Genomic DNA, 72089 nt, shown 5'->3' with positions numbered 1-72089 from the left:
ATCTCCCTAGTCAGCAAGATTCCTGTGGTTACTATGAAACCCCACCACGGGTTTCATACTCATATTCGCGGGCCTCCTTCGTTCTGAATTTCCCACATCCCGTGTCTGGTCACAGCCCGGCCTGAGCTGACATCACGCCTCCGTGCATTCCAAGCAGAGTTACTTTGTACTGGGGCTAGTCTTTCTCCCTGGGGACCTGGGTCTGGAGTGTGCGACAAGCCAGAGAACATCCAGGGGAAAGCGCACGGAGGTTCCGGGAGAGTTACAGATCATGGGGGTGGGCGCCGTGATGCTGGAACGGTTGGTGTAGCCGTCAGGACAGAGTTCACGGGCCGCTTGGGGCAGAGACCAAGTCTGACCCCTCGGTTCCTTGGTGTCGACGGAGCTGGGAGGCCCACGGACTCTGGACCCAGAAACTCGTCAATCCAAATCTCAGCTTTATCACCTTGGACAGCTTACTTAACGTCTCTGAGCCTGTTTTCTCACCTGTAAAGTGGGTTAATAGAGAAGTTTTAAAACTTCCTTGTTTCTGGTTTCCTGGGTCTCAGTAATTTTTTTTGAAGTGCCTTTGGACCAAAAGAGATGTCCAGCAGTCCTATTGATGAAGTAGTTAGGTCCAGATCAACTTAAAAATTATTTATGTTCCCAAAACTCAGAAACTATTTGAAAAAATAAACATAAATTGAAAGAAAAAATATTATTATTTTTAAAGATTTATTTATTCCTTTTGAGAGAGAGAGCATGAGTGGGGAAAGGGCAGAGGGGGAGGGAGGCTCCCCGCTGAGCCGCGTGTCCTCATTCTTCTGGCACACTTCCTGGGAGAAACTCTCAGTCTCTGTGGGCCTCTGTGGGGCCTCTCGTCAGCTGAGAGAAATAACCCCTCCTCCCAGGGCTGTTCTGAGCATCAACCCTGGGCGCAGACTAGAACAAAAAGGGTTCTTTCACAAGGACCACAGGAAAGGGGACCTAAATGTCTCTCATGTGAACATCATATATCTGGACGTTGGAAACGTGTTTTCCATCTCAAGCATATTCTTCTGTTTGTGACAAGAGTTTGTCACTCAGTTTAACTCTGTGTGTTTGCTGCCTCTTTTGTGTTGGCTCCATAATCCAGAGGCGTTTTACTTTCCCAGGGGGAATAGGGGAGAAGAATTGTTTGCCTTCTCCGATAGGTCCAGTCCTTAAACCACGCAGGACACATGATTCCCGTCTAGGAAACGGTGCCTGCGAGAAGTACTTCTGCCCCTGAGCGGGGAGAACAAAGGCCCCAGCTCTGACAGTCGACCAGGTGAGGGGGCAGAGCCGCCGGCTCCCCTTCAGCCTACAGGCTCCTGCTGGAAGACAAGACAGGTGCTTTCACGGGGAGCGAATGAGACCTGAACTGGGGACTCTGGTTGTTGAAAATGGTTTCAGAGATCTGACGACTGCTGAGGCTGGAAGCCTGGGGTGGACAGTTTTGTTTGCCGAATATCATTAATGGCGTTTTGATCATGAAAGTCAGGGTCCAGGGATTGGGAATAGAGGTCAAAGAAGTGAAATTGATCTGTGTGATAAAGTCATGGGAGTTCCCTGTTTTTCCTGGTGGTCCCAAAAGTGTGTTCAAGGGCCTCTGACTTTGGGGACGCGGACAAAGGGAGGGTGCGGGCGAGAGGGAGGTGAGGGCCCAAGAAGAGAAGCGGCGGGAGAGACGCCGGTGCGCCCCAGGGACCAGAGGCTCGGACAGTGAAGTGCGGCTCCCCCTCGTGCGCTCCTGTCTTCCCTGTCAGCCTGCCATCAGCCCGCTCCTCAGAGCGGTTGGGACGGCCCGGCGTGGGGAGGGGCGCTGCGCCCTGCCGAGGACAGCCGGCCGGGAGGGTGGCCGGCCCCAGACGCCCGCGGCGAGGCTCCGGAAGGAGCGTGGACAGGAGACGCTGGGGACGGAGAAGAGGCAGAGGAGGTGGTCGGCCTGCCGCGGCGCTGCGGTCCTCGGAGGGCGGGGGGGGGGGGGGGGGGGGGGGCAGGGCAGAGCGGCGGCCGGGGGGGGGGGCAGGGCAGAGCGGGGGGGCCCGGGGGGGGGCAGGGCAGAGCGGGGGGCCCGGGGGGGGGCAGGGCAGAGCGGGGGGCCCGGGGGGGGGCAGGGCAGAGCGGGGGGCCCGGGGGGGGCAGGGCAGAGCGGGGGGCCCGGGGGGGGCAGGGCAGAGCGGGGGGCCCGGGGGGGGCAGGGCAGAGCGGCGGCCGGGGGGGGCAGGGCAGAGCGGGGGGCCCGGGGGGGCAGGGCAGAGCGGGGGGCCCGGGGGGGGGTCAGGGCAGAGCGGGGGGCCCGGGGGGGGGCAGGGCAGAGCGGGGGGCCCGGGGGGGGGCAGGGCAGAGCGGGGGCCGGGGGGGGGCAGGGCAGAGCGGGGGCCGGGGGGGGGCAGGGCAGAGCGGGGGCGGGGGGGGGGGGCAGGGCAGAGCGGGGGCGGGGAGGCAGACGGGGCCCGGGGGCGCTTATTTTCCTGTTCGGGTGTTTGAGAAAAACAGGACCCCAGGGCTGCCGATTTGGAGACCCTTGGGCTGGATCGCAGCCGGCTTGGCTGGCTCGGGGTGCCCACCCCGTGAGGAAGGCCAGGCCCCCGTGGGTCTCACAGAGGCACACTGTCTCCGGGGCTCTGCCCCCTGCGGGGACTCCGGGAGCTGTGCGGGGCGGGGGGGGGGGGGGACCTCCATGATCTGTACGCCACGGGGAGCTGGCCGGCCGGCCAGAGGCTCTGGCGCCCTGCCCGGCTTCACCTTCTGCCCCGCACCCCGGCCGCGGTCCTCAAGGAGCCTGCCCCCCGCCCCAGGAGTTCCCAGGCGCCCACGAGGAGGACCCACCGGTACCGGAGGGAGGAAGACAGGAAGAAAGTCCCCCGCACAAACAACAAACAGAGCCAGACAACAAAGCGTGCAGTTCCAGGAAGAGATCGCAGTAACGTCTCTGGGGACAGGTGGAGCCTGCGTGAAACCACTCTTTCATCCAAAGCCCCGGGGTCCATGTTATTCTGGGGAGCGTGCCAGAAAACCAGGCGGCTGGCGGCTAAGGGTGCAACCGTCTCCAAGTCAGAGTCCTCCACCTCCCCGCCCGGCCGGAGCCGTCGTTCCTCCTCCCGAATCCCCGCACCATCTTCCCACACCAACGCCCTCCTGCAGACGCCCTCTGTCCCCATCGGCCTGCTGACAGCTGCCGGGAGCCCAGGACCGGCGGCAGCTCTCTCTGTTCGGGGTGTTATGGGAGGGTGTGTTCCTGTGTGTGTCCGTGGGCCCTGCAGTCTTTCTCAGGGAAGGCTTCGTGGCTCAGAGCGTCTGTCATGGGCTGCACTCCTGGCTCTTAAGGTTCACTTAGCCTGAGAACAGAGACACCAGTGGTACCCAGTGCCCTGAGTTGCTGTGAAGATCAAAGGAAACACCTGTAAACACATACTAGATGCTCAGTAGAAATGATCGCCCACTGGATCTCACACACTGCTGGGGGGAGTGTCCATTAGGACACCTGATTTCCGACGGGGCTTGGGGCTGTATGCCAAAGCCGAACATATGCACAGCTGGTGCCCCAACAATTCTACCCTTGGGTCTACACCACCTTGTCTTTGTTAATGTCTCAGACCACCGTCATGGGAAATATGGTCTGAGTTCTGAACAGCCAACTGACAAAGTTTTGACTTATAACCCAGTTGTAACTTGGGGACTGTCTGTACTGTATTTTAATAGTTCTGTGGTTTGGTGCTTGTTGGTACTCAAATGCTCGAGCTTCACAGGCCCGCAGTTCTTGGCACAACATGGCCAGGTTAGTCATGTAGTCGTGTTTTGGAATTTGGGGCTCTGTCATTAGAAGAATAATTAAATCTTGGGTAGGAATTGGCTGACATCCCTAAATAGACAAGGGCAGGTCCCATGATGCTGGGCCACTAGGCATGGGTTCTTGGCATGACAGGTATTACCCTGAAATTTCACTGTCAAGGACACTCTTACCTGCATAAGAATCAAACTCTCATTTGGTGAAATTTAACTCAATGGTCTTTTATTCTCTCCTCAGTTGAATTTCTATAGTTGGTTGCAATCTCCCATAAACAAGGCCTGTTGAAATAATTTTCGGTGTAATTATGAAATTGTCAGCCAATTCTACTTTGTTCTCAATTCCCTTCTTTCTTTATACCTCCTCTGTAATCTGCTTTTAGTTATTGTATATAAGTATATAACACATAAGTGTAAATAATATAGGAATGTAATATGTATATAAATGCATAGGGTAGAAATGCATGGACATATACATAACATATAAATGTAATACTTATGCACACACTTTACAGGTGACTTTTAGTTATGGCATCTTCAGTTTGGAAACCAGCCGAATGATATTTTTCACATGATAAAAAGTTTGCATTTAAGGCACGTGGGTTGGGAAGGCTACGTCCTGGGGACCAGGCCCTCCCAAAATGTGGTCCATGGAGCAGCGCCTGTGTGTGTAAGCTGCTTGCTCCCCGGATGAGACCCTGAGTCCACGACACCCGCCAGCGAGCATTTACAGCTTCCATAAGCAATTTCTCAGAGTAATTCTGTGCCTGTTGGATCTGTCTGTAACGGTGTCTCTCTCGGGGCAGTTCTGTGCCTGTTGGATCTGTGTGTAACGGTGTCTCTCTCGGGGCAGTTCTGTGCCTGTTGGATCTGTGTGTAACGGTGTCTCTCTCAGAGTAGTTCTGTGCCTGTTGGATCTGTGTGTAACGGTGTCTTCCGAGGACAAGCAAGGGGTTTGTCACATGCTGCTTCTCCTCTTCTTCTTTCCCTTGTCCTCCTCCTCGTCTAGACACAGAAGTCTGCTCTTCCCCGGGGGCGGTGGGGGGCATAGATTGTTGCTTTCAGTTTGCAACAGTAACAGTTGACACCATTGTTGGGAAGGTCATGGAGAGGACATGACCCCTTGGTGACCCCCGAGCTCCATCCGGGCACCCCCAGGCCCCTCACCCCCTGCCCAGCCTGGGCCCCCATCTGGAGGTGTCCATCCCACCAGCCGGCTTCTGAGGACTGAGCCCAGCTGAGGGCTGGTGGTGAACCTTCCCGTCCCCGCGGCAGGTGCAGGTGCGGACACGTGCTGGGCGCCCAGGACAAGTCTGCAGGGGAGTGTCCTTCTGGTGTCCCCCCGCAGTCTGTCTGCAGCCCATCCCCCCACCCCCTCCAGGTCAGTCCCTGCCCTGGTGCCCTGGTGTCTGGGGCTGGTTTCAGATTTCACCAGGAAGCACCTTTCCCGACCTTCCAACCAACCACCATGTAAATACTTCCTTGACTCTGAAGCTCCATTAAAAAAAAAAATCCCATTGTGTAACCAGCATTTTTAAATTACTGACTAAAGTCGACTTCTTCGGCTTGATTTTCAGGATCCTTCACAGTGGAAGCCCCATGTAACAGTCTGAACACCTCTCATTTCTCTTAAAGAGTTACAGAATTTTCTCTTTATTGTCTATTTAAGCCACTTCTCTTCCCAGAGCATATTCTCTGCTTATTTGTTTATAAGTGTATTCTCCGTGTCATGAATATTTACTTAGCGTTTACTCAGTGCTGGGTGGGGAGCTCCATCCCCAGTCCTTGTTCAAACATGCACCTGCTCTTGGGGGACGGCCTCAGGCTTGCCTTCCCTGTGAGTACAGTCAGAGAAAGTACTGATACTGTCAAAGGAGAGTCGGGAGATTCGGGTGTAACCTCGGCTGGTGGGGTCACTTCACCTCCTGAGTCTTATTTGTGCACTTGTCTGTAAAATGGGGATAATAGTGATCTTTTCCTCACAAAGATTCATTTAAAAAACGATAATGAGGCAAAAACGCCTGGCATAATTTATAATACACTCCCTATTATTTTACTCTTTTTCCTGTGAAAAAAAATTGTTTTTTATTCAATCCAGTTTGGCCACCGAAGGGTGTTCTACACCAAACACCACTCTAGTGCTGTTCCTGTCTTTCTGGTCCAACGTCCCTGTTTTCTGGAATGCCCACTCTTGCTTTCCTATCTGCCCTGATCCTATATGTCAGGATGGGATTCAAAACCCCACCCCTCCATAATTATTCAGGGGCCCTTAACTTTTCTGGCATTTTCTTATAGAACTCCTTCAGCTCCTGGCTGGGGTATCTCTGGTGTTGTTGCTCGCCTTATTTACGGGATCTTGTCTATCTAATAAGAATGAATATTCTTGGATGGCAAGGAGAATTTCCTGTATGCTGTGTGTATTTTTCTGCTCCGGGGAGCGCGCAGCGTACGGTGGGTAGTGGAGGACCCGAGGAAGCCACGCTATAACGTCCATGTCCAGTGGCCCACAGGATGCACTGATCAAGCGTTTCTCTTGAGCTCACCATCCTCATGATGTGAGCATCCCAAGTCTGCGCTTTAGCAAAACAGCAAAGACAAGTCCTCGGACATTTGTGCTTGCAGAAAGCTTTAACCTCAAAGGTGAAAATTTCAAAGCCAAGGGGTTCTTATGCTTTGGATAAAACTGGTTGTACCCAAAAATACGTGATAAAAATTTTTCATTTATCCCATTAGTTTGGTATTGTACTGCCTCAGGAATAGGCTTCTCTCCGGTGTCTCTCGGGTGTGGGTTTGGGGGCCGGTTTCTGGGTGCATACAGGTAAGGGAGGGGCTGCAGGTCCTGGCCTGGAGGCCTGAGGCTGTGGCTTTGCCCCGGATCCGAAGCAGCAGTGGCTGCCGGATGCCCATCACTGCGTTCAGCTGCTCGGATGAACGACCCTGGCACCATCGGCTGTCCTCAGCGGCTCTGCTGCAGGAAGTGTCCCTTCCCTCAAATGTCCTGCCTTCCAGGAACTCTAGCCTCTAACCGACTTTCTGAAGAACAGTGTCTGGGAAAATGGGAGGAGAAACTGGTGTTTTGACTTAGAGGGCCATCTTTGAATTAATTTTCACTTTAGATATGTTGTTTTTATTTGTAAAAATAACCTCAAAAAGAAATGAAAAAATTAAATACAAAGTCCTACCATAATCTTAGGAACTAATATTAGAATTAACTTTCAAATAACGTTAGCCGTTAGCTAACTGAATGTGGGTAACGTAGCAGTGCAGACTTTTCTTAGCCCAGGCAGACATAGGGAAGCCGACTGCTGGCCTAAGATCAGCGGGACAAAGAATTAATTCTATAGGACTGAATAAACTCAGGTGGGAAATTTCATTTCTGTTATTTATTTGACATTTCAGGAACAACGATCAGACTTGGAAATGGGTCAAAAAGAGAGAGCACTGAGTGTTGTTTCTTTGAAATAGGGCTGAGTGCGGTCTAGCTGATCCAACAGGAGTATTCGGTGCTGTTTCGTTCTTGACCCTCTTGGACACGCTGGGCTGTTTTACAGCTTGCAGAAAACTAGTAACAATGCACGTTCTTCCTGTCCGCAGTGACACAAACAATCTTGTCCATAGAAAGGCAAAGGCATGTCGTCCCATAGAGATAAGATATTAAAATGCAAAAATTATATTTTATGATATTAACCAGTTTTGCATTTATTAGCACGATCATGTTAGCATTACTAGTTGCACAGATGTGTTCTCCAATATCTCTTACTAGTACCCCCATTAATTAATTGAATAAATAAATTCTTTGACACATGTTCATTTTATGTTTGAGAATCATGATTTTACCTTTGAGGAAATTATAGTTTAGTAATATTGGAGGTTCCACCAAGAAGTCTGAGGTTTCTTGATAAAGTTTTCTTGACAAAGTGTCAAGTAAACTGTGTTTCCTGAGTAGCTCACTCATGTTTGCTCAACCGGGCACATCCTTTCTTGACTTCCTGAGTGAGTTCCAAGTAACAACAGAACTTTAGCTTTGCTTACTCTCTGTTTCTATGGCTTTTCGTCTCTCTCTACTGTGTTTTGTTTTTCTTTCTGATTTGCATAGTCAAGAACTTATTTTCAATTTGTTGCATCAATGATCCGGAATTTGGTTTTATAGCATAACCATTTGGTCAACTAGATGGTAGAGATGAATTCTCTGTTGGATGAGAAACAACATAGAATCTGGTTGATTAGTCTTTTTTGGTTGTCTGTCTGTTCATCAATTTGTGACCTCAAATCAGTACAGAATTTTGTGCCCATTTGGAAAGAGAATAGCTCTGAGGTGTAGACCAGTTAATTTTTGTATTTCTGTGTTTATTCTTGACTCTTGGCTGAAATGTGAGACTGAAACTATAAGCTCTGTGGTTGCTTATGAGTCTGTATGTGTTTGTGTCTGAACTAAAAAAAGGCTCTACCTTTAATTGTGAGAGTAGGAAATGTTTTACAAGTTCTGGAAGGCATTAATATTGGAGGGTATTAAGGAGTTTGATTATAATGTCTTCTATTATTATTTTTTAAAATTTTATTTAAATTCAAGTTAGTTTACATGTGCTGTAGTATTGGTTTCAGGAGTAGGATTTAGTGATTCCTCCCCTACATATAACACCCAGGGCTCATCACAACAAGTGCCTCCTTAATGCCCATCCCCCATCCAGCCCATCCCCCACCCACCTCCCTCCACCCACCCTCAGTTTGTTCTCTAACGTTGAGGGTCTCTTATAGTTTGCCTCCCACTCTGTTTTTATCTATTTTATTTTCCCTTCCCTTCCCCTATGTTCACCTGTTTTGTTTCTTAAATTTTGCACATGAGTGAGATCATATGGTATTTGTTTTTCTCTGACCGTCTTATTTCGCTTAGCATAATACCCTCTAGATCCATAATGTCTTCTAATTAAAGAAGCTCTGTTCTGATTATTTTTGTAGAAGTAAATAAGCACTTATATAATTCTAATATTCCCACAATTCACAGAAAATAAGTGAATTTTTAATATGGTAAATGTACGAATTTTTTTTAAAAAATCCTTTTTTAAATACAGGGACTGTACACTCAGAAACATCTTAAGAACTAAGTTCACATAATAACGCTAAGTCTTTGGCAAATCAGAACGGTTTAATAATTGTGACTTTATGAAAAAAAGCTAAATCTTTTCTCTGATTTATCACTGTGAAGTGTAATACAAGTATGCATTTCGTTTAATTTTTAAATAAGAAATGGGTTTGTTTTTTTCATGAAAATACTAGTTAATTTGTACCTTTTCAGTGAGGCTTTCCCTGGCTTATCAGACTTAAAATTACAAACTTTCCCCCCAACCCCCTAGTCCCAATCCATTGACACTGCTCTACAATTATTTTTTTCCTTAGAATTTATCATCTTTTAACACACTATATAATTTATTTAAAGATTTTATTGATTTATTTGGGACAGAGAGAGCAAGCACAAACAGGGGGAGGGGCAGAGGAAGAGGGAGAAGCAGACTCCCCGCTGAGCGCGATCCCAGGACCCTGGGACCATGACCTGAGCAAGTATCAAGAGGTGGACGCTTAACCAACTGAGCCACCCATGGGTCCCCTAACACACTATGTAATTTAAGCACTTGGTATGTATACTGCTTATTGCCTGTCTTCCTTGGAAGCTCCCTAAGGGCAGGAGCTTTTGTTTTGTTTGCTGATGTGATACCTGGGTCAAGTAGATGCTCAACAAAAGCTGTTGAATCAGTTAATGTGGAATTGATGCTGGATGCCAACACAGACGAGAAGTCACTACCAAGATGCAGAGTCAGCCCGACCAGCTCCTGAAAGATCCTCCCTCTCACTCTGTCCAGACCAGACCCTAGAAACATACAGACACAGCAGCAGCCCCTAGAAATCTGCAGAGCCTGATGCTGAATTGCTGAGACGATTCCGAGAGGGAGATCCACGATGAGGCTGATCGATGAGAGTGGCTGAGCCCAGACTTCATCCCTGAGCACCCCGCCCTCAGGTGCCTCAATTCCTTCCCAGTTTCTAAACTCAGCAAGAAGGCCAAACTGAGATGGGGGCCTTCACCCTTCCCACAGCCAGAAACCGATAATCCCATGGAAATGGGAGCTCACAGAGGAAATTAGTGCGACATTTCTGGAGAGCAAGGTGTCCAGAAACAGCTCACACACTGAAAAATTGTCTGAACACACAGAGAGCATTGATAAGAATTTGATCATGTGTTAAGTCAAAGGACAACTTGTCTGAAATGGACAGTTTCTCCGAAACATATAATTTCCAAAACGGACACTGGGAAACCAGAAGACCGGAATAGCCCTAGATGAATGAAAGAAATTGAGTTTATAATGAAAACCTTCCCAAAGAAAACTCCAGGCCCAGGTGGCTTCACTGTAAATTCTATTAAACATTCAAGGAAAAAAAATACTGACCATAGACAAGCTCTTTCATGTAATGGTGGAGAAGATATACTTCCTAACTCATTGAGACCGGCATACACCAAATATCGAAACCAAACCAATATCAGAAAAGAAAATCTCCAGCTGATACCCCTCATGTACACAGATGCGAGCATTTTAAACAAAACGTTAGCAAAACAAAGCCGGCAATATATAAATATATAAAGAGGATAATAACATCTTTGAGTAAGTGGGGTTTATTCTGGGAATCGCACAAGGTCTGTTGAATATTTGGAAAGTCATTTTATTTAATTGATAATAAAAAGGGGCACCTGGGTGGCTCAGTCATTGAGCGTCTGCCTTCGGCTCGGGTCATGATCACAAGGTCCTGGGATCGAGCCCCACATCGGGCTCCCTGCTCAGAGGGAAGCCTGCTTCTCCCTCTCCCACTCGCCCTGCTTGTGTTCCCTCTCTCGCTGTGTCTCTCTGTCAAATAAATAAAAAATTAAAAAAAAATAAAGGGATAAATACAAGAAGCCTGTTTCTTTCAGTGAAATCTGAGCCAGCTGAAACTTGTCCACATGTTTCTGTGATAACTTGTAATTGGCAGAGGAAGAGAGGGGGGATTGAGAGAGATTGATGATGTGGTTGCACTTCTTCTGGAAAGGTGTAAGTCCTGTCAGTGAAACCTAACCCCTGGGTGTACTGATGTGAAAAACGACAGAGCTGAGCTCATGTTCCTTTGTAGGAAGGAGAATCCAAGCCTTCTTTTCTCGTTCCTTCCCTCTCGCCTCTTTGAACTGCTTTGGGTTCCTATAGCGGGTGTGGTCCATGCGGCTCACTTGGCAATCCCTTAGCATCGACTGTGCTCCCTGCACGAGCTCACGCCCATTTCTGGTCTTAGCGCATGACCGTGAGGGTAGCAACACCTCCCGGGGTTGTTGTGAGTCTCAAAGCACACTGGTGTGCAATGAGGCTTGAAAACCTGTATTGCTGACTACAGTTCTGGGACACTAGCCAAGTGGTGTGGGGTTCGAAGCAGGGTTAGGAACCCGTGTGCTGGGAGGGGAGACTGAGGCAGAGGCTTGGCTGCATACCCTAGGTTGGGCAGGAAAGGGTTTCCCATCTGGCATTTGTCCCAGCCCCTGGCACGCTGGTCCATTGGAGAGCAGGACAGACCCTCCGAAACAAGCTCCACTGGCCGCCCGGACTGGGCTCCAGGCAGGAACTTTGGATCGAACATTGATTTGGGGACCGGAAACCTCATGGCCTGTGGTAGAGACACAGGGACTCTGGTTTGCAGGCAAAGGCGGAAGAATCTGGTACAGACCTTGCCAGTCACCTTCTCTGTAAGGTCTGCTGACCTTACAGAGGTGTTTTCACTGTAGGAACAAACGGATTTTTGAAAAGTCTTGAAAGTTCTTTTACTGTATTCAGTTAAGATTCCCAGATGACCAACAACTTTCTTTTAGGAGAGCAATCCTTAAGATTTTGTGTTTTCTTTTGTGATTTGTGCTTTGATTTTTGTACCAAGAAACATAAAAACCGAGAAAAAAAGAAAACCCAGGCCTCTTGTTGAGCATTAAACCATGTTCTCTTTTTCTATAAGATTTTAATTTATTTGACAGAGAGAGAGATTGAGCACAAGCAGGGGGAGTGGCAGAGGGAGAAGCAGACTCCCCGCTGAGCAGGGAGCCCTATGTGGGGCTTTATCCCAGGACCCTGAGATCATGACCTGAGCCAAAGGCAGACACTTAACCACTTCACCGACTGAGCCCCTCAGGCACCCCTGAACCATGTTCTTGAAGCGGGGACAGAGAACGGGTCAGTAGACTGAGCACTGCATGTGATGGAAAGCCACCGGAGATTGCTTTCACCTGCCTTCTCACTCTTGTAGAATCCATTTTTGCCCCGAGTTCCATGCTAGTGTGTGGGGTGGGGGTTCCTGGGGTCCTGGACAGCAGCAGAAAGGCGGTGACTCTCAGGGTCTCTCTCCAGCCCCACCTCCTCCTGGAACTCATGGGTCCCCATCTGTCCACCTGGTCCGGCCTCGCCCCCTGGCCCGTCGAATGGGCAACTCACGCCCAGCTGATTCCAGATTGCACACCGCTCTCCCACTCGCTAAGCCCCGAAACCTTAGAGTCATTCTTTACCCTGCGCTTTTTCTTAATTGCAAAATACACTTTAGGAGCAGGTCCTGTTGGTTTTACCTAGGAAATTCTCCTCCGTCTGACCATTGCTAGGGTCTGTGCTAGGGTCAGGTCACTGCTCATCAATCTTCGTGGTGCCATAGAACTCGTGTGTCTTCATCTATCTCGAGGGATATATACAAATTCCCTGAAATATCTCAAAACAAAATTATTTCGACTAGCTTCAAAACAGCAATCATAGAGCCCCTCAAGGGCACCAGGGACTATCTAAGGGCTTTGTATATTTCAGCTTATATATTTAAGCCTCTAAATATCTCTAGGACGTAAGGACTATTCCATTCTAATTTTACAAAGGAAGAGACTGAGACAGAGTTTAAGGAACTGACCAACACCACACAGCTAAAAATAACAGATCTGGGTTTGAAGCCAGTCAGACCTCAGAGCACATGCTATTTTGCTTTCAGTAATGTTCGTTTATTCAGTGAGGTGTCTACACTATGCATGCCCCCGGGCAAGCCCTGGGCACCAGGAGGACTTCTGGCTGGTGGAGCTTAGCCCCAGATGTCTTCGGGCTAATGCTTCACTGCCGTGTGGTCCCTGCCGCAGCTGGCCAGGGCCTGCCGTGCAGAGATCATCACATAACCTGGAGCTCCTTGCTTATTATTATTATTAAGACAACAGGTTTATTGAGATGCAGTTCACAAACCATCCAGTTTATCCACTTAAAATGTACAATTCGATGGCTTTTCGTATATTCACAGAGTTGTGCAAACATCACCATCATCACTTCCAGAACATTTTCATCACCCCACGAAGAAACCCCCGGGCCCCTTAGCAGTCACTGTCCATCGCCCCTCCCCCAACTCCTGGCAAGCACCCATCAGCTTTCCGTCTCTGTGATTTTCTTATTCTGAACATTTCATAGAAACAGAAGCCTAGAGTCGGTGGCCTTTTGCATCTGGTTTCTTAGCGTCCTGTTTTCAAGCGTCATCCATGTCTGTGCGCGCGTCTTCCGGTCTCACAGGTGTGCGTCCAGGAGTGGAACTGCTCACGTATTGCTTACTCTGTGTTTAGCCTTTTGGAGCTGCCAGGCTGCTTTTACTCCCTGCTCATTGCCATCATGCACGTCTCCTCCACTGGCTGTTTTTGCAAAAGCGACTTTGCTTCCTCAATCAAGGCAGTTGACATTGGAAAGCAAGCGTGCTAGAGTTTGTCTTCAACCGTCAAAGATTCAACATCTGCTTGTATAAATAGCCACTTTCAGTAACAGAAACCAAGTGGGAGGCTGGGAGTCACGGCCAGGGACGGCCCCACCCCTTCTTCATCCTGTGACACCAGTTTAATCAGTGATGTGTGGAGCGCTGTGGATATTCCAGGCGGCCCATGAAGTACGCTAAATGTATTTATCATCTAATTTTAGACTCCCTTAATCTTTAGAATCCTTACATTCTAGAGGGTAAGGTTAAAAAAAGTCATAACAATGACAAACAGCTGTGTTTTCCCTGTACTGATGAGTAAGTAAGAAAGAGAAAAGGCTTAGCTTGAAGTAAGAAAAACTAAACAGAGAGACTCCCCTAAATGGAAAACCAGTCCGGAGAGACTCCCTCGGAAGGGTTAAAGACGGTTCTCGGTGGGTGTTTTATTGTCAGGAAGCAGGAAATGCAGTGAGTTACTGTTACTTCTCCTGGGTCTGCGTGCTCACGATGCTATCTCGGGTTTTGGGTTTCTGCTAGGTACAGTTTGTTGCCAAATCAAGTGTGACTGAAGCCAGTAAATATTAAGAGAAATGAGGACCTGTTCTTAGACAACATTTTTATTGGCTTTTGTTAAAAGTTTTCCTCTTGCCAAGTGTCCATCTCTTGCCTAGCGTGAAAATTCACTTGAATAGGTTTGCCCGCTACGACCTACTTCAAAGACCAGTGAGTACATGGAGCCAACCAACACACAACGAGAAGCAAGATTAACATGGTATTTTGTTTGTGATGTGTCCAAGGTAAAGATGGACAGATTTGTATTCATCACAATGAATGCAGAGGCCACAAAAGCTTAATAAAGAGTGATTACAGTTTGCACGGCAATGATGTTGCCTATTAGAAAGAGTTATAATACGTGTCAGGGAATCCACAAATAGGTGTCTTCTTGGTGATAAAAGCCGAATTTATCAGTTTGCCTCCATATATCAGGTAAGAAAAATAAAAGGCAGTGGGTGTCTCATGGAAGAAAGCATTGTGTCAGTTCTGATTTTATGTGAAGTTGACCATACAGAAATTGCCCATTTAGATTAGAATTATGAATCTGCAACCATGACAACATTTAGAAGTGTAATTATTTTCGATGAACTCTAAGCTGCCCGTAGGACTGAAGGCCGGGGGAAGAATCCCTCTCCCACACCCTGCTTCAGTCCTTGCGGTCCAGGGACCAGCTGCTGGCGGTCATGAGCACTCCCCAGAAAACACTAGACCTTTCTGTTTAGCAGCCAATCCAGGAGCTAGATTTCAGCACACTGACTACATCCTCCTTCTCTGTATCATACTTGTATGCTTTTGGTCCTGAAAAGAAGTAAATGTAGCCTAAAAGAGACAAAGGTGAAAATGTAGTTACTGAAAATGACTTGCAGATCCATAAAGGGAGGGTTTGTAGGTGGCCCCAGAGGGGTGTTGGGGACATGCCAGGTGGTAGCTGCTGGTCTGTGCCCGGCTCTCATGGAGTCTGAGGGCCCAGCACCTCCCTCTTCTCCGTCCCTGCTCCTTACCTTTCTCCCAGCGGTGCTTACCCAGCAGGTGGGGCTCAGCTGTGTTGGAGCCACTGCTCCCCTCCAGGGAATCCCCCCCTCTTCTGTCCCTGCCCAAACCTCTAACTCATCCCTAAAACTCAGCTGAAGTCCCACCGTGCAAACTCCCACTGTGGATGCCGGTTCTCCTCTTTCTCAGTTCACTTCTTGCAGTCACTGTGAGGTCTGCGCTCCACTCAGCACCAAGTCATAGACTGTCTTGGTTCTGGTACTGTCATCTCTGCTGGACGGAGGGGCATTTCCCAGAGCTATTAGCCATCCCACAGGAGCAGGGAAAGTGTCTGGAACTCTCTTTGCATTTCTGAACAGAGGCCAGCTCTGTGCTCTAGACGCAGGAAGAAGGTGTTGGCTGGTCCACAAGATTCAGTCACATTTACTCAACCCTGTTCAGTTCAGCTTTCCCCACTCTGTGTTAAATTTCAGGAGTTGGGTGAGGGGGTGGGGAAAGGCTCTGGGAAGGTTGACAGTATGTGCATTTTCAAGAAGAAAGAGGCAGTTTTGACTGGGTGGGCTTTAAGATGTAACCAACTTACGGACTGAAGCTATACTTCTAAAACTGGCTATTGGCAGAGAAAGAGTCTCGATGGTAGACATTTTGTACTCTTTCTAATAGCCGATCTGGTTACCTAAATTTGTAAGGGACTCGGAACCAAGGACTCCCATCTGGAAACCTGTTTTGTCATAGGTTAAAGCAGAGCTCAGATTTCTTGTTACAGTTTTTCCACAAAGATTTTGGTGGAGATGCTCACCATTTAGTTCCACGGCGGCATCTATTTGGCCATTAACTCCTGAGAATTCCTCTTCTGTGTTCTTTGGGTAGTCTTTTTCCATTTTCCTTTTTCTTTCATCATAGCTGGAAGAAGTATTATTCCATAAATAATGTTAATAAGAGGTTTTTATTGATTGTAGGTGACACGGTGCTAGTGAGACATCATTAGCCAGGGCTGACTTATGTCTTACTTTAGATGTGTGTCTGTGTGTCTCTCTGTGCCTCGCTTTGCCACACACACACACATGTATACACACGTGTGCACACACGCACACTGCATCACTTCTCTCCCAAGTTCCTTAGCTTCTAGGACTGCTCATTTGCTCTAAATAGTCTGTAAATAGATATATTCTTAGAATTAGTCTTAGAATTATTTATATATTATAGCAACATGTTCCTATAATTAAAAAAAGATATGTTGCCTTTCAAAAGGAACTCTACATGTATTTTTCTGCTTTATTTTCTGTTGCAATGATCCCCCACCCCACTCCATGTAAGTATTTCTGGGCTTGGATTCTTATCCAAGAATCAGCTGAAAGCCCTTCATGGGCTTTTATTCATGGGCTCCTTTGCTATGTATCTGTAGAGGAGGGACTGGACAAACAACGCACAGTGAATGAATAAACACATATGCAAACAGTCAGTAGGTAAAAACAAGTAGCAAGAAAATCTCAGATAACTGAGCCTCTGCCTTTTCAATCAGGTGAATGGAATTAAATTGCTTTTGTTTCCTGGGAACATTATACACCTGACCAAATAGTAGATTCGGTTTCTCTTTCTGGATCAGCAGGTACCATGCAACGGGAACTCAGAAGAATGTTTAATGTACATCTTTGTCACCCACGCTGCCCCTTGTACAAAAGACTGTGACTTGTGTGAATCAGCATGATGGGTATGGGCTCAGGATGTAGGCAGTTATGCAGTCTCAAGAGTGAGAAAGTTCCTTCTTCATCGGCACAGAGCCCCCGGCCGGGGCATTCCCAGGGTGGACACCCCACTCCTTTCCCGCCAAGAGGTCAGACAGTTTCTGCTGGTGCCTGGAGCCCCGAGCCGTTTCCTGCAGCCGCAGACGCCCACCTCCTCGCCCACGGCCGGGGACAGATCCCTCCTGACCCTGAGCAGGACTGCACGTTGGCAAAGAAGTATTCAGGCCAGTGTGACTAGCGGGTTGAGCTGCTTGGGGGAGTGTGGAGGACAGAAGTGGAGGCTGACTGTTCCAGATGCCCTTTTCGGGAGGGTCATTAGAACCTTCCAGTGGGCAAAGGGGAAAACCGAGCCCTGCGAGTCACTGTGGCAGAGATAGAGATGGAAAACATTCCCTGTGTCCCACTCATCAGAAACGCCGACACCGCATGTGCGACGGGCACCTGTGTCATCCGAGAGACTGCAACGTCTCAGGAGTGGAGTCAGGGAAAAATGGAAGGAAAACAAAGGAACAGCCAGGGCACAGTGCCCCACCCCACCATGGCCTGCATCTCTTACGTTCGCCTCCTTCCACTGTCTGAAATCTGGAGTCCCTTATTAAAAATTGTTCACATATTAACCTTCGTTGGCTAGGCTGCTTTCTTCTCTCGCTTCCCTGAGACAGTTGTGTGGAGGAAACGGAAGATTTGGCGGGAGAGAGTGAGGAGGATAATTCTAAAGCTTCAGTATTTGGGGAGGGGGATGCAGGGGAGAGGGCAGAGTGAGGATGGGTCTGCAGGTGTGGGGGACTGCGTCGAGGGAGGGGCTGGAGCAGGAGACCCCGTGCTCAGGGAGAGCGGTGGCCCGGCTTTCAGGTGTCCATTCACCTCTGTCTGCTCTGAACAGAGGACTTGAAGCTGAGCTTTTAAACTAGGGCTGTGCCTAACCCTTGTGCACGGTAAGCAAACAGTTGGGAGGGATGTTGAGAACGTCATCACCATTTATATTGTTTTATGGCAAAATGTGTTCTTAGTTCCCAGCAAGTGACTGATTAAAGACTCCCTGTAGGGCAACTGTTCCAAGTGGGGGTCTGCTGTATTCTATTTAAATTGGATGGGGAGGACTGGAAAGGATCAAAGGACAGAGCAAATAGCTTTTTTCTTGAGAAGAGAGAAACAGTTTAAATACAGAAGTATGTTTTAAAGAGAGAATAGTGGTTATTAATCCAATAGAAAGGTATGGAAGAAAGATCTTTCTCTTTTATCTGTCTGCTTAGGTTAGGTGGTGGTGACACCTAAAATCTTATATATACCTGTTCAGAGGATAATGGAGGTAATAATATTATATGTAAAAAATGTTCCAGTCTGTCAAGTGGCTCAGTCTGTCAAGCCCCCAACTTTAGATCTTGGCTCAGGTCATGATGTCAGGGTCTTGAGATCAAGCCCTGCGTGGGGCTCCACGCTCAGCATGGCATCTGCTGGAGATTCTCTCCCTCTGCTCCTCCCCCCACTCATGCTCTTTCTCTAAAATAAAATAAATAAGATCTTAAAAAATTTTTTTTTCAGGAGAAATTTTAGAGAAACAACATCTAGCTGGGAATTTTAATTCTCAATCACATTTATAAACACCCAGGCAAAATGCTTGGGGAAATTGTGAAATCACTGTTTCTTTTCTCTGCTCCTTCTACCACTTATGTAGTTAACAGACCCCTGCCCTACGGGCTAGCCTCCTCTCTGCCCTTTGCTTATCCTATAACTGCTTTCTAAAGAGTATGACTCTTAACACAATCTATTTCAAAGTATCGGTCTGAAACACAAATCGCCATTTCGGGATTAGCTGATAACATATAAATATTTCATTAGGACTTTGTTGGTTGACGTTGTGTAGATGGGACCTACAAAGCTACCATAGAGTTACCTACTTTTCATGGTACCAAGTAAGGACATTACCATCAGGCCATCAAAAAAAAAAATTACCACCTATTTTCATTATCATTTCAGAAAGAAAAGAAACTTTAACACCAACAAGGCAGAAAGGACATAATCTCAGCATAAAAGATGATTCTTGCCAATAATGTGTCTTATACTGACCCAGAATACACCCCCTACGTTTATAATATTGTTCTGTTCTTATTTTGCTGTGGATTGGTGGAAACTTTGTGATAATCTAGCCCTTGGTTTGTGGACAGATATTTGAGGATTTCTGTTATAGAGCAAAGAGCATACAATCGGATGGCTCTGGGTTTGAGCTGACTCTGTTATCTCTGGGCTCTGTGATAGGGGAAAGTGCTCTGAGCTCTGGTTTCCTAATCTGGAAAACAGTGGTCATAGAGGATGAGAGACAACTTGCACACATGCATGCACACACGCATGCACATGCCTGGTACATAGACACACCCAGGGCTCCAAGAACCATTAACTGACTGGCCAGGATGAGCGTGAGTAAACTTCGTGATTTGGTCTGAGCTCCTAAGTCATCAAGGAGTTTAATCTTTACCTAATCTTCCAACACACCTCCTCCTCCAGATAACATTCTGCCGTGGAGTCAAGGTTGAGAAGAGGTGGAGAAAGAAGGGCCGGGCAACGTGGGGGTAGTCCAGAGAACGCAGGCAAGAAGGGCCTAGGATTGAGAAGGTCCACTGTTCTGTTGCAGATTTTTTGGAGGATAATAGAAAAGGAAGTTAAAAGACAGGGTGAGAATCACCAGTGTGGGTGTGTGATTGACGGTAGATACATGGTGAAAAGAACAAAGAAGACTGTGTGTGGTTGATGGCGAGGGCCTCCGGGTCTGGACTGAGATGGTGTGAAACGCAGCCGCAGGTGGACCGCTCGTTAGCTGGGTGACCTGGAGCTAATGACTCAGCTCTCGGAGATGCCATGTTTTTAACTGTTTCATGGAGATAAGGATGCCTACTTCTCAAGATCGTTGAGAAGGCAGATGGGAGAATGAGAGAATATGAGGAAATAGGAGGATTCCTAACACATAATAAACCATCAATAAATACTAGCTGGACTAGAATATTAAGGAAAGAACAGCCTTTTTATTGTGCATCTACTCTATACTAGGGACCTGCGGAAATCATTGCATGCATTTTCTCATGACTGAGGTCTTGTTTGTGAAACCTAAATACCAAGTAAAAATGATCGACCTGTAACTATGTTTCTTTTCTGTACGGGCTTCTGTTTCATCACTGACTATTGATTAATAGGCATAGATATTACAGAAATCATTCCTGGCCGTTAATCTTTACTGGCAATGTCATAGAGCCATAGATGTGAGGTGCTTTTTTCAGATATATTATCTTACTCTCCACCTTGGTCATCTAAGGGCTTGGGGACTATTTTGGTAAAGTGCTTGCATGTTGTTTAATCTTATGCTCTGAATTTAGATTTGTTAGGAATTTCTGGTGTGTCAATTACGATGGTTTCTGTCATACATCCGTGGCAAAATCGACCCCAAACTGCCTCCTTTGAAGTACCAAATGGGGAGTTCTGTCTGCAAAAGGTTGCTTAAGGAAAATGTGAGAAAGGAAGGCAAAAAGGGGAATTTATTGATCTAAAATATATGTTTTCAAGAAGTTTCTTCAAGGAGACCTTTCTAGTGAAATGGAAACCCAGAATCCCCTTTGAAATTCATAATCCACTTTTAGTTGGGAATGACAAGGCTTTCAGGGAGGACGGGACCTTTGTGATTTCCTTGGAGAAGGAGAGTGGTCAGGGATGAGAAACCTAACCCCCGGGTGTACTGATGCCCCATTCCCTCCAAAATGTGGGCTAGGAACCCTGCCTACAAGGATTTTGAAACAAGCCTATGTAACAATGTTGAAAAATATCGATGGCCGGATTGTTTGACGAAATGCACATTTGTATTAACAGCCTGAATTCTCTGAGCTTGAGACCTGAATAGAGAACTCTCTTCTGGACATTTCCATTCTTGGGTTTCACCAGCGTGTCACGTTCCACATGTACAAAATGGAACTCCTGAATATTCATTTCTGCTTTACTTCTTCATTTTATTCTTTCCCCATTGAATGGCCTTAGCATCTTTGTCAGAAATCAGCTGATCATAGATACATGGGTTTATTTCTGGACTGTCAATTTTATTCATCTCTATGTCTACCCTCACGTTCAGACTGTCTTGATTTACTCTTGGTTTGTAGTAAGTTTTGAAATTGGGAATTCTGAGTCCTCCAAATTGGTCTTCTTTTTCAAGACATTTTGGTTATTCTGGGTCCTGTGAGTTTCCATATGAAGTTAAGATCAGCTTATCAATTTCTACAAAGAAACCAGTGGTATTCTGATAGGGATTGTGTTGAGTCCTGTAGATCAATTTGGGGAGTGTTGTCATTTAAAAAATATTAAGGCTTGGGGCGTGGGTGGCTTAGTCAGTTAAGCGTCTGCCTTTGGCTCAGGTCATGATCCTGGGGTCCTGGGATCGAGTCCCGCATCGGGCTCCCTGCTCAGTGGGGAGTCTGCTTCTCCCTCTCCCTCTGCCCCTCCTCCCTATTCATGCTCTCTCTTTCTCTCAAATAAATAAATAAATCTTAAAAAAAAATTAAGGCTTCTAATCCACGGACATGAGATCTCTTTCCATTTAGATTAATTGTTTAATTTCTTTCAACAGTGTTTTGTTGTTTTCAGGCTGTAGTTTTCTACTTCTGTTAAATTTATTTCTAAATATTATTTTTCTTTTTGATACTATCATAAGTGGAATTGTTTTCTTCATTTTTGGATTATTCATTGAAGTGTACGGAACTAAAACTGATTTTTGCATACTGAACTCATACCCTGCATATTTGCTGAACTTAGTTCTAACAGGTTTTTTGGAGGATTCCTTAGGCTTTTCTATATAAGAGATCACATGACATAGAAATAGTTTTACTTCCTTTCCAGTCTGAATGCCTTTTATCTTATTCATTCTTGCTTAATTGCCCCGGCTGGAACCTCTAGTACAATGTTGAATAGAAGTGGTGAGTGTGAAAATGTTTGTCTTGTTCCTGATTTTAGGGGAAGACATCCAGGCTTTCACCACTGAGTATGAGATCAGCTGTGGGTTTTCATGGATACCTTTCATCAGGTTGAGAAATTGTCCTTCTGTTTCTAGTTTGTTGAGTAGTTTTTATTTTGCAACAGGTTTGGATTTTGTCAAATGCTTTTTCTGTGTTTATTGAGATTATCATATGGATTTTGTTTTTTATTCTATTGATATGGTGTATTACATTATTTGATTTTCAAAAGTTAAACCAACCTTGTATGCCTGGGAAAATCCCACTTGGTCATGGTGTGTAATTCTTTTTATATGCTGCTGGATTTGGTTTGCTATTTTTTGGAGGATTTTTGCATCCATATGCACAAAAGATACTGCTCTGAAGTTTTATTTCCTTGTGATACCTTGGTCTGTTTTTGGTATTAGGGTAATGCTGCCCTGGTACAATGAGTTGGGGAATGACCCCTCCTCTTCTATTTTTTAGAGGAGTATGTGAAAAATTGGCACTAATGAATTTCACTACTGAAACCTGTGGGCCTGGGCTTTTCTTCATGGATAATTTTTTTGATTATGAATTAAATCTCTTAACTTGTTGTAGGTTAATTCAGGCTATTTCTTCTTGACTCAGCTTCATCACTTTGTATCTTTCCAGTAATTTGTCATTTCAGCTCAGTTATCAAATTTACTGGCATACAGTTATTCATAGGAATCCTTTATCGTCCATTTAATTTTTGTAAGATTGGTAGTCATGTTCCCTTTTTCATTTCTGATTTTGGTAATTTGAGTATTCTCTTTTTAACTAGGTCAGTCCCATGAGAAATCTGTCAATTTTGTTGATCTTTTCAAAGAACCAAACTTAGTTTTGTTATTTCCTCAAATTGCTTATAATATTTTCTATGTCATTTATTTCCACCACAATCTTTATTATTTCCTTCTTTCCACTTGCTTTAGGTTTCATTTGCTTTTTTTACCTAGTGTCTCAGGTGGAAGGTTAGGTTATTGACTTAAGATCCTTTTTTTAATGGGCATTTAGAGACATAAATTTCCCTTGGGTCCTGCTTTCACTGCATCCATATGTTCTCAAATACTAGGTTTTTGTTTTCATTCATCTTTAAGTATTTTCTAACTTCTCTTGTAATCTCCTCTTTGACACATTGATTGTTTTAGAGTATGTTTATTTCCTCATATTTGTAGTTTTTCCAGTTTTCCGTCCCATATTGATTCGTAGCTTTGTTTCACTGTGATCAGAAAAGATATTTTATATGATTTCAGTTGTTTAAAATTTTTGGAGACGTGTGTGGTGGCCTAACACGTCACCTCTTCTGGGCAATGCTCCATAAGCATTTGAGAAAAATGTGTATTCTGCTTTTGTGCAAAGTGTTCTATAGACACCTGCTAGGTCCTGTTGGTTTATAGTGATCTTCGTGGCTTCTGTTCCTTATAGGTCTTGTTGTCTAGTTGCTCTATTCATTATTGAAAGTCTGTTTTGCCTGATATTAGCATAGCCACTCTGACTTTCTTATGGTTGCTGTTTGCATGATAGATATTTTTTCCATCTTTTTACTTTCAACCTCTCTGTATCTTTGAATATAAAATGTGTCTCCTATCAATAGCCTATAGTTGGGTCTTTTTTTTTTTTTATCCAGTCTAATAATCTCTGTCATTTGATTATATTGTTTAATCCATTCACATTTAATATTATTGATATAATTGGATCTATATCTGCCACTTTACTTTTTGTTTTCTACATGTCTTATGTCTTTTTGGTTCCTTTTTCCCTCCTTAATGCTTTCTTTTGCATTAGTGAAATTTTTCCAATGTACCATTTTAATTTCTTTCACAATTTTGTCACTACATTTTAAAAAGTTATTTCCTTAGTGGTTGGTAGAGAGCATATCACATATACCTTAACTTACCATAAATTGTTTCAGATTTATACTAGCTTAATTCCAGGGAGATTCAGAACTCCTGTAAGTCTATTCTTTGTCCCTCCCTTTGATGGTCTTGTTTTTATATATCTTATGTCTGTCTATGTTACAAACCCCCAACATACATTGCTGTAATTACGATTTTATACAATTTAATGTCTTCTTAAGAAGCTGATAGAAAGGAGAGAAAATATATATATTTATAGTCTTTGATATATTAACTTTTTTAGTTATCATTTCTGCTTTCTTTTGTTGCTCCAGGGAATTTGAGTTAGCATTTGATATCATTTCCCTATCTTAATACAGTTTTCCTCACACCCAGTGCTTTTGTGCTGTTATTGACAAATATATTATGTTTTGGTATGTTATAGGCCCAACAGTACAATTTTATATATATGAATATATATATGTGTGTGTGCAGTTTTAAACAGTTAGTTTTAAAATCAGTTAAGAGAAGGAAAGGGAGGAAATATACCTTTGGACTATCTTTCATGATTACATAATTACATTTACTACTGCTCTTTGGGTTTTTTTAATGTGGATTCAAATTACCATCAGGGTCACTTCCCTTCATCCTGAAGAACTTTCTGTAGTATTGCTTGTAAGGCAAGTATGTAGCAACAGATTCTCTCTGTTATTGTCTCTCTGGGAATGTCTTCTTTGGTCTCCATTTTTGAGATAGTTTAGCTGAATGTAGCGTTCTTGGTTGAGAGTTTCTTCTTTGAGCACTTTGCAGATGTCGCCCATGACTTTCTGGCCTCCCTGGTTTAGCTGACTTCCCATCTTGTCCCCCTCTGCTCCTGTCACGCTGCTGCCAGAGGGGTATTTTTACAACACAAACCTTCCTGGGTTACTCGCTTATTTAGGACAGTTAAAGATATTCCTCTTTTTCTATAAATTCACACTGGTCTCCCTGGAAAGGCGTAGGCCCTCCATCATCGACACCCTCTTTCTCCTTGGGCCACGTCTCTCATTCTAGCCCATGCTGCTATCATGCTGAACCGCTTGAGGTTTTCCCCACATACATGGGTGATTTCATGCCCCAGTGCCTTTGCTTCAACTGCCGTCTCTGCCTGGAAGCCACACTGCCCTCCTACCTCCGGCCTGGGAAACTCCTACTCCCCTCTCAAGATGAAGGGCAGTCCTCACTTCCTCTGAGGGTTCTTTCTTGACACCTTTACTAGCGTTGGCCATTTCTTCTTTGTTTTGCCTCACTGATCTCCATCCAGTCTTCTCTCAGGACACCTATCACACTTGGACTACTCTTAATTATTTCCCTGTGCATTTACTCTCAACTGTAGGCCTTGTTGAGTGTGGATAGCACCCAACACAAACTGACTATTTATCATGTGATGGGAGCCTCACAGTTTTCTCCTCCATTCCCACAGCCCTATGAAGCAGATGCCATTTCCATCTCCCTTTTGAAGAAGATTAAACCAAAACAGAAAGGCAATCCAGGTTGCCCAATGATGGCTGTGAGAGTTGAGATGAGCACTCTGTTACTCCTGTCCACACTCTCAGGCAGCAAACTCTGTGCTCTCTCCTGAGTGGTAAGGTCCTAGTACCGAGCCTGATGCAAAATCTTGTCTAATATACGTAGATTGAAAGTGGTAGTTTGGCAATGCAGTTTAAAAAATTTAAGATTAAAAAAGAAGATTTTGAACTACCCATCTTTCTTATTTTTATTACTTATTACCTATTTCTCTGTGGTGACTAACTATAAAATCCTTAAATAAACACTCAATTTTCAGTGTACGTGGGGCATCTAGGAAGGAGAGAATGTGTCTTATTTTGCATCAATCATCTCTCCAGTCTGTCTGCATAGAAAGACTGACTTAGGGATAGAAAGGGGCTGGAGCCCCTAGATTTGCACATCACTTTACACAAACTTCAGAAAACACTGACTGCCTCCAAGGATGATGGAGTTGATGGACCTCTGGTCCCCAGGAACTCCCTGGTGTAGCCACTGCCCTGCTGTTGGTAAGCAAGAGAGAATATCTACAGGGAGAAATTAGCCAAAGGTAATGGAAGTCATGTAAAGAAAGAAAAACTGGCTGGATCGTTTGGGCCTGCCAGGAAGAGGAAAGGAAGGAGTAAAAGCCAACGGGCGAATGGGGAAGAAGCCCTTTTGGTGAGTTTACACGGCACATCATGTAATGTGTGGTGGCATTAGCATGGTAGAGCTCCCTTTTGGATTTACCTTGTAGTTCCCTGGGGCTGCTCCCCGGGGAGTTACTACCACACCGACATGTGGGCTCTCACTCCTAGAGCCTGAACCAACCTGGCCCCAAGCCAACCCTCCATCCTCAGTGGGGGAAGTTCTTCAATAGCATTCCCATGGCCCGTCATTCGTTAAACTGGTTCCACCCCAGGAGTTCATGGAGACTCTCCCTGACAACAAGCGTATCCAGAGACTTCCTTTATCTCGACACATCATTTGTGTCACAGACTGACCTAGCATGAGGACCGAAGAAGGTCATGATGAATGACTAAGGGAAATAAGTCCTAACATGCTGTCAACCAAATTCCTGGTCTATAACTTGGTCTATAACTCTGGCCTTGTGTGTTTTTTGAGTACGGCCCTGTGCTTTATTGACAGAACATCCGTCTCCTTTGGTTTTTCCTCCCATTTCCTCCTTCTTCCTGTTTAGAAGGAATGAAGTTCATTGGCCACTTGGGTCTTAGGGCAACCACGAGAGTGCTATCTCCATGTTAACAGTAGGGCACAGTGTTACAAGGAACTTGGGTCCCTGGTGGTGGTGGACTCACTGAGTTAGCTCTAGGTCTATTAAACTTCGGATGTGTTATGTATGTGAGAAAAACAGACCTTTATGTGTTTCAACCACAGTTACTTTCGGGTCTCTTACCAGCAGCCAAACATCATTCTCATCAATACATGGCTTAATGTGACAGTAAGATGCTCTACCTGTGAGGCTTTGCTAAAACGGGGGTGTGCAGTTTGCGGGGGTTCGTTAATGGAGTGGCTTATAACAGCTTTTCTGAACTTCTAAGCTGTAGGTCAAGGTCGTTTGCTTTATGCCTTAGCGCAGAAACCAGTGTGTTAGAGGACGTCCGACAGAGGACTCTCACTGGTGAGGGACTGTCTATGCTTTGCCAAAAGCAGGAGTTTCAGTGCAATGTTGGGGCCTTCGGTCTTTCAAAAGGAAATTCCCTTTGAGCTGCTCTTTGCCTGGATTGCTGCTCGGAGAACTACTGAGCTTTAAACAATCATTTGTTAATTATCACAACTTTTGAAGCAGGTATTCGCTGATTACCATATAAGCTCCTACAATTACTGAACGGTTACTCTATTTGAGCACCTACTATGTGCCAGGCTCTGGGCTAGTGTCTACATGCGTTACTCACTTAATACTCTCAAGAATCTCAGAAGGTTAATTTTAAAAGTACCTTCTGTGATTCCCTTCCCTTAACATCAAAATGAGTCTTTGATATTTCAGTTAATCCCTTAGACCAACTTTTTAATGAATCTGTTTTATCCAGATTGCTAAGACTTCTCCTTAACAGACACTCACAGACACTTAGTTGGAAAGGTGCACTGTGATTTCCTCAGCGGGGAATCAGGCCTTGTTAAAATCAGAGACACTCTCCCTCCGCAAGCTTACATTTACAGAGAATTAAAAACCTCTCATCAAGCCTCTTGTGTTAGCTGCTAAGCCTCACTTCTGCCTGGCTGGAGGTGCATGCTTTGCTGGTGGATGGTAGATTAGTCCAAAGACCAGGCACTGAATGGAGAACTGAAATAATGGGAGAGTGGATAATCCCCCCAGTGAGAGTCAGGCTGTGAGCAATCTTTGAGAAATTAACTGAGTAATCACAACATAAATGCCCTCCCACTCCCACACACACGCTTATATGTGCACCTTCAGTCTCATTCTCTGAAAACCCACAGTGGGGGTTGGGTTTCTCAATACCTATCTTCCTGTATGTCAGCACTGTGATTCCAGCCCCCTTATCTTAAAGAAAAGACTTGGGAGAATCTGCCCAGCAGCTATTTGGGGCTTAATAAATGAATTACCATCAGGAATCCAGAAAGGAAGTTCTAAAGAAAAATAGCTGGCTTGGTGGTTTAATCATTGGACTGGAAATGACAAATCAGGACACCACATGATACTCTGAGCAATGCTCCCAGGGCCCTCAGGGGCCTGGAGTCAGTCTACATTTGTTTGGCATTCATTTCTAGAAAATAAATGTTCCTCTTCGTGAAATATATCTGGTATACTGTTTTCTCAGGGCCAGACTAGAGAAGATATCAGTCAGGTGGAAGAAGATCATAATGTACTTATTTATAAATTTCTTTTATGCCATAGAAATGGTTATTGAAAATAGGTGAGATGCCAGTTAAGCTATGATTCAAAACAGAAGGAGAGTTGGAGAGCTTCCCAGACCAATAAAAACTGAAGGTGTTGGTGACCACTAAACCAGCCCGGCAAGAAATATCTAAGGGGCCTCTTTGAGTGGAAAGGAGAGACCCAAAGTGACAGTATAAAGGCAGGAAACACAAAAGCAGTAAAAATGAATATTTTTGTAAGAAATCAGTCAAGGAACTCACAAAGAAAGGATATAAAATACAGTAACATATACCTAAAACGTGGGGAGGAGAGGAAAAAAGGATGGGTTGAAACTTAAATGACCATCCACCTAATACAGACTGCTATATGCCAAGGAGGTTATACACAAACCTAATGGTAACCACAAATCACAAATCACTAATAAACATGAAGAATACAGAGAAAGAAATCCAAATATATCACTAAAAAATATCAGCAAAACATGAAAGTGACAAAGATAAAAGGATCAGGGAAAAGCTCCAGAAACAACCACAAAACAAGTAATAAAATGGCACCAAATACATATTTATCAATAACGACTTTGAAAGTAAATGGACTAAATGCTCCAATCAAGAGAGATAGGGTGTCAGAATGGATAAAAAAAATAAGAGTCTCTTACCCACAAGAGACTCATTTTAGACCTAAAAACACATGCAGATCAAAAGTGAGGGGATGGAAAACCATCTCTCTTGCAAAAGAAAGCCAGGATAGAGGTACTTCTATCAGACCAACTAGACTTTAAAACGAAGACTGTAACAAGAGATGAAGAAGAGCACTATATAATCATCAAGGGGACAATTCAACAAGAAGATCTAACAATTATAAATATTTATGCATCCAACTTGGGAGCACCCAAATACATAAAACAATTCAGAACAAACATAAATAAACTCATTGATAATAATTCCGTAATAGTAGGGGACTGTAACACCCCACTCACATCAATGCACAGACCATCTAAGCAGAAAATCCAACAAGGAAACAATGGCTTTGAGTGACACAGTGGACCAGATGGGCTTCACAGATATATTCAGAACATTCCATCCTAAAACAGCAGAATATACATTCTTTTCGAGTGCACATGGGACTTTCTCCTGAATAGATCACATACTGGGTGACAAATCAGGCCTCAACAAGTACAAAAAGACTGAGATCATACTGTGCATATTTTCAGACCACAAAACTATGAAACTTAAAGTCAACCACAAGAAAAAAAGTGGAAAGACCACAAATTCATGGAGATTAAAGAACATCCTACTAAACAATGAATGAGTCAACCAGGAAATTAAAAGAAGAAATTAAAAAATACATGGAAACAAATGAAAATGAATACACAATGGTTCAAAACCTTTGGGATGCAGCAAAGGTGGTTCTAAGAGGGAAGTATGTAGCAATACAAGCCTACCCTCTGAAGCAAGAAAAATCTCAGGTACACAACCTAACCTTACACCTAAAGGAGCTGAAGGAAGAACAAGAAGTCTAAAGCCAGCAGACAGAGGGAAATAATAAAGATTAGAGCAGAAATAAATGATAGAGAAACTAAAAAGCAATATAACAGATCAATGAAACCAGGAGCTGGTTCTTTGAAAAAATTAATAAAATTAATAAATCTCTAGACAGACTTACCAAAAAGAAAAGAGAAAGGACCCAAATAAATAGAATTACAAATGAGAGAGGATAGGTCACAACCAACACCACAGAAATACAAACAATTTTAAAAGAATATTATGAAAAACTATATGCCAACAAATTGGACAACCTGGAAGAAATGGATAAAATTCCTAGAAACATATAAATGACCAAAACTGAAACAGGAAGAAATAGGAAACTTGGACAGATTGATAACCAGCAAAGAAATGGAATCAGTAATCAAAAATCCCCCAACCAACAAAAGTACAGGGCTGGATGGCTTCCCAGGGGGATTCCACCAGACATTTAAAGAAAAATTAACACCTATTCTTCTCAAACTGTTCTAAAAAATAGAAAAGGAAAGAAAACTTCCAAATTCATTCTATGAGGCCAGCATTACCAATACCAAACCAGATAAAGATCCCACTAAAAAAGAGAACTACATGTCAATATCCCTGATAAAGATGGATGTAAAAATTCTCAATAAAATACTAGCAAATCAAATCCAACCGTACATTAAAAAAATTATTCACCACAGTCAACACGATCGAGTGGCATTTATTTCTGGGCTGCAAGGGTGGTTCAGTATTCTCAAATCAATCAGTGTGATAAACTATATTAATAAAAGAAAGGATAAGAACTATATGATCCTCTCGATAGATGCAGAAGAAGCATTTGACAAAGTACAACATCCATTCATGAGAGAAACCCCCAGCAAAGTAGGGATAGAGGGAACATACCACAATATCATAAAGCCCACATATGAAGAACCCACAGCTAATACCATCCTCAATGGGGAAAAACTGAGAGCTTTTTCTCTATGGTCAGGAAGAAGACAGGGATGTCTACTCTCACAGCTGTTATTTTTTTTTATTACAGATTTTATTTATTTATTGTAGGGGTGAGGGGCAGATGGAGAGGGAGAGAGAATCTTGAGCAGACTCCCTATTGAGTGAGGAGCCCGATGTGGGGCTCAATCTCATGACTTTGTGGTCATGACCTGAGCCCAAATCAAGACTTTTGATTGCTTAACTGACTGAGCCACACAGGTGTCCCTCACCACTGTTGTTTAACATAGTCCTGGAAGTTATAGCCTTAGCAATTAGACAACAAAAAGAAATAAAATTCATCTAGATTGCAAGGAAGAAGTCAAACTTCCACTATTTGCAGACAACATGATGCTATATATAGTAAACCCAAAAGACTCCACCAAAAACCTGCTAGAACAGATAAAAGTCACAGGATACAAAATCAGTGTACAGAAATCTGTTGCATTTCTGTATACTAATAATGAAGCAGCAGAAAGAGAAATTAAGGAATCCATCCCATTTTCAATAGCACCAAAACAGTAAGATATCTAGGAATCTACCTAACCAAGAAGTTTAAAGACCTGTACTCTGAAAACTATAAAACATTGATGAAAGAAATTGAAAACACAAAGAAATGGAAAGACATTCCATACTCATGGATTAGAAGAACAAATATTGTTAAAATGTCTATGCTACCCAAAGCAATCTACATAAATGCCAACCTTAAACCTAAAGTGTGTATGGAAGCACAAAAGAACCCAAATAGCCAAAGCAACCTTGGAGAAAAAAAAAAAAAAAGCAAAGCTGGAGGTATCATAGGTCAGAACTTCAAGTTATATTACAAAGCTGTAGTCATCAAGACAGTATGGCACTGGCACAAAAATAGACACAGATCAATAGAACAGAACAGAGAGCCCAGAAATGGACCCACACCTATGTATCAATTAATCTTTGACAAAGCAGGAAAGAATACCCAATGGAAAAAAGACAGTTTCTTCAACAAATAGTGTTGGGAAAATTGGACAGCAACATGCAGAAGAATGAAACTGGACCATTTCCTTACACCACACACAAAAATAAATTCACAATGGATGAAAGACCTAAATGTGAGACAGGAATCCATCAAAATCCTAGTGGAGAACGTAGGCAGTAACCTCTTTGACATCAGAGGTAGCAACTTCTTACTAGACATATCTTTTGAGACAAGGGAAATTAAAGCAAAAATAAACTATTGGGACTTCATCAAAGTTAAAAGTTTCTGCACGGAGAAGGAAATAATCAACAAAACTAAAAGGTAACCTATGGAATGGGAGAAGATATTTGCAAATACTGATAAAGGGTTAGTATCCAAAATATATAAAGAACTTATTAAACTCAATACCCCAGAAATGAATAATCCAATGAAAAAATGGGCCGAAGACAATAGACATTTTTCCAGAAAAGACAACCAGATGCTCAATAGACACATGAAAAGATGCTCAACATCACTCATCATCAGGGAAATGCAGATCAAAACCACGATGAGATACTGCTTCACACCAGTCAGAATGGCTAAAATTAACAACATGGGAAACAACAGGTGTTGGTGAGGATGCGGAGGAAAGGGAACCCTCTTGCACTGTTGGTGGGAATGCAAGCTGGTGCATCTATTCTGGAGAACAGCATGGAGGTTCCTCCAAAAGTTAAAAATAGAATTACCCTACGACCCAGGCACTGAACTACTAGGTATTTACCCAAAGGATACAAAAATATGAATTTGAAGGGATATATGCACCCTGATGTTTATTGCAGCATTCCCAACAATAACCAAACTATGGAAAGAGCCCAGATGTCCATCGACAGATGAATGGATAAAGAAGATGTGGTATATAGATATACAATGGATTATTACTCAGCCGTCAAAAAGAATGAAATCTTGCCATTTTCAATGACATGGATGGAACCAGAGAGTATTATGTTAAGTGAAATAAATCAGTCAGAGAAAGACAAATACCATATGATTTCACTCAGATGTGGAATTTAAGAAACAAAACAAATGAGCAAAGGAGAAAAAGAAGAAAGAGAGACAAACCACGAAACAGACTCTGAGCTACAGAGGACACACTGATGGTGACCAGAGGGGAGGTGGGTGGGGGGATGGGGGAAACAGGTGCTGGTGATGAAGGAGCGCACCTGTCGTGATGAGCACCGGGTGATGGATGGAAGTGTTGAATCGCTAAACTCTACTCCTGAAACTAATATTACACTGTACGTTAACTAACTGGAATTTAAATTAAAACTTAAATAAGTGACATAAAATAAAATGAAAACCCATGGACCAAAGTTGGGTACTCTCCTGCTTCCAACCAGATCCTATCATGGACCTAAAGTATTTAGCATTGGGGCACCTGGATGGCTCAGTCAGTTAAGCATCTGCCTTCGGCTCAGGTCATGATCTCAAGGTTCTGGGATCGAGCCCCATGTTGGGCTCCCTGCTCAGCGGGAAGTCTGCTTCTCCCTCTACCTCTCCCTCTGTGCTCTCTCTCAAATAAATAAAATAAAATAAAATAAATAAATAAATAAATAAAATCTGAAAAAATTAAACTATTTAGCATAGTCAACTGCTTAGAATCTGTTGTTTTTACTTCTCTCTTCTGAGGTTCAGATGAACAAGTACTGAGGACATGAGAGCTGGGAGTAGGGGGGAGGTGTGCAGAGGCAGAGCTTGCTCACCCTTCACATGAGTCAGTTAAGGATAGAAACCCAGCAGGTGGAATGAGGTGTGACCCTGTGCACAGTGACTGGATGACAGATGTCACCTTACTCAGGTCTGCAGGACAATTGTGTATGATCCACTTTGGGTAAGAAGAGTCTTCACATTCTGGGTCGGATAAAAAGACTTAGCAATAAGGGCTTTTCCTTTCAGCAGAACTTTCCTTCAAAGAGCCCCACAGTCACGACTACCTCCATGTAGCACAAAATCACAGAATATTCTGGGATGCCTTGGTACCCACATAACAAGGAGTCAGTTTTACCCCGAGGCATTCCCTGTGGCTAGCAATGTATTTGGGGATGCTGTGTCCACTCTTTTAGGCCACTGGAGGTCCAGTTAATAAATGCATGAAGGATTAGGATGTTTCATGTGCTAGGGAACAAACGATGGGATTCATGAATGAATGCTTCAGTTGTTTGGGTGGTTTCGTATCTTAGAGACCGTGTCAACCATGAGTAAATGGCATCCCAGGGGCCAAGAGGAGTCAATGGGCCGATCGCAAACTCGCTTTGCATTCTTTTCTGCAAAAGGATTTTTTCCTTCCCATTGAATATATCTGGACAAGCAAAAGGAGAAAAGCCATACCTGTAGTATTCATCTCCCACAAAGAAAAGGGTCTTCTGCACATCCTTGAGATAGACAGCAGCATCTATTCGCTGCACATACCTTGGGAAGCCAAAGTCATAAATAGTTCGAGGAGGACCTTGCATTTGGAATCCTCTTGTTATCCAGTAGTGGGGGCCTGAACACAGAAATTAAAGTTCAGAAAAACTCTGTACCACTCGGCGATGTACTTCACTCATGAGGATTTCTATGCAGGATCCCAAATGGGAGTAGTTTATGGGATAGTTGCCATGGCTGTAACCCAACGTATAGGCTTTTATTCAGTTAAAACTACTCTGGAGGCAAACATCTCTAGTGATGCCTTAGCAAAGTAATAATTTTGATACAATTGGGTCTTAAATTTCACACATTAATTTTTTTTCAAGATACTTTTCATGTGTATAGCCTCATTTCAGTCTCATATATATGCATGGGAGAGAAGGGGCATGTGATGGACAAATGCTGTGATTTGTAAGCTGGCACTGGCCTTGTACCTTCATCCCCCAGCATCAGGAAAAATAAGCTAAAATTGGCAGGTACCACCTATTGGATAACGCCCATTGGCTAGCCACCAACGCATCTTTGAGGTTGATATTTACTATAATCACTTATAAGCCCAGGAAGACATGAAGGCTCGGAGCAGTTAGATAATTCCCCAAAGTCACTCTGATAGTAAAGGGCTGGAGCCAGAGACTGACACCATGCCCACCTCCCAGAGTCACAGGTGTTCTCCTCACATGGGGTGCCACGTTGGCTTTTGTTGACTAGAGGCTCTCAGTGGGGCATGCCATGCCACCTTGAGGGGCGGGGACCAGGTTTATAGCCCCCCTGGGCGTTGTCACTTAGCATGGTGCCTCTCCAGGGCAGAGTGTTGGCTCTAAGAACATTGTGAGAGTCATTGTCCTCCCTGCCATTGTTATAGTACAACAGAGCGGCATTTCATGGCCGACCTGAGGAGGAGTGACCCAAGCACGCTCCACGATCCCTGACCAAATGCTCCCAGTACCAGCTGTTCCCAACACGCTGGGCACCCCACCGTTCCTGTACCTCACGGATCTGTAGGGTACCTTTGAAGAAGTAAGCGGTGCCCCTGTCGGCCACTTCGTAAGCTGCATCCACGTTGGACATAAGCTGGGGGAAGGAGCTGGTAATGGTGCTGGGCCGGATCCCCGCCATCATGTGAACCTGCCGACGCCAGAAAATCCTGTTGGGCAATCCACAAGAGCAGGGATTGATTTAGATCTTGAGCGCGACGTGGACCGATGTGTACTGCAAGCCACACTGCAGGGATCATTTCTCAATGCCTCGAGCCCTTGTCTTGTTTTTAAGGAGAGCATATGTTTTTCACCTTAGTAAATAGTTCTTTTTCCTTTTTGTTCTTTGAGCCTCCCTGCAATCCCCTTTCCTTCATTTACTTAAGGACATTCAAAACATGGAGGGATATGGCAAGGAGATAACCCCGGTGTTTCACACATTTAAGCTCTGCACCTTCCAATTCCAGGTATCCCTTGATGCAGATGTCCTTTTCCTATTCTGATCTTTTAAAAACTAAAATCTCGCAAAGATAAAATACCATCCTGGTGGACATTATGAATATTACAATGGCACCAAATCTTTGTGGTTGGGAGGTGCGAGTTATTCCCAATAAAGGCAGCAAGAACATTCACAATTATCAGTTATATCGAAAGTTATCTATTGAATACTTATCTATTGAAAGGGTTTATATCCTTGAAATGGATGGCTAGTTAACAGAAAATCTGGTACACACCAATTAACTCAAGTTTAAGCGACTCATCCATCCACTCATCCAAAATTATTTCCATAAAACTGTGGCAGTATCACAAAGGTATTGAGCTGAAACATTCAATGTACGTGGGATCCATTTTGAATTTTGGAGAGGAAAATCATTTTCATAAAATATGAGTTTACTTGATTCTGTAGAAAGTAGACTCTATACATAAAATTATTTGTGGACAGGGAAACTATAATAAATTTTGACATTTAATTTTCTGGGTAGTTAGTGTAGGAACGCCTCCATCTTACATTGAGTTTTCCTAGTCAGTTAATTTAATAAATATTTATGGAGTGCCTATTAGCAAGGACTGGGGTAGATATCAAAGATGAGACGCTGAATGAGACCCAGTCGTGCCTCGGGGAGCTTACAGCCCAGGAGTGTAGACAGGTACGTGATTCGGCAGTTAGGATTCAGACAGGTATGTGATTCAGGAGTTAGGATTATAATCAGACAGTTAGAACCAGTGCTACACACTCTCAGGTTTAGGATGTGGACAAAGAGCATATGCTACAGGAGGGAAATTCCACTGCATTCGGGGATTTGGTGAAGGTGTCCCAGGTGGGGCCATTTAGCTGATGATGAATTTAAAAGAGCCTTATGGAGAGAGACATGTCTTTGTTCCCTATGCGGCATCACAATGCAGAAGGAAAAACACATCATGCTTTAGGAAATGTAGACTTGAGTTCTAACTCTGACCGGCATCTCCAAGCTCAGTCTTAGCTCTTAGATGCAAATAATAATACCTGGGCTGTCTCATGAGGTCATTCCGAGGATCCAAGGAGAGAATGCATAGGAAAGTGATTATAAACCATAAAGTGCCATAGAGCTAGATATTGTCCATTCTAAACATTATAATTTGCCTAGGTCTTACCCACCCGCTGACTGGGCACCCACCATACATGATACACAGGGTGGCAGGCATCTGTGGCAGGTGCACTGGCTCGCCCCATGCCCTACACATCACAGCCTGCTCTAGAATATCTGTACTAACAGATGAAACACCGAGGCTCAGGAAGGCTCGTGGGCCCAAAGGTCGTCTGTTGGTTAGGGGCAGACAGAGCAGCTTAGACTGCAGCTGTCTCGATATTCATCTCCACCTGATCTCATCTCCTTGTTCATTCCCAGCCTTGCCCCAGCCTTGCGATCTCTGCTTTTCTGTGTTCATAACTTGGGGACCCCCGAACCCCCGTCCCCAGATCTAGGCTTTTTGAAGGTGCAAGGGACCGCCTTCCCCTTCTTCCTCTCTGCCACCACAACATGAGCACGGGTTTGGGGAACCCCACAGATTCGGGTAACGAAAACAGATAAACATATCACGTCCATAGCCTGTCATCTGATTTTTGATAACAATGCATTAATTGGGAACCTGATGAGAAATCCATAAAACGAGTGTTTTTCACTTAATTCAGCACATGGTTCTGAAATGCTGACTCTTCACATCACCGTGCCAGATGCTGACCCAGGCACCGAGGTGCGTTTCTGGGGACTGCGGTGGTGGGGGTGAGGAGGTGAGGAAGCCGGGCAGGGGAGGCTCTGTCTGAATCACGTCTCTGATGAGGTACGGCGGACTTCCAGGCACTTTATCCTTGGGCACCTAACGCGGGGAAATATTGGCTTTCATTTTTCATTTAAAAATCAACAGGTGGCTCTAGGCGAACGTAAGCCCTATCTTTCATCAGAAGTTAGGGCATGGATGTCCCAAGTGACTCAGTAGGAGAGGTGGTAAAATGTAGTGATGAAGAGCACCCGCAAACCGAAACTGTGCTTTTGGAACTTTTCACATGTGGTAGAATCTAAAATTCCTTTCTAAATCAACCCTGATTTAAGACATTGCAGGCATTGTGAGGACTAAGGGGAAGTTGAGCGGTCATTCTAAACCCAGAGTGATTTTGTGCCCCGGAGACATTTGGCCATGTTTGCGGAGAGTTGTTCTATCGGCCTCCAGAGGGAGAGGTCAGCCAGGGAAGCTGCTCAGCACGCCTCCATGCCCGGGACAACCCAACCCAACAAAGACTGGTCTGCCTTGAAATATCAGTAGTGCCAAAATCAGGGGACCCTGGCTTAAACAGTGTTACGACGTATTAAGATGTATAAACTGTGCGCGTAAGGTAGAAATAAATACTATCCATCACTTATGGAACGTTGTGCAAATTCCAGAAGAGATTGTAATCAGGAAAATTTTCAGTACTAATGGTGGGGAATGAAGCACCAGAACACATACCCAGAGGATTTACAAACTTGCAGCTATAGATTATAAATATAAATGAGTTAAAATTGACCCCCAAACCCCAAGTATAGCAAGCAACCTCCTAATACATCTGGAAATGGATTTAAAGTATAAGCGAAAAGAAAACCAATCTGTGAGCCTATTGGAAAAGAGCAGCTCCAGGGTGTGTGGGAAGCAGTCACAGAAATAAGTGAACACTTTATCGGGAATCTGTCATCTGATCTTTGATGAGGAGGGCGAAACAATGGCACCTATTGATAGTAGGGGATCTGCTGATTATATATTTAGCTGGACTGTTTATCTCGTGCTCCCAGGAGCCGATGCTGTGCCTGGCACGTCAGGGCTCAATAAATACTTGTTGGTTCAATGAATGGGTGCCAGGGAGTGAGAGGAACTCATGAGATCACCGATTTTCATATTCTCTGAAATGTTCATTTCCTTTTCTCAAAGAACAACGGCTAATTCAAGTTTGAGACTAGCTCACTGGTAGCCTTCACCTGAGGCAGGGTCATGCTTATCCGTCTTTCTGGGCGCCCGGCACACCTGGGGATGTGACCCACAGTAGCTGAACTTCTGTTCTTCCCGCGTTGTGCCCAGCTATCTTCACCGCCCACCTGTGGAAGGAGCCCATCACCTCCTCATTGCTCGGCTCCTGCTGGGGATTCAGCAGGAGCTGCGCGGGGACCTTCACAGTTCATCATCTTCAACACTTGACTCTCCTTGACTCTGTTCTCATTCATCCCGCTCCCTTGTTTCATGGGGAGGAGGGATCTTTCTTCTTTCTGTTTTTGATATTTGCAAAGGAATTGCTGCTTATCTCCCCCTGGGAGCTTGAAACCTGGTTTGATCATTGGATGTGGGACCTTGTGTGAGTCATTCAATTTTTGAGACTCAGTTTCCTTCTGTCCAATAAAAGTGAGAATACTAATAACATGTGTGCTAACACTTCGAAGCATGAATTGAGACAATGCATCTGAAAGTGTCTTATAAACTCTCGACTACTCTTACAATAATTAGTAGATACTGTAGAAAGGCATGTTTTCAGTCTACAAATGTATTGATTGGTGATAGGTAAAACTTGGGTTTTATCAACAGAACTGTTTCTTTCTGAATTTGCCTCGCTGACAGAATTTTTGTCACTGGAAACTCTGAAATACAAACACTCACATTCTTGGCTGACATGCACTCATTTGGGGGATTTCACTAACCCCCTTATGTCAGAAGGCTTTAGAGCCCAAGAAATCAAACATGTATCGTTCATCTCATTGATCCCCAGAAAAACACAGCTTGTAGAATTAAAAACCCAAATGTAGGCAGTGCTTAAAAATAGTTAGAGCTGTGCCTAGCGTGCCTAAATTGTTTATCCCACTGGAGGAGCCTGTGGGCGCCCCTGTGAATAGGCCATAACCTGTAAAGGGCCCCATCCCTAGCCAGGAGGAGGGAGCTCAGAGGAGGTGGCAATGAATCAGGGGTCGTAATACACCTTCTGCCTCTTTGTCTGAATTCTTAACACATAACCCAGACTCAGTCTAAGAAATACGGCGCCACTTGTTGACTTTCCATGACGCAATCTTACAACCGGAAGAGACGCGTCCCTGGGAGACTGCAGGAGGACGATGTCCCCCTCCATTGTGCGGGCTTTGCTCAAACTTGTGGACCCCGCAAAATGCCAGATTCCGAAAGTCCCATCCAGGAGGAGGGTGACTGATGTGCTGTCCCTCCTTCCCCTGGCCCCTTGCATTTCCGTTTCTCCACCGGCTCCTAGTCCTGTCTCCCGACATGTCCAGGTAGTTTCCAGTTTTGGAAACTCCTGCTCGGACCGCTGCCCGTTCCAGGTATGATCTTAACAGACCTGTCTTCGTTACTAACAGACCGCTCAGGTGAATGTCCATATCTCCACTTCCACACGCTCCCTGCCTTCTGCTCTTTCACTGCTTCACTCCTCAGGCCCGGGAGCCCTCCTCACGGCTCCTCTGAGACGCCACATGGGAATCATCCTGTGGCCAGTCTGTCCCTTTTCTTCTGTCCTCAGTCTGATGGTCCCGGCATCCTTTCCACTATTGATCACTTTGAAGATTTATTTATTTATTTGAGAGAGAGACACAGAGAGAGAGCGCACGTGAGCAGGGGTGGGACAGAGGGAGACGAGAACCTCAAGCAGCCTCCACACGGAGCCTGGAGCCTGACACGGGGCTCGATCCCACGACCCTGAGATCACCACCTGAGCTGAAATCAAGAGTCAGACGCTCGACCAACTGAGCCACCCAGGTGCCCTGCACTCCTGATCACTTTGGAAAAGAAATCCTCTCTTCCTTGATTTATGTGGGGCTCCATTAAGGGATTCTGTCTCCCATGTCAAGTGGGTTAAAATTCCAGCTGGGGAAAATACCACTGGATTAAATGAGTGTCGGGAAAATGCTTAACACAATGCACAGCACGTTGTAAGTGACCGTGAAATGCCAGTTATTATTATTAGAGTCCATTTTCAGATCTTTCCCTGCCTCCTCCACGTGGGAGGTTCTATAACCTGTGAAGCCTCCAGCTGTGAGCGCCCCCCTGAGCACCGGCCCACTTCTATAGAACCTGCTAGAATAGTCTTCACCTTGAATGCGGCACATCTAACACTGAGATCTTCTCTATGTGTCCGGTAAACCTCCGTGGCTGTCCCGTCTGCTCTTTGACTCTTCCTTTGCACTGTTGCCTGCACTAAATGAGCCTCTGAGTCCTGCTGGGGACTCACTCAGGACCCTTTCATTCTCATCTTCCTCTCCTATCTGCCAGGGCTTAAAAATGCTGTCCTTTGCCTGCTGATCAAAGATACATAACATCTTGCAAAACGTGACCATTAGCGACTGACAGATATTTTGAGGGGAAAACAGGATGTGGACCAGCCTATCCAACATGTTCGAGACACCCAGATGATCTAAGAACTTTCTTCTCCTTGCAGCTGTTTACCTGACCAGCAGGTGAGGACCAAGCACAGGACCCGCCGTCCCGTGCTTTCCCCACAAACTCAAATGCATACCCGTCAGAAGGCCTGAGTTCATTCAAGTCGAAAGGCACTACTTGCCTTGGGCGTCCTAGCGCACGGCGAGCTGATGTGTATGAGTGACAGGATCGGCTCTGCACCGGGACCCGGAAGACCCGGCTGGCGGGAGCATCTGCTAGGCTGAGACACAGACGGGGTGCACCTTTCTTCTCTCCAACACGAAGGATTTGGACACAGGCTTTACGCTTATTCCATGTGCAAAATGCTATTATACCTCTGAGGTCTATTGCTGATTGTGATACTCTTGATTTTGTGGGTAAAATTCAATTAGGTAAAACCCACGATCACCTGAGAGGGGCAATTTGCTTCTCGTCTTCCTAACGGCCTGGGGAATGGGAGACGGCCATATTACCTGCCCATCTACTGGAAAGAACGAATGTACATGCATCAAACAGACAGATACAGGTCCATGTAAGTGGTAGGTATTTGCAAATTTTAACTTAACTGTAGTTGACGCCCATTTGTCTTCAAACACAACGCTGGAAGCTGGAACGCACCCATGTACCTTTACACACAGCGGACAGCGGGCCGCGGTCTCACGGTGACTGGGAAAGGTGCTGCACCCCATCCTGCTTTGGAAACACCCCATGTGCAGGTGACGCCCACACATGGGAATGTCTCCTCAACAGGCTATTGTCGGTGACGGGGAACTCCAGGCCGGACCCCAAGCTTTCCCAGCCATCTGCGGTTGCATTGTCGCTGTGGCTTGAAAGAATTCTTTGTTCTTTGTCCAGGCTTCACCAGCACTTGGGGACTTTCTGGTGTAGGCTGGTTGGGGATCAGAGCTACGGAGCATGGGATCCTGGCTCCAGATGGCACCTCGGGAGTCAGGAGAGCCAGGTGCTGGGAGGCTCAGGCTCTGGTGGGTCCTTGTGTGGCCGTGGGTCCCAGCCCCAGCCCCTCCCTAGCTCTGTGTCCTTGTGGAAAGGGACCAGAAATCCCTGCCTCATGGGGCCCTCGTGAGGGTGTGATAACCGAGTGCTCATCGCAGTAAGTCCTGCTCCCAGGGAAGCCCTGTGACATCAGAGCGCCTCAGTCCAAAGAGGATGGAGAGGGGCCCATGGGCCCGTGGGGACTGGGTGGCGGACCTGGGGCTAAAAGGGGAGCTCTCCTTACTCCCTGCCTCTGCGGGGGCCAGCTGCCTGAGCTGGGCGATAGGCTGAACATACCCATGTCGCCGCATCCCTCCCTCCCGACCTCTCCTTTCCCTGCGTCTCCTGCCCCTTCCTGTTCCCACCCTCAAGATGTTCAACCACGACTCGGCCAAATGGCCGCTAGCCATTGCTCATAGTTTGATAACAGAGGGGTTTTAAACATTTTTTTGCTTTTTTAAAGAAAACAGTTGTAATTGTACATAAAGGCCTAATATCTGACTTCACGGTCTCCTTTGCACCTCTTACAGTCGCCGATATTGGGCATAAGAGTAAGCTCTGTGCTACACGGCGGCCGGCATCTTATTTCTTGGTCACGGAAGGAGCTCTCCCTGCACTAGTCTGGGACATGTGACAGGTGACACCACCAGCCCTCGCGTGAAGCCCCCGGGCTCCAGGGTCCACCTGCTCTGCGCCTTGCCTATTACTCCTGGTCAATGCCTACCAATTCTGTTTTGCTTTACTTTTTGCTAATAACAGAAAGGAAGTCAATAATCAATAAGTCTCCATAAAAATCATTAAAAACAAATAATGACAAAAAATACTTCAAGTTGTTCTAAACCTTAATCCACTGTACAGATTGTCCGATTCTCATTCCTAAATATAGCGCCTGCCGTTTATTGAGTGCTTACTGTGTGTTTGGCACATTATTTGCTCGGGGTCACCTGCTCAGTAAGAAGCACAGCCAGAATTGAAGCCAACTGAGCCTGATGCTAAATCCCGGGTTCTGGGCTCTGCTCTAAAATGTTTCGGAAAAGCAGATGCCCATCCACTGTTGAAGATTGAGTTCAAGCTGTTCCTAATTTTTAAAAATTAGAAACAGTTTTGATGCTTGAAAGTGTGGGATTGGTTGAATACGTGATGATGTATCTACTCATTGAAAAATATATGCATCTATATAATAATACAAATAAAACTCATTGACATGGAAATATGAGATATTGCTGAGCCAAAAGAGTTCATAAATCAGCACATCTCATAAAATCCCATTTTGCGGACATCCCTGATCCCTTCTCGAAAAAAAACCTGAAAGGAAATAGATATTGAAAAATGTGATTACTCTGTTATAGGCTGAAGGTCTGTGTCCCCGCCCAGTTCATATATTGAAGCCCTACCCCCCAGAGTGATGGGATGGTGATATTCAGATGGGACCAGTGTGTGTGTGTGGGGGGGTAACCAGGGTTAGATGAGACCCTGGTAGTGGAGCCCTGGTCTGATGTGATTAGTGCCCTTATAAGAAGGGACTCTGGAGAGCTTTCTCTCTCTCTCCCCACGTACACAGAGAGGTCGTGTGAGCACACAGGATGATGGCAAGGTGTTTGAACGTCTCACTCCCTTATGTAACTGAGGTGTGCAAAGGCAAGGTGAGTGTTGATCCTTCTTTATATCGCCAGCCACTACAGTGGGGCTTGGCCCCCCCATATGGGCCCAGTGACCACTCTTCCAATGAAGAAAAAGGAATAAAAAGTATTCAGACATACTATCCCTGAGCTACCGCTGCCTCTTCTAGTGTGAACAAGTTCTGGCCCTGATAAAGGGAGGAATGGGGAAGAATGTTGGAATGTCTTTTCCTCCAAGAAAAGAAGTGATCCCAGCAATCAGTCATGGACACAGCCCCCATGTTCCCTGCGAGCCAGAGTACCAGGAGAGAAGAGGCTATCTAAAGTAAATGCACGAGATTTCCAACAAATCTGCATACTTGACCTTAGTCATGACCTCGTTCTACTAATTGTACTTTGTCTAGCTGCAACTGGTAAATCTGCCCAATTTGGCTTTCACCCAAGACCTCCCTTTGTCACCGAAGACCCAAGGCTGGTCTCAGCTTTACTTCATTTGAGTACAATAGTTGTAGCAGGTGTCTTTTTATTAATTCCTTTCTACCCAATGACGGGAAATAATATAACTAGTCAACATTAACACTCTGTCTAGCTGCTCTACTACGCTGTGTAGAGCAATTTGCTCTCACCCAAAATGACATTAGAAAGATTGTCGCCTTCTTTACTTCAAGCTGGTTAGGCCTAGTAATGGTTACTACTGATATTAACCACCATACCCAACATTCCTTCACTTCTGCACACAGACATGTTTTGAATCCATATTATTTATATGCTGTGGGTTTGTTACTGATCACTTAAATGATGAATAAGCCATCCAAAAAACAGGGGGCTTAAAGCTTTCCCCTTTCCGACAACCTCATTATTGGAAGAAGACTAGCATTACAGGGAGGACATTCCTTACAGACTTTTACTCCACAGGCTTAATTATCAAAACTGCTAACACATCTGTGATATTGTGATTTATAATAGGAAATATATATTTGGTCCTCCTCCTGGTTTCTGGCACAGAGCCTGCTAAATCCTTTGGAATTTCCTATGATGAGAGGGACAAAGGTGTCCTTTGTTATGTTAACAAGGTGACTTTTGGAAAGTACCTGCTGTGGGGGGAGGAGGATGCTGGTTACCTGAGGGCAAAACCAGGTAATTAGAGAGTTGGAACTTTCAGTCTCAACACCCACCTTACCCCCTTCAGGGAAGGGCCAGGGGATGGAGGTTGGATCAGTCGCCAATGGCCAACGATTTAATCTGTCATGCCTCTGTGATGAAGTCTCCATAAAAACCCCAAAGGAGGGGGTTTTGGGGATTTTTTGGGTTGGTGAACACATGCAGATATGCAGATGTGGGGGATTTGCACCTGGGGGGGGGGCGGTATGGAAGCTTCGCTCCCTTTCCCCATCCACTTTTCCGGGCATCTCTGTATATGGTGGTTCCTGAGTTACATCCTTTTCTACTAAGCTGCTAATCTAGTGAGTAAACTGGTTTCCTGAGTTCTGTAAACTGCTCCAGTAAACCAGTCAAACTTAAGGAGGGGTTCATGGGAACGTGATTTACAGCCAGTCGGTCAGAATTGGCCTCTAAAGTGGAGGGCAGTCTTGTAGGACAGAGCCCTTAACCTGTGGGGTCGGCCGACATTATGTGCCGGTGGGTGGATGGCATCAGAATTGAGTGGAGTCGTAGGGCATGCAGCTGGAGTCTGAGAATTGCTTGGTGGTGGGAGAACCCCCACATCAGAACCAGTGAGCAGAACTGTCCTGTCCAGTGTGAGCGCTCAGCCCTGCGAAGTTTGCTGCTTCCCAGCGGCTGTCTAATCCCACGGTTACTTTCTTCCTCCTGCTCAGACAACCTTGCTGGTTGATGCGAATTCTAATCGGTGAGAATAATGCTCCCCTGATCCACACTAGGAAGTGCGTTTTAATTGGAAGAATTTTTGCTGGATTTTTATTTCCCACAACATGACCCCAACAACTGTTCCTCCCATAAGGATGCCTGCTACCTAGGGTCTAATGGGCTCCACTCTCATTCCAGCACTTGACCGTAACCTTAGAGCACAAAACATAAAATATAACTCTCCTTCACCCTTCTATGAATATTCCAAACTCCTTGGGTTCTTCCCAGCGATTACTCACCACCTCTCACCATTCATCAATCTTTCAGCCAACAAAACACTAACATTATTTTTAGTAGACGTACTTCAACTACAAGACATTATCACCAAAAACCATTTCCTGTCTTCTGAAAACTTCCACATTAATTTCAAACCTGAAAGGCTTAATCAAATTATATTTCCTCTTTCCTTGTTATACTAATCTTAAATTTACTTCTATTTAATTTCCCTGAGTGATGTCCACGACAATAAAAATACTAACAAAGATCAGTTCTCCCACTGATCAACTCACACAGCTGCAAACAGAGCACCATCCCTAAAGACCCCAGCTTCTCCAGCATCATGAATTACTCAATCTCCTATGCCATTCAATTTATTTTTAAATTTATTTTATTTTTAATTTTTTTAGAGAGAGCGAGAGAGAGAGCATGAGTGGGGGAAGGGGCAGAGGGAGAGGGAGAGAATCTCAAGCAGACTTCCCACGACCCTGAGATCACTACCTGAGCGGAAACCAAGAGTCAGAGGCTTAACCAACTGCCCACCCAGGCGCCCCTCCTATGCCATTAAATTTAAATTTAAGTACCAGCTCCACCTCACCGTCCTTTACAACTCACAGAACTCTGAAAACTTCTATTAATCAGTCCAAAAGAAACATTCCTAAAACAACAGAATTAGATACTCAAACCTCAGGGTGTTCTTCAGGAGCTACAGCTATAGAAGAGCCAATACGCGTCAATATTCTTCCCTTCCCTGGCTGACAGTTGAAAAGTCAAGGGGCCTTGAGAAAGAGGAGTTTCAGCAGAGCGATGACTTTGGAATTAGCTATCCATCCATCCATCCATCTGTCCATCCATCCATCCCTCTGATCATCCATCCATCCATCCATCCATCCATCCATCCGTCCGTCTGTCCATCTGTCTATCTACCCAACCCCTATTACTGAATATTTACTGAGCTTATACTGTGTGCTCTCACTAGGGATACCACCCATCCCTTACAGAAGGATCCAGCGTGCACCTCCAGGGGACCTCCTTGCCATAAGAACTCACTCAGTGTGTCCTGGGTGCCTGATAAAAGGCTCATCCATGCAGGATGGTCCGGAAGTTGATGAAAATAATACGAACACAGGGAAGTTGCATCTGATTGAGAACTGATATAAATAAAAAACTGATAAATCTGGGCTGGTGTTGAACTCAGCCACTCAGTGAAACTCCTACCTCAGGAGAGCACCTTGCTCTCTTTGAGCTGCTTTCTGCGTCTGTAAATCGGGGATTCTAATCTTTCCTTCACAGTGAAAGGGTTAGAAGGACCTCACGAGTATGGAGAACACGGAGCCCAGTGCCAAGAGCGTGGCAGCTGCCCCATAGGTGGTGGTTTGGACAGTTCTGTGGCTCTGCAGAGACCTGTGCCCCCCACCCCGGTGCTGCACAGGACGGCACCTCCGCACGGTCCTTGTGCGGGGCCGTAGCCGGGGCCCTAGAGGGTGCGTGCGTCCAGGGCCCAGGAGCGCTGGTGCCGCATCTGAGGCTTACCGGTCCCGGAAGAGCAGGAGCTCCTTCCCCAGCATGGTCACGGCATCGAAGGGGGAGCTGGAGTCACAGAGGTCCGGCTTGGATGGATTTTGAGGGCGTGCGTGGGGCACCGTGGGCTTTCCCAGGAATGTTTTCCGGGGTCCTAGGATTCAAAGTGACCTGGTCAAAATGGAACCAGGAACCTAGTGTATGTCCCCTTCTGCTCCAGAGACCTCCAGGGGCTGAATGACAGGTGACAAGGCGCGTGGCTGTCTGAGGCAGGTGGACCCACATTCGAATCCCAGCTTCCCTAGTCCCTGAGTTGCATGATAAACGGGCACATCCGTGAGCCTCTCCAAGCCTCCGTTTCTTCATCGGTGGAATGGGAGCGGTGGGGATAGTACCTGCCTCAGCAGGCGTTCTGAGAAATCGTGTCTGGGAAGCATTTGGGAGAGCGCTTGGCACATCGTAACTGTTAAAACAATGCTACCCATTATTTTGTTGTCACACAGAACTTCTCTGATAGCTGCAGGGGCGCCAAATCAGAGAGGTTTCTTAAAAGTTGCCAGTCTTATTTTTTTATTATTTAGAAGTTGCCACTTTTATTTGTTTTATTATTTCCTGGTAATTAAATTCTTTGTTCTCAATCAGATGCAACTTCCCTGTGTGTTTTCGTATCATTTTCATCAACTTCCGGGCATCCTGCACAGATGAGCCTTTTATCAGGCACCCAGGACACACTGAGTGAGTTCCTGTGGCGAGGAGGTCCCCTGGAGGTGCACGCTGCATCCTTCTGTAAGGCAGGGGCCTGCTCCTCGGGGAGAGCTGCCGGGAGGCTCTCATCCCACTCCGTGCTCCTGGGGCCTTCTCTGCCATCGGCGGGAAGTGAGCTAGGGCTGTGCAGGTCCCTGCTCCTGAGCAAGTCCCCATGGTGCCCAGAGGGGGTGAGGCACAGGGAAGGACCCATGAAAGAGAGAGATGGGCGAGCTCTGGGTGGCGCAGGGTCAGCAAGGAGGGGAGGCTTTGGGAAAAGACCAGAAACTGGAAGGTCAGGAATGTGCTGTGGTCTTTGAACACGCGCTATGTGCCAAGCCGCCTGCTAAAGTCAGGGATGGCCAGGGCTGTGGGAGGTGTGTGCTCCCTGGCCCCGTGACCGTGGCCGTCAGCGTGGCGGTGACCTTCCAGTCCAGAAGGGTCTGTAAGGCGCAGGCAAGCGCTGGGACTCCGGCGTTCCCAGCGGCCCACGGGAACCGCTTCACCTTGGCACCGGGCCACTCGGTGCTTGGGAGCCAAGTCTGTACAATGGAGACATTCACGGCCTTGGTCTCTGTCATGCAGAGGCGGGCCAGAGTTCACATGGACCCTGTCTCTGAAGTGGGGAGAGCTGGCCGAACACTTCCCTGGATGAGATGGGACTCCCTCACCTCAGGGGCTGTCTGCAGAAGTGTGTGCTCGTCTCTACGCAGGCTGGCCAGCCCTCTGGGCGGAGAGGGGGCCGAGAGCCTCTGACAAGTGAAGGCCGAGTAACCAGGCGCTGAGGCTAAGGGGAAAATCTGGTTCCTAGGGTTGTCTGCCTTTGATCCATGAAAGCAAAAGTGTGAGGGTCGGAGTGCTCCAGGATTCCCTCTCAGGACCTCGGGGGTCCATCTTTCTGGTGAGGAAGGCAGGGTATAGAGCCTCTAATAATTCTTTATCGTCTTTGAAAGATAACTTGTAAAGTTATCTTAGTTAGAAAGCTAGCCCCTGAGATAATGGTGATTTTCTTGGGATGCTTGCTGTCTCTGAGCCTCAACTTTCTCCGCCGTTCAGGGAGGGAAACACCGGGAGGGATGGCGACGCCCACAAACCCATGTGCTGAGGTGCAGGCTGTCTATGCAGTATAGGTATTAACATCACCCTCACGTTTTTAGGAAGATAAGGTCACTGATCCACAGATGGGTAAGAACCACATATAGGAACTACAAAATATACCCATCCTCTCCCGCTACCTAAATCCTGACCCATGCTCAAAACACAAACCCAAACAAAACCAAACTACTAAAAACCCAGACAAATTATTGCATTTTCTATGGCTCTTGAGGAACCAATGTGCTCTGGAGGAAAGATGTGCAATCGAATCGTGCATCTTAGAAAAGAAAAGCTGTATTCATAGCTGCTAAATAATCTCTTCTTAAAAGGGCACAGGTGGGGCCACAGTCCCCGACTTGACTTTACCTGTGCAGGTAACTCCTGGCAACATATACTTTCTCTAAGCTGGAGACCGAAAGCCTGTGGCTGTCAGGGTTAGTAGCCAAGGAAGGGTAGTGACTGTACCGTACAAGGCCTGGATCCCTTTCACGTCATCTTTGGGCAGGTGGAATCCATAGGGATGCTGGTACTTATACGTTGGGTACATCAGTGCTGATGGGTCTGTGGAGTGGGCCAGGCCCAGTGCGTGGCCAAATTCGTGGGCAGCAACGGTGAATAAATTGAAACCTGCACAATAGGAGACAGAAAAAGACAGCATCGACATGGGGTTTGTTTTCAATATTTTCTGTCTTTACAGGAGAATTGATGCCCCAATCATAGTAAACTTGTTTTCTTTTCATAACCAGATTCTTCCAAGGTTGGTAGGTTATTCGGGTGCTGAGCTTTGCTGACAACACTCTAGTGCTCTCCCCCTTGGCTAGAAGGGGCTTTGGGGTGGGGAAGGATGGAAATGTAAATCAATCCATTTTGTTCCTTGTCAGCCATGCTGGATACAGAAGGGTCTAACTAGAGCCACCAGGGGCAATGAGACCCAGATTAGACTGAAGACGCTTCACCAGTTCCGGGCTATGACACGCTACCCCCTGTCGTTCACACACATTTCACAGGGAAGACTTGCAGACAACGGGCACGATATCCTGGGACTTTAAAACCCATTCCCATCACACTTCTCAGGAGATGAAGTGTCATCTCTGAACAGAGCCTATTTCCAAGTACAAGTAAGAGATAGTAAATGCTACATAAAGAAAGAGAGCCGTGGGGAGGTGGGGTCGATGCTCCTCGAGATCATAGGCATGAACCAGAGTTCAGATAAGTCTACAACACACGTGAGTGTGGGTCTTTTCCCTTATGGTGTTCCCTTTTGGATTTTTGGCTTACTTGTTTTTCCTAGCCAGCCTCCCTAGTTAAAGGGTGGCTTGGGACGTTGAACCTCGGGGTTTCATGGTGGAGGCCCAGAAGAAGGTACAATATTTTCCAGGTTATGGTGAATTGTGCATATATACCATTCATTCCCATAGTCCACTTCTCAGCATTGTCGAAATGGGTGTCGCCTCCCAGACCTTCCCCAGGTGCAAATGCGTGGGCGAGAGTCCCTCGAGGGCCATCGAATGGATAGGAGTCCCCGTGATCTAAAGAGGTGGGGAGAAATGCCAACAGCCGTGAGTCCTTCTAGCAATTTTGGGGGCATGCTTCACATTACAGGGAATGGACACCTTTTTTTTTTAATAGTGTTGGCACTTCTCATACAAATAGGTTTACTTTCCAATATTCATTTTTTATAAGAAGTTCACATGTCAACGAGTAATTGTCCATTGAAAAATTAAGAGGGATATTTGGCATTTCAAAGACAGTTAGCATTTAAAATAAAAAATATTCTTTTGTGACAGTTTTTATTGCAATGCCTACGTCGTTCAAATGTCTTACAAAAGAAGTAGGAAGCAACCCCTACGGCTGGAATGTGGGTGTGTGGGCAGGCTGAGCATTTATAGTCTGATTCAGCTAAGACAGCAATGGTACATCGAGCAAATGTGTGTGCTTTCTGTTTCTACCGTGCAATACAATGCACGGAGGTATCCAAAAGGAGAAAGTTCCTCTGGAATTTCAATACGCTTTCCTGTATCAAGCTCATGCAAGCAATAAAGGTGTCTATAAAATCATAACTTTCAGAACTTTCTATGTTTTTGTTTTGCTTATATTTAATTGTTTATTATAAATTTGAAAAAAGAGGAGAGAGAACAAAACGAGGCATTTTGTAGAAGCCATGTTTCCCGGTTTTTCCCAGGGTTCTGGTGCGCCGTGTGCCAGCGTTCCTGGATGGTGGGCTCTGAGGACCCAGGGACACGCAGCACAGCCCCCACTCAGCTTGTGTGGGAGGGGAAAGGGCGCAAGCTGGCAAGATCAAGAGAGAGGCTGATGCTAATGTCATGGCCTCCAAAGCTGCCAGGAGCCGCACCACCACATCACTGGGGTGGCCCTGTTGTCCTGGGGGGGGAACAGGACCTGCCACAGGCCAGGTCACATGCAGGGCTGCCTCTGAAGGGCTCACACTCAGGACCTGCGTCACCTTCTCTCCCCTGGCTTCTGAGCATGTACTTCCCAGCACCTGAGCCTCCACCCAAGATCAAGACTTAAAGTAACTGGGACCCTTAGCAAGGGCGTCTGTGGAGGGAGGCCGGGGTGCGCTCTCCCCGCAGCCACTTGGAAGCTGACAAATCAAGGAATGTTGTGACCCTTTGTTTATCTGCTCCCTAGACAGGCGGCTCTGAAAAGGGCCAGAGCAGGCCACCACGCCCTGCGCCAAGTTAGGCCTCCACTCCTTACCAGGGTGAGCAGGGGGTGCAGAGGTGGGTCGGGTGGGGCAGGCCTGGGGGCTCCAGAAGGTGTGCGCAAGACCGCAAGGCCGCTATCCCGACCACAGCCTGCCGCAGGGGGAGCGTGGTCAGGGCCACCGTGGTGTGGACATCCTTCAGTGGGGATTCAAGGTCGGAGGTTCCTGGTGGATATGGAAGGCGGCGCGCGGCGGTGAGTACGGCCATGGGCATGAGGTCGGCTGGCTTCCTAGCCAACGGGAAAGAGCGGAGTCCCCTCTCCCGCCCCGTCCAGCATGACCAGACATGCTGAGAACTCCCCCGGGTCTACGCTACGTCCTAGCGGGAGGCACTCATGACCTTGCCATGACCTTGGGCTCTGCCCATCACACCGCGTGTGGATGAGGATCGCGCTGATCGCTCACATTAAAGGTTGAAGGAGACATGCCGGGACTTGTGTCCCGTGGATCAGGAGGAACATCCAAGAAGCGCCACGGTACCTCCAGTTTCAAACGATATCATAATGTCGGCCTCTCCCGTGTTCACCCTGAGGAAGCTCAGCGGGACGGCGCTGCTCCAGGCCTGCAAGGCCATCTCTACTGCTTTGTCCACCTCCGCGGAAGTCATGGAGGGCGTGTATTTGGAGATCCTGCGAAAACAGAAGGAACACGGTTTCCTTTCCGTGAGCGCTCTGAGGCCGGAAGGCGCGCCCTCTGCTGAGGCGGTATCAACAACAGGAGGGGCCAATGTGAATCTGCGATGGGGTATTTTTCTCCCAAACGGTAATGCTTGTTTTGCTTTCGTATTTGCTACGTTACTGGACTGTGCGGAGCAATTGGGAAATCACCTGCCGCTGAAACAGCTGGACTCTCCTTGTTACGAGATTATCCCGAATTTTAAAGACTATAACCTGGGGTCATTTCACAAGTAGCAAGAATCCATTTCCCCTAAAATGGCTTTAATGGAGAAGGGACCTCTTTTTCCCCAAAAGGGACTGAAAATTTTCAATTGTAAAGAATAAAAACATTGAGTTTTGAGGTTTTGCACATTCTTATTCAAAGGCCACCGGGGATTTCCCGGGGGTGGGGGTGGGGGGGATGTTTGTTCTTAAAATAATGTGTATCTTAAAGAGGAAGTGTTGGCTTGAGTCTTTCATGAGGTCCTGGTAGGACGAGCTACCCCAGCCTGCAGGGACTGGGGCTTCCTGACAGCAAGTGGAGGGAGGGCAGAGGGAAGGAGCTACCACCCGGGGCCTTGGCAGGACCTCCGGCGCAGCCAGCATCCTGGATGCAGGGCGAGCGCCAACCCAGGGAGCAGACACCTGCCCTGCTTTCTCTCTCCAGCTCCTCATCAACCCCTCGCACCTTGTAGGTGCTTAGCAAAGACTTGCTACACAGATGAACTCCGGAATAAAAGCTAGTGGTGTTTCAGGCCTTCCGGGTGGCAGTCCAGTTCTAGCCCCTGTGAGGACTCCCTGAGAAGCTGGGTAAATGCACACACAGGTGTGACCTGTAGACCTGCATTTCAACAGATATCCCAGGTGATTCTGACAGAGGTGGGGCTGTCTCTACCAGGAACCAACCGGGGCAATCGTAGGGGCCTGAAGGGCAGGGACCAGGTCCCACAGAGGGTACGGTAAATAGCGACCCTCAGTGGAGAGGGAAGGAGCACAGAGTCTGCACCTGAAGACCCAGGAGACAAGAGGGGTTACAGTAAATACTCTGTGAGCCCATGCTCCGCGCTAGACACGGTCCTGGGCGTGTCCCATCTTCACAACGACCTTAACAGATAATGATGATGTGCATTTTATGATTAGTCAGGATTGGAGCCCAGTTCTGACTCCAAACGTCTGCACATAAGCACTAAGCTGTATTTTGTCTATTTTAATCCCCTGGGTTCTGTTAGAAGAGGTTATTCTGAGTACTCGGAGCGCGTCCAGTGCGTTCTGTGCTTGCCTGCTTGCTTTCTGGGGCCGGGGAGATGCTCAGGGGCGAGTGGATGGGCTGGATGAGTGTGCTAAGGGGGCTTTGGGGCCATCCGGGGAACCCTGTCACAATAATACACTTCTCTAAGTCTCCAAACAGGTTGCTCGATTCCCCTGGTCTGTGCTGTGCGTCGTTACAGACTAAAATTCTGATATGCTTTAAGAAAATAAAGGGAAAGACTTCATGGATTTATATACGTTTTTCCTGTTCAACCTCTTATGGGGCGCTTCTTCTCCAAATGTTTTGATTTTCGTGGCCGCCTTGGGCGTAAGCCGAGTGATAACCGTGTTTGGAGCGCCACCTTATGGACTCAGGCTGGTCGCCGCCAGCGTGCAGCCTAGAGGAGTCTCCGGAGGGCTCTGGAGCTGTGGGCCCTTACTCGACCCCAGGGACTTGGGACCCACTGCTGAGCTGGTGCAGTTCAACAACAGGCTCCGTGACCAGACTTTCTCATCTGAGGGCTTTGCTGATGCCCATTCTGCAACGCTTTCCCTGGTGGTAATTTCAAGCCCCCTCCCCCAGCCCAACAAGTGCAGTTGGGAAGAGATAAGTAGCAGCACGCTGCTCCCAACGTGGGATAAAAAGGTGAATGGCCTCATGAACACAGACAGTAGTAAAGTGTGGTAGAGTGATCAGGAGGCAACGTTTGCTCACCTTTTGTTTTTGATTCTATATAACATCTATAAGGTAATATGTAATAGTTGGTGTATAAATATAATTTATTTAATTGCAGGGATGAAGAGCTTAATTTTTAATAATGGCTCTCTTTAGCAACCAGCTTGCAAGAGTCTGGGGCGGTTAACAACTGGCTGCAAAATTCCAGACAGGTTTGAGACCGGCTTCTGTGAGCTGTGAGGAGGGGACTGTTGGAAACACTTCTGTGAGACCTGCAGGGACTGTAGGAACAGCCCGGCCTCGCCCCGTCCCCAGGTCTCGGCCAGATGTGCTCTTCCTAAGAACAAAATCTGGCCCCACGCCTGGCCTGGCTCTTGGCTGCCCTGGGCGGCACCTGCCTGCTGGGCCACCCCACTGCACGCCCCTATCTGCCCAGACTCCTCTTGCACTTGGAACACCCTCACCATTTGCCAGGCCTCAAGGGCTAAGATGCATGCGCCGGCCACCCGTTTGCAAGGCCACATCTGTCCAGCAGGTGCAAGGCCCAGGCATGCAGCAGGGACTGCCTGCCTCCAAGCTGACCCGCAGGTGGAGGGGGGTCCCCCAGGAAGGAGGCCAGCTGGCCTAGCGGTGGGTCCCTGCGCTCCCTGTGGGTGCTACCACGGTTCTCTGCTTAGACCCTCAGGCTCACACCTATCATGGGGAGCCACGAGGATCTGTTTGCTTGTGTGTCTCCCGAAAGGGACTGTGAGGGTCAGTGAACGGGATCGACTCACCTTTGTATCTCCAAAAATCAAATGTCTACAGTAGGCATTTAATAAATCATCAATAAATTATTTTTGGAATTAATAAAAAAATTACTTAAATAGGTGAGTTTTATTGTTTCCTTCTGATTGAGGAACTTGTTTTAAAAAAACTGGTTGGTACTGTTATTAATCCTAAACTAGGTTATTTTTCTTGAAAGACAAGTGTGTTGTCTCTAATTGATAAAATTGTTTGTAATGTCCGAAATGGCCAGTCATTAGGATAATCCTGACATCATATTTTGTAGGGAGTCCTCCAATGTCACTGTCTAAAGCTTAGCCCTAAAAAGCCTTCCTTATGGTTGTGATGAGTCGGGACTTGTATACAGATCAGAAGGAAGAATTTCTAAAAGAAAGGAAAAGGAGAGAGGGTGTTTCTCTCTGACTTTGGGAAGACTCCATCTCATTACCTGTATGTCAAAGTATTTTTTTTCCATTTGGGTTCACCTGGGAAGAGGCGATAGTTTGCCACGTCGGGAACTCCACAGCGAGGCCTCTTGATGACGTCCATCGTGGACCGGTCTAACTTCCCGGTGACGCGGAGGCCGAAGAAGGCTTGCAGCTCCTTGATCTTCTTGACCAGGGCTCTGCCTCCTGGCGCCCCCATCTCGCCAACCTGGGGCCCTGCCTTCCTGGTGTAATACTTGTCAAGATACGCCTGGAATGGAGAGGCAGGCTGACACGTCTGTGGCACGGTCTCTGGGAGAGACTCATGCTCAGGTTAGAAAAGGGGACAATATTCTCGACAAGCTAAAAATAGCGTGGACCGAGTACTCCCATCTTTGAAAAAAATTAGCTATATTCGCCTAGATAAAGCTTAGACAGAGAAGCCACGTTATTAACAATGGTTATGTCTGGGTGGTGAGAATTGTAGCGGTTTCTTTTTTTACTCACTTGCATTTTATAGTTTTCATATAAGGACTGGTTATTCTAAGAGGAAAAACTAACGGAAGGAAATTAATGTGAACACTTTCCCCACAGAGCATTTATTTGTCATTGAAATCTTGACCCAATTTGCAAAACCAAGACTAGTCTATTTCCCAAGAAGGCAGTCACTGGTACCATGTTTTCCTTGTACATTATGCAAGATGGATATGTTTTTAACACTCAGAGGCCGTCTGTTGTAGCCTCTCATCTTATACAAAGGCAGACGGCCGTCCATGTCCCTGCTGGCTTTCCATCGCTCAGGGAGCAGAGTGTGGGCTTGAACCTGTCTGTCTTCCCAGGGCAGCCTTCCGTGACTGGCCCTTTGTCCCCGGAGGCAAGTAAAATTACCCATAGATTATAAGCTTTTCATGTGCACATTAAGGCTTAAAACCTCTAAATTTATCATTCAAGACACTTTTCCAGGACTTCCTGGGTGGGGTGAGAACCAGAGCCAGCTGCTGGCCCAGGGGTTTCGACTGCCCACCTGATTTCAGGGAAACACAGAGAAGATGCAGATTTATGTGTATGTTTTATTTTACGTAAAATTTTATGTTGATATATCATACACGAGGTGCATATAAATTTGTCTATCACATTAACTGTATATTTATATTCTATATAAATTATGTGTACGATTTATGCTATATGTACATATTTATATACAATAGATAATAGGGGCGCCTGGGTGGCTCAGTCGTTAAGCGTCTGCCTTCGGCTCAGGTCATGATCCCAGTGTCCTGGGATCGAGTCCCGCATCGGGCTCCCTGCTTGGCGGGAAGCCTGCTTCTCCTCCCTCTGCCTGCCTCTCTGCCTACTTGTGCTCTCTCTCTATCTCTCTGTCAAATAAATAAATAAAATCTTTAAAAAAATAAAAATAAAAAATACAATAGATAATAAAACATTGAGAGCAACCTTAATATCTAAGAATAGGGGATTTGTTGGATATATTATTACATATTCATATGAAGTAGTACTAGACCTCTAAGATCCCATTTTTTTGAAAAATATTTAATGGCATGGAATAACACACTCAGCATAATGACAATATAGAGGTGAAGTCTTTATACAGATTAAAATCATAATTTCAAAAATAAATCAAACCATATATATGTGTACATATTATACTCCTGTTTGTTATCTATGTATATTAATATAAGGTTAATGTGCAAATTAACATTGAAAATTGATGTCAACTGATATATTGATAATTAACATATGCATGTAATTTGTATGAACACAAGTAACATCAATAATGGAAAGAAATAGGTCTGTATCAGACTTGTTTACCTCTGGGTTGTAATACCATGGGTGACAACTTATTTTTCGTCCTTTCCTAGATCCCAAAGTTTTCTGCTGTGAACGTGGATTGTAGTTGTTCAGGAAATAATTAAAAGGAGTGAGGTGCACTGGCTTGTTTGGGCAAGGTGCTCCTGGGGGGTCAGCCAATCCTCACCCCCCCCACCCCCACCCCTGCCCTGTTGGCCAGGGAAACTCACTTCCCTAGTGGTGGTTCCTTGCGAGAATCTTAATGGGACAAGGACCCAAGGGGAGGAGAAGGGGCCAGTGTGGAGCCCCAGCCCTGGAGCCTCGGTGAGGGGCTCTGGAAATGGCTGGGGTTATGCGGTTTCATTCCCAGCTCTGGGTGGGCCATCGTAAGTAAGTACCTTATGTTTCTGATCTTTTTTGCAGGATGACATTTTCGGAGCCATTCCTCTTTGCTCAAGTTGATGCTATGAGGACAGAGCGCTCGCTGTAAGTCTGAGTTACGCTCTTTAAGCTCAGTGCAAAGGGCCAGATGCTCCATGGCTGAGACAGTTTGGATTTCAAATACTTTGTTCCCTTGTTAGGTGATGCATGACGCATGCTGTGTTCTAATTTTGGTTTACAAAATATGGTCCTATGAGAGAAGATGCTCATGATACATTATGTGGAAAGAGATTTACAAGTACTCTTACAGGATAAGCCATGTTTGTAAAGAAAAGTGTGTGCGTATGGATACACACACTGATGAATGCTTGTAAACCTGGACCAGAGTGAGGAAGACAGGGGTCGCCAAAACCTCAGTATTCAAGAATATCAATACTTAATGCAACATTAAAAAAAATCAAAATTGATGCAAAGAAATCCACGATGAACAAAACATCAATATTTTAAATAAATATGGAGTCCAATCCTGCCTCATTCCTACAACCTAGTCCCAGCCCAGAGTCATAGCAAAGTGTTTTGAAAAATATCGATGAAGGGATGAGTAGTGGTTTTATCTTAGTGATGGAATTGAAAAGGATTCTTTTTTGTTACCTATGTTTTATAATTTTTCTACTTGAACATATATAATTCTACAATAAAATGTTTTTTTCTTTAAAATATGTAGAAGATGCCAGACTTGCAACTCAAAAGGTTTATCCATAAAAGGATGAAAACGGTACCTAGTTCTGTTCGACATAGTTCTAGGCTCAGAGTACATGTTCAGTTAATATTCGGGCTCTTTTTCTTTAGGTAAAATATGCAAGTTTGTTTCTTTGAAGACTTATCAGATGTTCTGAGTACTCAGGGCCCAAGTTATTCTGGGAACTTTCTTGCCAAAGTTATAGACAAGGTTTTTGCATCTTTCCAGACTCTAAACATCCAGGGAGGCATTTAAATGTTGCTTTTGTGTGAATTCTAACCCTTGGGTGTTGTTGGCTCAATACCTGACGCTGTTGGCACTGAGGGTCAAGAGTTTTAGGACCCCCCAGAATTGTCCTATTTGCTCCCCACTTGCCCGTTGTTCAAATGACAGGATTTTAGGGTTGGCTCTCCGGTGGTTCTCTCTCTGCTTCTCTTTCAGTGTTGGAGAGAGTAAAATAATAGAGACCTCGTGGCCTGGCTCCCCAAGTCCAGCTCTTTGTTCAGTGTGCGTTCCTGGCATCCTTCTTGAGAATTAAGAACTTAAAACTCGGGGTCAAGTGTGTTTCAAAACTTGATGAAGTTCAAGATAGGGTTTCTTCCACATTTCCTTCCATTCGGGCTGAGCCACCGGGAATCGTGAGGACTTGGGACGCTGGGTGAGGAATCCTAGCTTCTAACAAATGTGGGGAACGCCCTTCACGTCTTGGGTTTTCCGTGCACTCATCCACAACACGAGGTTGGAACTTGTTCTACAGACCACACCAGCGTCAGGATCCAGGGAGGGCCTCAGTGCGAAGATGCTTTTAAGTGTATGGAAGACTTTAAATGTGTGCACCCTTTCACATATTAATTCCTCTTTGGGAAATCTGAGCTGAAAAAATCATCCTTTAGCTCAGGCTGGTGTATGGAGATATTCACAGCAACACTATTCATATGGAAATAATCCATGGGTCCAGCAAAGGAAGCAACTAAATAAATTATAACTCACTTATATTCTGGAATATGTGTAACTCCTTAGAGTGATGTGTATGAAAACAACATAAAAATGAAAAATTTCTTATGAAATAATAATCAGTGATAAAGTTAGGAACCAAACATACTAGTTTAAAAAAAAATGTCTTCATGCACAGAAAGTAAAATGGTAGTAAAAACACCTGAATTTAACAGTCTGTATTTGGAAGCTTCCAATTTTTAATTATCTTTAATTACAAGTTCATAGTAATGTGATAATGAAAATTTATATTATTTTTAAGGACAATTTAACAAACTGTCAAATGTTTTAAATGTATTGATATTACTTTTTTTTTTAAAGATTTTATTTATTTATTTGACAGAGAGATAAGCGAGAGCAGGAACACAAGCAGGGGGAGTGGGAGAGGGAGAAGCAGGCTTCCCGCTGAGCAGGGGGCCCGATGTGGGGCTCGATCCCAGGACCCTGGGATCGTGACCTGAGCCAAAGGCAGACACCCAATGACTGAGCCACCCAGGCGCCCCGCTATGACTGGCTTTTAAAAGCAAACAAAAATAGAATAAAACTCTGGTTTAAGAGACTAAGCATTTTATTAGTCCATCATTTTCAAAGCCTTTATGCTCATCAGCAAAGCAGAATTTAAAAGACACCAGTAGGCATTAAGTAAGTCGACTAAAAACCTGCTCATCTTTTTAAGTGTAGACTATTGTGCTCTGAGTTTGGGAGGAAGCATATAGCATTTGAAAATTTTGCCTGTCTGGTGTTTCCAGGCCCAAGAAGCAATCCATTTTCTCTGGAAAGAAGAGGTTTGTGTGGAAGCTAATTATCCTAACCCCGGTTCCCAGGCCTCCCCGGTCCACCGGCCACCTGGCTCTGGGGCCCAGCCAGGCCCACCGAGCTCGGTCTCCCAGCTCCTGCCACCAGCCAGATGCGGCCCCCAGGCTCCTTCACTCCGGATAGTCAGGTGACCGGCTCTTTCTTACAGTTCAGGTTCACCTTGAATGTCACTTCCACAGAAAAGCCTTCCTGGACCACTCAGGTGACAGTGTCCCCCACTGTCCCCCAGTTACTGCGCACTGTCCCCCGGTCACTATCATCCTGACTCATTCCCCCCCAATATCACTTACCACTTTGAAATAATCTCGGGTGCTTGTTGATTCACTACTTGCCTATGTCCTCCCAGCTTATTCCTCCCCATTTGAAGTAGACCCTGGAATTCTGAGATAGGTTATCTTGAATTTAGTTTATCGAACAGTGAGGGCTCAAGCCAGAGGGAGTTCAGGTTAAGAGCTCTGTTTGTAGCATCCGCTACCTTCAAATCCCCCAGAACAGGGGTTTGACCGTTTTGTTCACTGTGTTTCTCCAGTCTTAGAAGAGACCCTAGCACATAACACGCGGGAAACTGTCCGTAAATAAGCGTTGTATTGTGTCATCTGTTGTACTGTAAGTTGTTGCATATTTGTTGTAAGAAGTGCCCCCTTATCCACAGAGGATACGATCCGAAGCTCCCCGCGGTGCCTGAACCTGCGGATAGTGCTGAGCCCTGTCAGTGCTGTTTCTTCCTATGCGGACACACCCATGACAAAGTTAATTATAAATTAGGCACAGAGGGTAACCTACAACCACCGTAACAATGTCCTGTGGTGACAGTTACGGGACGTGAGCTCTCCCACAGAATCGTACTGAGCTCATCCCTCTGCTGATGCTGTGAGGTGATGACATGGAGCGAGGTGAACGATGTGGGTGCGGCGACGGGGCAGGGGGCCACTAATGAACCTTCTGACGGGTCAGACGGCGGGCCATCCGCCTTCCCGCCAGGAGTGACCGTGCGTAATGAAACCATGCACAGCACGTAGGGGACTGCTGTATTTCTGTAAACCACAAGGTGGGACATTAGTTCTTTCTAGTCACTAGGACCCACTTCAGTGGTTTGCCCGGATCATGCGAGGCTGCGAAAGAGGGTGCCTTTCTCCTGCCCAGCGCTGGCCGCTGGGGCTGTTGCCAGAGAAGGGGCTGTTTGCCAAGTTTCCCTGGTCCGTGGACGAGGGTCTTTCTGAGAGTGGGACATAAGGGAGCTGAGGAGAGTGGACTTCTTTTGGGGCAGAAGTCGTAAGGGATCCCCAGCATCCCAAGGCCACTTCATTGTTCCCAAGTGCTCCTAGCAAGCCTATCTTTTCCCGAGACTTTCTGGTCTCATTCCTGCACAGACTGCTCAGGGCTCAGCTACTTCTTGCTGTGAAGGGCCGATAGTGTTTTCGGTTCTGTGATGCTCCGCCACTGGGGTGCAGAAGCGGACGACACGCGGATGAACATGCCTGGCCGGTTTGGCCTGAGGCCCGTCGTTTGGACCAGGAATAGAATCACGGACCAGGAATAGAATCTTCAACCCCTCACATGGGTTCTGGCCTCAGCATCACCCTCCTTCCGGAGGTCACAGCGACTCCAGTTTCTGAATCAGAGTGGCGTGACGCTAAGTGAGGGAAAATTACATTCTGGGAGAAGAGACCCAAAGCTATACATGGCACCAGCGAAACACAGTTTGAAATAGACCCTGGAATTCTGAGATAGGTTATCTTGAATTTAGTTTATCTAACAGTGAGGGCTCAAGCCAGAGGGAGTTCAGGTTAAGAGCTCTGTTCTTGGCATCCGCTACCTTTGTATATAAGCAGGGCTGATATTATTATGCTTAATGACTGGTACAGCGGGGGGAGGGGAGCTGACTAATTAGGATGGATGGGTGTGTGAACAATTGGTGTGTGCTCGTGCACAGGTGCAGTGGGTGGGCAGGAAGACCACCTGAGGCACGGTTGACAATCACAGATGTGCTCCCATTCGACAGACAATCGAAACACAGGTCCTGGCCCAAACACACCTCATCCACACACTTCCACTAATGTTGGGAGTTCCGTCGTTAGACACTTCCCCCCAAGATTTTAAAGTAATCCCTACACCCAATGTGGGGCTCGAACCCACAACCCTGAGATCAAGGGTCACGCACTCTGCCGACAAGCCAGTTGGATGCCCCTAGAGATGTTTCTTTAGATGACAGATCGCCACCTTCCCTTAAATGCAAAAACCGCTTGGAAGCAAATCAACATTGAATCACTTTGAGTCACATAATTGTTGCAAAAATTTGAACGTGAATTATTTGTATCCCATCCTTTCCAACCAGTTCCGAGAGATCTTCGAGAAAGAGGAAAATACAGAAAGTGTCCATAAGTCAGGTCCTTGGGAACATGCTTTAGAGAGGAAAGGCTCTCACGGGCAGAGCGGGTCAGCGCCCAGGCCAAACGGGTCACTTTAGATTTGGATCGAGTTGGCGCAGAACGCCGGAGCCCTTTTCTAACATGTGAACCCAGGAAATCTTTCCGGTGCCGCCAGGAAGCTTGGCGCTACGCTGACAACCTCCCTCGCCCATGCCCATGCAAACTTACACCTCGGGGGTTATTTTTCTGCCATTATTTCCCCCTGACATTATTTCTCCAATACTTCGTCTTTTTTGTCTTGCTTGGGTTTTTGCAAGTCATTTCAATTTCTGTATGAAGCGAGCTACCTGAGACTCGTTCATTTCGTCACGCCTCGTGCACCCCCCGTGTGCACCGACATGGATGCTAGCCGTCTGGGAGGTAGTTTCTCCTCGGCTCTGGTGCACTTATGAGCTGTTTTACAACAATAACGATTTTTCCTTGTTTTCTCGTTATACCCTTGTGGGGTTTCCGGGGTGGGAGGAGGAATTGTGTAAAGACTCACAAACCTGTGCGAGGTGGTAGTTGTTCTGTGAGGTCCTGGGGGTGGCTGCAAATAGGGAGGGGGCTGCCGTGGAGAACTTGAGAGCCGTGATGAGCAGCAGAGCCAGGCCCGAAGTGGGGAGCACCTTCATCTCCTCGGGGCAGCTCGGGGTTATATCAGCCCGGGGCGAGGCAGACCGTGTGCGTTTGCACTTCGACCTCGAGCTGCTTTTATAGCATCAAACAGGTCTGGGCCCTTGGAGCAGGGATGATTCATGTCTCGAAAGGTAATTATACAGCTCATTTCTCTCCCTGATGACGGGGTAACACAAAGGTACACGGGAGTCGGAGAAAAGCTTCATTCCTTGCGATTTACTAAGTCACAAAGGCAGAAAAACACTCAGGTTTAATGAAGTTTGTCAGCTGCTTCCACAAATTGGGGTAAACTTGATTAATTTTAACCCAATTCAATGGAAACGTTTGATGAGTCTCAGTGCAGGGGCCTTTGTCCATTCTGAGGACAGAAGAGGTCAATGATTAGAATACAGTTTAATTCCTCCTTGGTAATGGGCCCCCTCCCCCCTAGAATTCGATTGGCCACCTGCATCTTCTGCACCCCCTCAGGCATTTCTCAGTACCGAGCACTATTCCTGCAGATGGTTCTGGGCACGCAGGACCCTGAATCATCAGGGAAACATCGCATCGCTGACTTAGGGTGGAAAGTAGCCTCACAGCTGTTAGAAGACCCTCGAGTAAGTTAGTGCACGGGATGCATCTTTGTTAACAGAAACGTTGCACAGACCTACCCGTTCTCTGTGCGCTCTGGTTAACAGGGGTCCTGGTCTTTCTCCTGGCTCTGATTAGGATAGATCTCGATCTAGAGATAGCATGGAGAAATGGTTTTTATGGTGGGAAAAGCACTGTGGCATCAGACAAAGTGAGATTCAGTTTTAAGATACTTCCTAAACTGTGTGACTTTGGGCAGGTTATTTAGACTCTCTGAACATCAGTTTTGTGTGTGTGTTTTAATACGCAAAAGACTGACAACGATATGGTGTGCAAGCTCCTCAGTGTTGTAGGAGAGGCTTAGCATATGGCGGGGTGTCTGATGGTCACTTGGTGTCCGGCATAGATTCCAATCCCTGTTCTGACACCTGAGTCCATAGGTCTTGGAGCAGGTTTCTGGATCTCTTTCAGCTGTGGTATTTTCATCTGTAAAATGGAGGGAAGGATTTGTTGGATTGTCATAAAGGTGTTGATCAGGTCATAAGAAAGCCCTTCGCGGGTGCTCAGTGGACACCAGCTCCTACAAAACAATGTTTGACTTAGCTTTTTACTTTGGTGCCAGGCCCCTGGCAGGTCTGAACAAATGCCTTTCGAATGGATGAATGGATGAATCGATCAGTGATTCCCAAAGTGTGGTTCCTGGGCCCACAGCATCACTGGGACCCGGGAACGTGTTGGAAATGCCAATTCTCAGGCCCCACCCAGACTTACTGAATGGGGCCCAGCAGTCTGTGTTTTGACAAGCCCTTTGGGTAATTCTGATGCACACTAAAGTTGGAAAGCACTGGGTTAGTTGAGCAAATAGCATTGTGGGGGCTGGGACGAAATGAAAAAAATGTGTAAAAACTGCCAAGAATATTCTAGGCACAGAAAGCATTCATTACTACCCTGGCCATCTAGAGCAGTGATTTTTAGTAGTGACGTACTGCGTATTTGAATGTCATTTGTGAAGTTTGTTGCAAATAATTTATTACTAATACTTGTTAAGCCATGAAAATGTGTAAATGACTTGCCTTCTCACTTAGACTAGATTTAAGGTTATTCCCAGAGTGAGCTCGCTCCCGCTCTCTCCCTCCTTCTCCGTCCCTCTCCCTCTCCCCCCTCTCTCAGTTGCGTTCTGATACACTTTACTGCATGGGAGAGAGAAGCCCGTGTGTCGGGGTCTAGTGAGCAACCCCGGGTCCTCGATGAGGATTTGTCACATGTGTGAACATCCTGTCTGTCTTGCGCTCTGAGACTCTGCTGTAGAACAGAGGGAAAATCAGAGATCAGCGGGACTCGTCCAACTCACTAAATTGTAAGGTCCTCAAAGACCGAGTGATACAAAAGTCACAATCAAGTTTGTTTTATAAACGAATGAGTGAATGTACAGCATATACTCCTGGTCACTTTTGGTGTGAGGACAGGAAAAGATTTCAGAGTTTGCATTGACATGCTTTCCCGTTCTCCGCGGCTCTGCCCCCACCCCTCCACAGATGCTGCAGGAATATTAAAGAACAAGGACAGAGGCCTGGAACCTCTTCCACTTGGCCATTTTGTTGGCTTGTTTCCCCCCCAGATCATTGCTCCAAGTCCTTGTGATGGTCCTGAGCCAAAGGCAGCCAGGCAGTGAAGACAGTAAGGAACTCGGGCTCAACAAAAGATATTTTCACCTATAGAACTTGGAGAATCGCGAAATTCCATTTTTGGAAGCAGATTGAGATAAACAACTGTCTAGAGGGGTGATCTAGGTATTTCTAGAAGGTTCCAGTATCCGTTCTTCTAATGCATGAACGCGATCAATCCCAGCATTTGCACCACGACTCCTCAATCGTAACGTGCAAAAACGGAAGAGGATTAGCAATTTATCGTCTCATAAGTCATTTACACATTAGTGTGAATAAGTTTCACCGCAAGGCCGGTGCTAGGTGACATCCTTGACCTTTCAAAACAGAATGACAAACTCAGGCTGTTAATTTCCCACTGTTTCCTTTTCCTGCTTCTCTTCTTCTTTAGTCTGCTTTCTTTCTGTCATTCTTGTATTAAACCTAAACTTAAAACCAAATCGTTCCAACCTACAGAGATCCTTTCAAAGCCAGTCCGTGACTGAAAGGACATGAAATGAGAGACCGTATCACAGAGGACTGGGGAGCGTGTAGTATGGCGGAAAAAATAATCTGCATGGGACAGGAGGTCGGCAGCCTTGGGGCAGAGGATCCTGCAGACTTCCCAGAAGTTTCCATGCGCTACTAAGACAAAGGGAGAAGGGTTTTAAATGACAGAATTGAGTGCTCCACAGAAAACTGCTTCTTGCCAGGTCCCGGCGGAATTCAATCCCACGTTTGGGTTTCTGGGATGGAGCTGCGACGCAGGCAATGGGCTGAGAATAACTGTCGAATAAGTAACTGATCCCCTACTTGTCTTACTTCAATGAGAGGTGCAGACTTTGTATGTAGACAGACCTAGAATCAAACACTGACCCGGCCACTTTCTAGATGTGTTAGACGTCGGTGTTTTGAGCTGTGAAATCCAGTTCTGGCTAATTTAAGAGAAAAAACTTTTTTTTTTTTAAAGATTTTATCTATTTGAGAAAGAGAGCACGAGCAGAAGGAGAGGCAGAGGGAGAGGGAGAAGCAGGCTTCCCGCTGAGCAAGGACCTGAAGCGGGACTCGATCCCACGACCCTGAGACCATGACCTGAGCCAAAGGCAGTCACTTCACTGACTGAGCCACCCAGGTGCCCCTTTTTGGAAAAAAAAAATATATCAGGTAGCTCAGAGAATTAGAGCACCAGGCTGGGAGGACCAGCAGGACCAAGGGTGGTAGAAACCAAAGCCAAGAGTGATGTGTTTCTGGGGCCCTGACCTCTTATCACTGGACAGTTTTCCCACTGAGCGGTTGAGGCCACTGTGGCCAGGCTCCTGGTTCTCATGGTCTCTGTCTCATTCCCTCAGTGCTCAGGGTGTGCAGTGGGAGGGTCTGTGGTTGGGTCTGGGCCATACGCCTTCACCCTCTGTCCAGAGGCAGAAGCAGGAGGACCTCCGTAACTTGGTGTCCATACAAAGAGGCGGGACACGTTCATGGAGACCACCAAAAATACATACAATGGGAGTGTCTCCCAGAAAGGAAGTCTGTGCTGGGCGGCTGAAGAACACATCAAATCCAAACCTGGAAAATATCCCCCACAATCTGGGAAGCCTCCTGAGCTGCCTTTTGCTTTGTCACATGGAGGATAAAACCTACCTCAAAAGCATGTTGAGAAGATTAAAATGGCTAATGGATGCTTAGTGCTCAGTCAGGTCACAAATGGGAAACTCCAGAATTACTTTTGGCCATGAATTGCAAAAATGTCCCAGAAATATTAGGATGGGTTAATAAAAAATGAATATAAGACTTTTTTTTACTTCTAAGATACTATTCTTCGTTGAATTGAGCGTTGATTCAGATAACAGTTGTGGGAAAAAATAAAGCCTTATGTCATTAAATGCATGCATTGACATACTATAGGTTATGTGTCTGTTGTCTGTCCTTTACCACTAGAATGTAATTTCCATGAGGATTGGGGCTCTGTTCTGTCCACTGCACTATCCCAAGTACTTAGAACAGAGTCTGGTACAAAAGAGGTATGCCCCCAACAGTTGTTGCATAGATGAATGCCTGAATGAGTGATTGGATGATAAAAGCAAGGAATAAGAAAACAAGACTGTCCTCAGAGAGATACATTTCAAATCAGCCCATATAAGGAATTAAACAGAGGTGTGTGGCATTCCCCTAAGGTGTCAGAACTTTTATTGAAACCCATATTATATGCCAGACATTGAACAACCGCCAACAACTTTAAGATATCTCATTTTTCAACTAAAGTGATGTCTGCAGGATTTTAACCCAGACCTGCTGGAGATCAAAGCCTGTGCCCTTGGCAGTCATGGGGAGCAGACAGTGTGTGGGGGCACAGGGGACCTCGGTGGCTGGCCGGCAGACCGCTGGGCTCCCTAGAGCTCCTGTTGAGAGTCTTGCCCTGCAGAACGTGGCCAAGCAGATGGCCCAGCTCCCTGACTGGTGATGCTCTTTCTCGTTGCAAACAATCCAATTGTTGGCTTGGGTTCAGGGTGTATGTGGACAAGTTAGATGACATAAATATAAATAAAAGCATATATAAAATATATATTCACTATATTCAATATACATTCAATACATTTTTTCAATAAATTCAGTCAAGTCCATTCATTCTTATCCATTTATTTCATTTAATTCATACTCAATTCATCTGTTGACCATCAGTTACGTTTTAGTTTTTGAGGCGGTTTTTATGTGCTAGAAGCTCAGATCTGCTGTGATAAGATTGAGGACCTGGAGTAAGATCTTAGATTAAATATGGACTGACTCTCTGTAACAAAAACATTCCTTCACACTGCAAGTGGGTAGAATCTTTCTAAAAGGCAATTATGCCATACATATCAAGAGCCGTAAAAGGGGTTATACTATTTGGGTCCCATTCCATCCCTAAGAGTTTTCACTAAGAAAGTCATTAAAGGAATAGAAACAGAAATGCTTATTTTATGTCTAATCATGGAGCAAAAACTTGGAAGCCACCTAAATGTCTGAAAATGGGGAGGTGGTTATAGAAGTTATAGCAACTCAATATAACATAATTTAGTCATTAGAAATAAAATAGCAATGTATAAGATATTAAAAGAACAATTTTAACCAAAAGAGCAAGCTACAGAATTGGACAAATTTGGTGCTATGTTTGCTAAAGAAAAGCACAAACATGTAGGCAGAAAAATTGGAAGGAAACCAACAGAGCTTAAAATAGTGGTGTTAAGGTGGGAAGAGTTTACACTTAACCATTTTTGTGAATTTTCCGTTAATGCCACCACACATTTTTAAAAAGAGTAAGTGGAATTTCAAACGACTCTATCGATGTGCCTTGAAGTTTAGTTTGCATTTGAGGAAACAGAAGACCCATATGATCGACTCCGTGGCGTGTTTTGCTTATTCATTTGTTTGTCTGTCCTTCCTCTGTACCCTCAGTCAAAAACTCCTGCATTTGTTCTCTATGCCGGTACCGGGCTTAGTGCTGGAGGCACAAGAGGTAAACAGAAACTTGTTCCTGCCTGCCAGGGTCTTAGAGCCTCCAGGGAGAGACTGGGGTGTAAGCTCAAAGTATCCTACAGTGTAATTAGTGGAATAATAGGGGTCTTGAAAGGTTCAAATGAGAGAAGAGGGAAAGTGTTTGTGCCTGGGCTGCTGAGAACGGGAGAGGGGAAACAAGGGGTCAGGGTGGGCTTTCCACAGGGAAGTCCCCACTACAGACCCCCCGCGGGGAGGGCCAGGGGAGCAGGAAGGACGGTGAGGGTGAGCGGGGAGGGAGGAAGTCCACACTGAGGGGGCCACAGGATGAGATGTCAAGGAGCACCTACTCCAGGAAATCGAAGGCATTTTCATGCGCAAGGTGATTTGGGGGCAGCAGCAGGAGAAGGGGCAGAAAAGGTGGGCAGAGACCTATCCGTTGGAGGACACCTCCCACCCACAGTTCTGATGATGAGAACAGAAGGCACAGGCCAGGGGTCTGACCCACGCTGAAGATCTGAGGGGCAGAACTGAGATGAGCTCCAGGGCTCAGAGCTAGACTGTGGCGGGCAAGACACTGACGGCAGATGGTGAGAAGAGAGGCTCCCAACGAGTCTGCAGCAGCCACGGGGGCAGCCACAGGGGCGGCAGAGGTTTCGGAGGGCTTGCTGAGGTTATTAGAAGGGCCGGGAGAGGGGTGCACTGGGCAACAGCACTGTGGGGCTAAGGCTTCTGGACGCTAGCGGTGGGTGACAGGAAACCACTGGAGGGCTTCCTGGGCCAGAACGGCAGGACTGCGTCTGCACTGACAGCAGGATGGAGGCGAATGGGGGTGGAGGTGAGGGGGTCACCGAGGAGGGGTGTGGGAGGCCCGGCCAGGGGGCCGACGGTATGTGTACCTTAGATCAAGACCCGTGAAAGACAAGCGTGTCCGTGCAGTTAGCATTTGGTGTGTTGGCGTAAATCCCAGGCTGTGATATCACGATCAGCGACATGAGTGTTTGAGGTTGAGCGGGAAACGAGTTTCCAGCAGCCCGCGGAGAGGCCAGGTGTCAGGAGTCCGTCAGAGCACATGCCACCTGCCCAGGGCGCCGGCGAGACAGTTCGCTCCGTCAGAGGCGTTTCATGTCCCTGCAGGGGCATGGCTGCCCGCTTCCTTCGGACCCCCCCCAGTCCTCCCTCTAGAGTTCTGTCTACACGTAAACATCCAACCATTTGGAAGGACCGCCCCCATGACCTCCCCCGCTTTGATTTTCATTTACATAGGTCCAAAAACGTTTGCCGAGCATCCTCCGGGCGTGCCAGGCCCTGTGGCAGGTGCAGGGGAAAGAAGTGGGAGCAGAGATTTGAATGCGCTGAAAACTCGAGTCCCATTAGCATTTAGGGGGAAGGATGTTCCGGGCAGAGGGAACCGTGGTTGGGGTAGAGCCTGGTGCATCTGGGGAAGAGCCAGGAGCGGGGCAGAAGCTGGAGCAGAGTGCGGGGACCGTGGTACGAGGGGGTCTGCCTGGCCCTGGAGTCCTGTGCTGGACTCTCCGCAGGATGGGACACCCTGCGGGGTTTCCGAGCAGATGTCACAGGATCTAACATATGCCTGACGGGGTGGAGCTCTGGCTCCAGTTGGGAGCAGGGACACCTGGTCGGAAACGTGATGTGATGTTGAATGTATGCAGAACAAGTCATCTTAAATTGGGAAAATTAAATAATGAATTTCCCTGTTTTCTGAATTTCTAAGTATCTCAAAGGTCGTCTCAATCTGCATAGTGGAAACAAGAAAATGATGAGCACATTGGTATAGAGAGACCTACCTTCCCCGTGCTCGCTGCCGTGGCCTCACCCAGCATTTCAGCCGTGTTAGACGTATCATACCCACGTCCCTGGGCTCCTTCTGAGTCTCCCTAATCGGATTCCTTCTCCTTATCCACCCTTGAAACGTTAGTTCTCATGTTAGGGTGCATCTTTAATCATCTCATCTGAGTGTTCACTCCCACATGTTCTCAGCTTCTGTGCGTTGTCTCCGGGTCACCTCATCCCAGGAAACAGGCTCCCAATTTCCCGGCCACCTTGAACCGGTGCAGGAAGGGGCCCAGTGGGGACCCCAGTGAAATAATGAGACCGTTTTCCAGGATTACTGAATTCAGGATTAGAGACTGAGCTCTTTCTGGGAATGGAGATGGGAGGTTCTGGGGTCACTTGCGGCCACGTCCCCCACAGGGTGGAAATGCCAAGTGGTGTAGGAGAGAATGAAGCAGAGGAGGGCACCCATGCACGTGTGTGTGTGTGTGTGTGTGTGTGTGTGTGAGAGAGAGAGAGAGAGAGAGAGAGAGAGAGAGAGAGAGAGACTGAAACCTATAGGGCTGGTGTGTGGCCAGTGCGCCCGGGAGGCGGGTGATGGCTGGTTCGTCAGCACCAGGATGTGATGGTAGGTACGTATTTATCGTGTCACTCATGCCAACATCTACCCAAATCAGGAATTTACCCTGGATTCTGCTGGAAACACCTCTGTGTTTCCTTGTTTTTTTTCACTTTTGAAAATTCCTTACTTACATTTTTCCTATCTTTTTTCATTTTGAGATCATCTCAGGCTTACAGAAAAGTGGCAAGAATGGTACAAAGAATTTAGCTGCACGCTTCCCCCAGATTCTTCAAACGTAAGCATATTATATACCCTCAGCGGAAATGTCACCTTCAGGAAACCAGCTCTAATACGAAACTGTCCTGTAATCCGGTGGTTGTCATCGTGCTTTCCCGGGGGCAGTGGTCCTCAAGAGCCTTTCAGGGAGTCCGCGGGTCCATCTCCACCTACATTAATGCTAACCATTGCTTCCTTCTTGACTTTCGTCCTGTCACGAGAGAAAAGTGTAGGAAAGGCCACAACAGATGTGACGTGCACAAGCAGATCTGAGAGACCCGTTTCCTTCTATAAAGCCAGACGTTGAAGAGATCCTCGAAAATGTCAAACATGGCCAGTCTTCTATTGTTTTTTTAGAAAATAGTTATTTTTCATAAAACATGTTACATTAATATGTCATGCTGCGTTATTATTTTTAAATTAATTACTAAATCCTTTTCCAGCTTTTATTTCTAATATGCTTGATGTTTTGATGTGAGCCGCATAAGCAAGGGCTCTTTGGGGTCCTCAGTATTTTTCAACAAAGTAAACGGGGTTGTGGGACCAGAAGTTGGAGCACCACGATCTCCCAGTTGCCCCTGATGTCCCCTGATGTCCGTTCCCGGCGGG

At 46.1% G+C, this 72089-nt stretch overlaps 1 protein-coding gene across 1 annotated transcript; it reads right to left on the bottom strand.

Moving 5' to 3' along the window:
• Positions 1-14141: 14141 nt before the first annotated feature.
• MMP20 (matrix metallopeptidase 20) lies at positions 14142-63163 on the bottom strand. The gene is made up of 10 exons (XM_028105974.2): positions 63038-63163; positions 55409-55656; positions 52096-52244; positions 50291-50416; positions 49353-49514; positions 47061-47202; positions 34933-35069; positions 33848-34004; positions 15887-15990; positions 14142-14916 (listed from the first exon to the last, which is right to left on the bottom strand). The coding sequence occupies exons 1-10, from the start codon at positions 63161-63163 to the stop codon at positions 14816-14818; spliced, it is 1452 nt and encodes a 483-aa protein (XP_027961775.1). The 3' UTR covers positions 14142-14815.
• Positions 63164-72089: the final 8926 nt, after the last annotated feature.

This window comes from Eumetopias jubatus, unplaced genomic scaffold (assembly GCF_037043125.1).
Source record: "Eumetopias jubatus isolate StellerSeaLion01/CBP00866 unplaced genomic scaffold, mEumJub1_p1.0 scaffold_13, whole genome shotgun sequence".
Taxonomy (NCBI): Eukaryota; Metazoa; Chordata; class Mammalia; order Carnivora; family Otariidae; genus Eumetopias; species Eumetopias jubatus.
The sequence above is the reverse complement of the archived record's forward strand: the minus strand, read 5'-3'. Positions and strand labels throughout refer to the sequence as shown.

Bases quoted from the DNA above. Each gene is read 5' to 3' on its own strand.
- MMP20 (XM_028105974.2), bottom strand. From the start codon at position 63,163: ATGAAGGTGCTCCCCACTTCGGGCCTGGCTCTGCTGCTCATCACGGCT. The intron at 50,417-52,095 runs GTACCGTGGCGC...CCACCTCTTTAG, and splicing joins GATATCGTTTGAAACTGGAG to ATCACGGGGACTCCTATCCA. The intron at 47,203-49,352 runs GTACAGTCACTA...TTTGAATCCTAG, and splicing joins AGGGATCCAGGCCTTGTACG to GACCCCGGAAAACATTCCTG.